Source organism: Triturus cristatus, chromosome 4_2 (genome assembly GCF_964204655.1).
Source record: "Triturus cristatus chromosome 4_2, aTriCri1.1, whole genome shotgun sequence".
NCBI lineage: Eukaryota > Metazoa > Chordata > Amphibia > Caudata > Salamandridae > Triturus > Triturus cristatus.
In genome coordinates, this window is record NC_140586.1 from 382,286,751 (window position 1) to 382,358,839 (window position 72,089).

A 72,089-nucleotide genomic window follows, 5' to 3' on the forward strand; every position below is an offset into this window, starting at 1 on the left:
AAATGTAATGGAAGGGAGCTGCTGCTGGCAAAGGGGATGGATGGAAGCAGTAAGCCAATAGGAAAACCATGCAGGCCCATATTAACTCCCAACAGAAAAGGCCACAAGCCACATGGACACTCACAAGCAACAAGCAGGAGGTCTGGGAAACAATGAACTGCTAAAAGGCCTATAAAAGAAGCCAGGCAAAAAATGCTTGCTAAACCAGAGTGCTGTGCCTTTTTAGTACAATAAAATGCAAAAACGAAAATCCACAGGGCAAAACAAGGTCTGCAAGGTGCACACCAACACCCTAGGCACACACAACAAAGGCATTTCTTTAACACACCCCCAAAAACAGAAATACCCCTCAAAAAACACATTTTCCAACTCAATCCAATGCCATCCATGCCCTAAATGATGTTTAAATTCAACAGAACACACAGATAAACACTTGTTTAATGCACTTGTGGCTACCTGCTCTGAGCCTACTGGTTGAAGGCAGGCCCGTGGGCAGACAAGGCCACACAAGCTTGCAGGCCTAGGCTTCAAAATGGCCACCAGTCACATGGCCAGGCCCACCCAACTACAAGAAAGAGAAGACAGACAATGCAGGCCTGTTGCATAAAACACACTGCCTGCCTTCAAAATAGCCGCCAGCCTCATGGCCAGGCCCACAATAAGAAGCCTAGGCCACAAAGGATTACCATGATTGCCTATATATGGCAAAAGCAGCACACTAATAACTCCCACCAGAAAAGGCCCACAGTCACATGGACACTCGCAAATGACAAGCAACAAGCTGGAGGCCTGGGAAACAATGAACTGCCAAAAGGCCTATAAAGAAGCCAGGCAAAAGATGCATGCTAAACCACACTGCTGTGCCTTTTTAATGCAATAAAATGCAAAAACGAAAATCCACAGGGCAAAACAAGGTCTACAGGGTGCACACCAACACCCTAGGCACACACAACAAAGGCATTTCTTTAACACACCCCCAAAAACAGAAATACCCCCCCAAAAACACGTTTTCCAACTCAATCCAATGCCATCCATGCCCTAAATGATGTTTGAAAAACATTCAACACACACCAAAGGAACAGTTGCTTCATCATGCACCCCCCCCATGACTAGCTCTGGGCCTACTGGCTACCCCCAACAATTTAAAAAAAAGAATGCTAAGTACCAAAATTGTAGTTGCATCAACTGCAATGCCCCCAATCAAACAGACACAACCCCAACATTCTTGTAAAATATCAAATTCAAAAGTCCTCAAATCCAATGATAATGATGCAGCAGACACAAAGAGTGATCCTTCCAGCTGAAATCCAAAGGCAGAATGAACAGGAGCTGGACAAAGCACTGGGAGGAGCCTGATGGACAGGTACAGGAAGTTGGAGACTCTGTGGCACTTCCTCCCTCTCCCCCCCAAAAGTTTTTTTTTTTTAAAAAGGACTCCTTGCACAAAAAAAGATAGCCAAATGTCAATCAGAGTAGTTTTTTCCATCCAAATCATCATTTAGAGAAGGTTTTATGCAGCTAGAGTTAATATTCTTCTCCAAATCGAAAATTTGACGTGTTCGCCATCGCGATCTCATGCTCTTTGTCGTGGTGGAGATTGACGTGTTTGCGACCTCGCGCTCTCTCTCGCGGACATGGAAAAAATCTTCTCAACGCGGCAAATAGCGGAAATTTTTGTCATTTACGCACTCTCAGCGGAACGCGAAAATGTTAAAATATCGCAATTCCACGAGCGGAACGGAATTTGACGCCCACCCTTATTTGTAATGTAGGTTAGATTATTGTGTATGCTATAGATTTCAAAAAATGTAATACTTTAAAGTTTTACCATAGGCAAACTCTATTGGATACATTAATCTTTTTAGGTTTGCTTAGAGATTCGAGGCTGTAATTGAATGGCAAGAGACTGTTTTTGAGGTAAATCTTGGTATCTCTGTTCCTCTTTAAGAATCCATATAAATTGGTATAGGTTTGAGCAGTGCCTTCAAGTGTACCTGTGAAGGAGTTATTCCACTCTTCCCCTGCATTATTTTATTTGCCTGTAGGGTAAATGTGCTTACAAAGCCATTACAAAATGGTATGTGGAACTTGGTTGGGGGCTGTGCCCTTACTGGCATCAAACACAGATGCCTTCAATGTGTCCATTAAGAAGCGTAGTTGTTCTTCATTATTTTTGTAGTATTTGGAGTTAAGTAGTAAAATTCGTCTAATTACTTCATTAACTAAACATTTTTTGATATCAAAAGCAAATTGACTGTTTGAAGGTATCTCCATACTGCCTCGTGTTTCTGTTACAAGGTAAATGTTTGAAAATAGTATGGATCATTGATTGTTTAATGTCCATTATCATTTTTGCAGGGTCATAATTGTTCATTTTGTGACATACTGTTATGAAAATGTGCTTATTAGGAAGGTGGAGAAAATCTATAGGCATAGTATTATTGTGGTACTGGTCATTAATTGTATACATTTGGCTAAAGGGTGGTTGCCATGACTTAAATTTATCAAATATTAGCCCCATGCTACATTGTGTCAAGGTTACTAGGTTGTTAATTGTGCAGAACATAATTATCATTTTTTCATCATTAAGATTGTGATAAAGAGTACATTCTTATCTTTTGTGTGTTTATCTAATATGTGGTGGATTAGCTATTTTTTACAATGTTTCAGGTGGCAAGCATAACTGGCCACTCAGCTCTGTGTTTCCTCTTCATGTCATGTTTAAATTTGTGATAGAAGGCATTTGTCCCATATGTAATGGAGGGATATTTGGGGCTCATACTTTAATTATTTTCCCCCTTAGGTGCTGAAGAACTTGTGGGTGCTTCCTTTATGTCTTGTTCTATATTCCTAGAGTCAGTTTCAATTTCAGCCATTAAAGGTGGATGGTTGTGCTCTTTAATATTTTTACATTGTAGTTTGGTGTTGTGGCACACTTGTAGCACCTATTACAGTGGCATTTTGTAAATTTCAACTAGGTGTATTTGTTTGATGTGATTTCCACAGTGTAGGTATATTCAATATATTGTCATGTTATATATTCCTATTTTGTATATGTTTATCTAAGGTGAGAAGGAATATTTATTTCAGAGAATGTTTTAGGTACAGGCATAACTGTCTCCTAGCTCTCTGTTTAGTGCTTAGTGTTCTCTTTACGTTTTTGATAAAAAAATATCTGTACTACAGCTTGTGGGGAATATTTTGTGGCATGGTCTTGGCAGGCATCAGACTATTATGCATATTTCCAATGGATTAAATAATTTCTGGTGCTTTTGTTTTTACAGAAACACTCCTTTATGTTAATTAGGGTTTGTCTTCCTGATAAGTTGTTTGTTTGTTTTGGTTAGACATTCTGAGAACTGTGAATGGTATACATTAAAAAAAAGTTTAGATTTTATATGTTTTAAATATTGTGAGAAAGTACTTGTCTAATTAAACATTTTACTGACATATTTTCACATTTATGTCTTCTCTTTTTTTAGGCATCAAAAGTTCATTCTTTTTTTGTTAGCGTTAGGATATTTTTTGCTGATTCTGTGATACATTATTCTATATTGGGAACACAATATATGGATATAATGAAAAATGTACATGCGTTTTATTGCATTTAGTGCATTCCTTTTAGTTTTTGAGTTTAAAAATATATTTAACATTTTTTTAATTCATTCTCAGGGCTGGATGTACAACGGGTTTTACTTGCCGCAAACCCCTCAATACTGTACATCAGAGAGTTTGCAACCAGTACAAATCTTTTTCCAAAGTACTGTTCCCATTTATTGATTCACAAAATGTTATTTCGAATTGTTAAATACGTTTAAAAATGATTACCCATTCACAATTTGGAAGGGGCACTTTGGGGTGTTCCTTACAAATTGCGAATCAGTAATCGCTATATCACTGGTTGCAACCATGATTCCATTTGCAAACCATTGACCAATTACAGACTCCTAAGTTGGGGTCATAACTATTTCACCCGATTGGACCTATTCACCTTTGGGAATCATGATGGCAAATTCAGGGGGGTAGATAATGGTGCCTGCTTTTACTATAATTTTCCAAGTTGGAATATTTTTTTTCTTTAAAGCAACCAATCTCTGCGAAAATCTGCCTCCTTTAAAAAACAAATCCTCTGTGAAATATTTTCTCAGGAATGGTGGTATGCTGTCCCTTGCAGGTCTCCGTCCCTGTGGTGCCACCCATTCGGAAGGAGTTGCAATTTAGACCTGCCAAATAAATATTAATTAGGCAGGTTGTCCTGTGGCCCTATCGTATTACTCAAGTTCTGAATGGTACGTTTGAGGAAGCCTACCCACCACAAATCACCCTTATTTCAGTAATTACCCATTTGGTGATGGTATACTCCTTAGTTTATTTCTCTGTTTGTCTATATTGCAAGACAGAACTATGACATACGAAGATTTGATTCTTTACGGTACATGACAATTTCATTGGTGCCCTGGGAAAGAAACACACCCCTCTCTTTAACATGGTTGGGTGATGATTGGAACACTATGGGGCCGATTTCGATCCGGGTCGGAAAGCACTCTGACCGAGCCGGATCCGGAGTGTTTTCCGACCGAGCCGGAGTCCTGCAGTCCGACCGAGCGAGTACGATGCGGCCGTATGCTGTCGGACTCGGTTCAATCGGACTCCATAGAAGTCAATGGGAGCCGGTCGTACGATGCGTACATGGGCTCCCATTGCCTGAATGGGTAAGTCGCGGACAAGTGTGCCCCCTACAGTGAGTACGCGTCGGTGCCATCCGCACCGTACATGCCTGTGTTGGGGAGACCCATGGGTCTCCCCCTGTGTCCGAGTCGTAGGGCTGCGGGTGACAGGGGGTCCGATGCGGTCCCCCAAAGGCAACCTCCCGGACAATTTGCGAGCCGGACACTCCGGCTCACACAGGCTGTCCGACGCGTGCATCGTACTGGCTCGGTCGTGAATCGCATCAATTGCACGCCACGGTTAGCTTCCGACTGAGACGTACGGAGCGGTTCGTACCCGGAAACGAGTCGGTCGGTGAATTTCATGTAGCTCGCATCGTACTTGCTCGCTCGTACAGCTGTACGAGTCGGGCGGAAAACACGCGTACGGCGTGTAGTTTTTCCGGCCGGATCGGGTTCGGTGCCCTTCCGACCCGGATCGGAATCGGCCCCTTAATGGAGAGGGGAGAGGACACTGCTGCCCATTGCCGAGGCCTATTACCATCTGTGGTACTGCTGTTCCCACCCTTACATCTGAACCGATTCAGGAGCATTCTTTCTGCAGTTGCAAATGAAGAGTGAGAGCGACAAGCTGCTCTGGCACCTTAACGGCCTTTGGAGCCTGGCGTCTGCAGCTCTATTGAAAAGAGAATAGAGCACTAACACCTGTTGCGTCACTTCTCTTGCTTTTACCCTGCAGCTCTTTAGGGCACAACCTCATTCCCCTTCAGAGGAGCACTAGTGCTGTGTTACTTACATTAAAGCTGGGAGTTCCAAGACAAAGGCATATTGTTCAACTTCCCAGTGGCTTAAAGAAACTTGAGGGGGTCCCCTGTAAAGTACATGGAGGGGTCCCCCCCTCCCCAGCCTACCACGTACCACTTCTGCTGAGGGGCCCCCCGCACCACGGTTGCTTATGTTACACCACTGCACCTGCTTCTGCCCTTTCCCTGGAGGCACATGGAGGAAAGAAAGTGATCTGACTCTACATTCATTCCCTCAGCTCTGCATGGCTATAGGTTATGTAGAGGAGGAGCTGAACACTGCTGCAGTCTTTCGCAGGAAATGCCTTGTGGTAAATTAAATTCAGAGTAGGTCTTATTCACAGGGTTTGTTGCTGCATAAGTCTTTATGTGCAGCCAGTGCTCAACAGTTTTTGACTGTTGTCCATGTCAGAGTGGCTGGACAGCTGATTCTATCCTCAGAGACTGTGGGCCTTGTCACATAAATAGAGAACCACGTTACGTCACAGTCTCTGCCAATGGTTGGATCAGCGCTATTTTGTCACTAGTAAAAGAAGCTTAGAAGGCATGTATGTGATGCTTTTCACTGGAAATATAGAAGTATGCTTTCACATATCTAAAGTAAACAACTAACCATAATGGAATAACACACAAAGGAGCATAACGAAACAATTAAAACATAAGACGGCACATCACAATGAAACAGTCAACACAGAATAAAACACAACAAAATCACATTGAGATTATAGAGGCCAAAGAAACAGCTGCACACAAATATCACAACATATCACTGGCACAACAATGTCACACAACAAAGGTGCGCCAACGTTCTTGCCACACCTTACCCCCCCCCCCCCCCCCGTCCCCCAACCACGTTTTCATAGTACCGACATAAAAGATGTTTGGATCAAGCACTACCTTAAATTACCACAAAGGACATGAAATAGTGCCAGTTAAAAATGTTTTTCGAACCGGCCTCATGGCTTAGGGCTCCTAGTGCTCACTTTATGTGACATGGCCAGTGTCTTAAATTAGCATTTCCAGTGCTTATCTTATGTCACAGGGCCCAGAGAGTTCATATCATTCTCTGCACAGCTCACTTGGTAATAGGCAAACCTAAAAGCCTTCACCCTCCGTAAGTATTTCCTGGAAATTATTTTTTGGTACACAAATGGATCCGTGAAAGCTAGTATAGGACATCCAGTAATGTGATGGAAAAATACTCTGGGTTCCGAACAGAAAATTGCTTCTTGCAGTCATGAAACAGTAATAAATCTCACAAAAAGACTCATCTATGTCCTTTATCTGCAGAATATAATGGTTACTGGGTTTTGCTTGCAAAGTTCTACACTTGCATGTTCTGAATATTTATGACAATTTGCTCACACGTCCTTTCATCAGCAAAACTTGTTATGTTATACCCCTAAAAATGAAGTTGTGCTTAAGTCAATGTTTCGAGTTGTTATATAATTATAAAAACATATGTTACTTGGATACTGTGAGGAGTTTCTCTCTTAATGCATCTCAACTCCGTTTAACGTCTTCTGGAATGCAGATTAAGGGAGTATGGCAACCTTTGTCCTTTGCAGGACAATCTGCACTCTCCAGCCATGGCACCTACTGCTGCTGGCTGTTAACCATGATGACACCCTTCCCTTTAAATCACACATGCCTACTCTGCCTTCCATGAGCAGACGAAGCCCGACAGTTGGCAGAAGCAGACAGAATTGATGTGGTGTGTTGGAGAGGTTGTATGTTATCAGGGCAGTTGTGGAGGTAAGGGAACCGTGCTTCTGGTTCTTTCTACACTGTTATCTAACTTGTATGGAAGCCTAGTCATCAACACAGAGAATTGGGGATAGCACTTCTTGATCCTTTTAATTCAACATTATACCACTCATTAGAGTCCTTCTTTAGTATGGCACCATCTTCTGTCCTCCTTCCTCCACCCCCTTGTTGTTGAATATTGCCACTGTGTTATATCTACAATTGACTGGTGTCATTGTAACTCTTGTGATCACTTTGATAATGGCTGTATGTATCATTCTTCACTGGAGTGTTGATGTTTAATGGGAAGTCAGTTGGACTGTGGTGCCTGGGCTGGGCTGCCACGACCCCTTGCTCCGAGTGATAACCTTCTGTCAACACTTATTGAAGACATCTGCTTGATTTATTGCCACTACAATTTAGTGACGAGGATGGGATTCAAATACATGCGTCATTATACACCATCATCCCAGTGAGACTGTTCTGAAAAACCTGGCTGAATCTCAAACTGCATCATAAAAAGACATACATCCAAAGGGGTATCAGGAATCTACAATTTATTTCATAGGGTTAATGTGGGCAGAAATAAAATTACTTGACCGTCGAATCTCAGTAAAGGTTTATGTCGCAAAAGAAGGCCCATCGATGCTAGGGAGAATACACCAGTATGACTTGGAAATAATAATATATTCTAGACCACCTGATCAGATGTTAGTGATGTAGCATGAAAATCATGAAGATATTTTAGAGAAATTGTCTAGAGTGTTTGAAGATAGGCTTAGAGTAGCAAAACAACATGTGCACAAGATTGTTTGCGAAAAGGAGCTGTACCAGTGAGGCATGCACAGAGGAAGCTACCGCTGGCCATCAGAGATGAAGTAAAGTGCCTGCTCAAGCAAATGGAATTGGAGGGTACCATTAGAAATGGTTGAAGCAGCTGAATGGATGTCACCAACAGCGATCAAAAAGAAGGCTGACGGATGTTTGAGATTCTGTTTTGATCTCTGCAACCTGAATGAGAATGTGATCTCAGACTGTATTTCCTTGGCAAACATTAGCAACATGGTACTTTTGTTGTTGGTGATAAGTACTTCTCCAGGTTAGACATGAGAAGTGTTTACCACCAAATAAGATTACATCCAGATTTAATAGCCCTAACTGCATTTATAACCTCAGAAGGGGTTTATCTATTTGCCAGGTTACCATTTGGATTGTTGTCTGCGGCAAGTGTTTTTCAGAGATGGGTTACTAACATCTTAGGGGGTGGGAATTAGAAATGCAATTTCTACAGGACAATTCTTATTTGTTTGGGCAAAAGCCCATTTGAGGGGCAGGTCACGTGGTTCTAAACTAAATCCAAAGTTATTGCCGTACTGGACACATATGAGGAAAGGAGAAGCAGTCCCTCAAGACATGGGAAGGAGAATTCAAAGTGCTGACTGGGTAAAGGTGAAATTGGGTGCAGTGTTTGCCTCTCTTTCCAAATTAAAGGGTCCCTTTAGAGTCCAAGTAGTGAGAAATAATTGGGTGGAGTTGGAGAACGGGTATTGCTGGAATTTGAGAAGAGTGGTCCCTTACAAGAAGGGGATACAAATCTCAGTAATGGTAATGAATGTATGGATGAAGAAGATGGCTGTAGAAGTTGGATGTTGTTGTCTGGCTCAGATGTTAGGAAGACCAGCATATGGGGCAAAGGTCAGACAATGAAGAATGAACAGGAGTACCAGGACCCAGTGGTGACTTCAGCACGTCATCAGAGAACCACAAGGTAGAAATCGTAGATCACCTTATTGGATGTATGATTATGTTAGTCGTTTAGTATTTTGAGTTAGTAACTAACCCTCCGTTTATTTTATTCTAGGTTCAATTATTGTTTTATGTGCACTTGCCATCAGTTGATGTCTCTGTGTTATGTGAATGTCTGTCTGTGTGTAGCCATTGGCTGTATGTAGTCATTCATTTTGTGTAAGGAAGGAGATGTTTTATAACTACCATTGACTATGTCTGGTGCCATGCTAACACTAGTATTAACTTTTTATATTGGCTGAATGTGTCATTCTACTTTGAATTGTTGATTTTTAAAGTAGAGTCAGTTGGGTTGTGGCCTGGGCTGCCACGACTCCTTGCTCCGAGGAATAAACTTCTGTCAACACTTTTTGAAGACGTCTGCTTGATTTGTTGCCACTACACACTCAAAATCCTCCACTTGGACCGTACTGGAATTGCATATCGCAGTCAGGCTGCACAACAGCACGCTGCGCTGTCCTCCTGCACGCAAATCTGTGCAACTTCCACACTTCTACTAGCCGCTCCTGCCACAGACAACCTGTCATTAGCCTTAACAATTTATTTAGTTTACCATTAGCCAAAATTCTGTTAATCTATTTTTCATATTTTTTTCTTCACTCAAATACCTCAGTCACACCGAAGTCCATCATTGGACATGCAGTGGTATGCTTGCCTAGATCTGGTGGTGGCCACTGACACGTGGGTGTCATTTGTGGAATGATGTCAATTTCTGACAAGATGGCATGAAGTAGCATGATGTTTATCGATGGCTGCTGCATATGAAGAAACATGTTATTGCTTTGTGGATTTCGTAGTCAATGTTTTATTACACTAATTGCAAGTTAAAAAAAGATCTCGAGTTACCAGATTGCTATTTAAAATAGATAGCAGTTATCACTGAAAAAGTATTTTTCCAGTGTGGTCTCGCATGGGCTTTCAATTAAAGTCTGTTAGAAAAAAGCTGCTTGAAATTCATCGCTCTATTTGCGACTGCTAACAGTTTGTGTTCCCGTTTGAGTACTTCCCTGATAAACATGCAATATGCAAATCTAGTCAGCCCCTTTTACCAAGTTGAAATGCATGTGTGCACATCATGATTCATGACTATAGCTTTTAATCAAAGAGTCTGTCTCCAGAGGCATTAAGGCATTATATATGTGCAGTTTATGGAACGAAAGACACTTTTTAGAAGAAAGAAGGAAAAACATATTTATCGACACAGATGTTAAAATGCTCTTTAGCTTAATAGATTTTTGATATTTCATGATTAATGCCACATGTTTATGTCTCACCATAGACAGAATTATGTGGCTGGACGATCACATGTTAATAATAAGCAACCACTTAGCTGCTGAAGCTTCCTCTCTCCCATCTCTAGCCCCCAAAGCCCGCATCCCACCAGTGCTGAGGTAAGTTTTTTGCTGTTGGGGGCACTTTGTGCTATATCCGGGGTCGGACATTGAGCACTGGTCTGACACGTCAGTGCAGTGTGTAGGCCGGATTATTGGCTCTTTGGGGGCATATTTTGCGATTTGTTGGGACCGTTTTTATTGCTGATTCCTGGATATTAAAATAAATATTGGCTGCAGCAAGCTCAAATCCATGCAGTCTTCCATACGTTGAAAAACACCTCTGTAGAGCGTGTTTATAATTCAAAATCGGCCTCGATTTGGAAAGGAACACATTTCTGGGTATCTAATTCACTAGTCAATAAATCTTTATTCGGTACACAAAATCACCATAAAAGAATCAAAGTCAAATGTCAATAATATTAATTTCATATTGAAAAATAGACAATAAAAACCAGTTATGCTGTGATCGAACCAAGCCCAAATACAGTTCCATCTCCTGCAAAGTTTTTAAAAGCATGGGACCCCTAACAGAAAGCTTCTGGAATTCTAAACCTCTCTCTCCAGATGGGAGTGTTCAAAGACAACCTTTTAACACTGTTCAATTCCTGGACAGAGAGTGGTGTAGGGTTGGTGTTAGACCTGGTACCTTGGGGTGAGTCTCCCTTCCATTTTTTCGTTGTTGCCTCATATGTTTTTGCTGGTGTTAGTTGCTCAGGGCACTGTTCCACTGCTGTCCAGTGCCACAGTGCAAGTGCTTCCTATTGTTAATTGATGTATGATTTGTGATTCCATGATTGGTTGGTTTGGTTTACCTGTCAGACCCTAGTACAGTGCACCAGGAGTGCCCAGGGCTTGTAAATCCAAATACTGCTGGTTGGCTTGCAGCACTGGTTGTGCCACCCACAGAAGCAGCCTGTAAACATGTGTCTAAGGTCTACCATTGCAGAGCCTGCCTGCAGTCTGGTACTGTCATGCTGACTGGGCAAGTACACCCACTTGCCAGTCCCTAAACCTTCCCTTTTCTTCATATCAGACATCCCTATGGTAGGGCCAAGGGCAGGGTGCATTGTAAGGATAAGGTAGGACATGCCCTGGTGTGTGTGGCATGTTCTAATAGTGAATTACAGCCAGTTTCGTTTTTCACTATTGCAAGGCTACCTGTTCTCCGTAGACCAGAATGGGGAGTTTGGTTATTACATTTTATAATCTTAACTTACTCAGAGAACATGGTAGAAATTCAAATTTAGTATGCCTGAACTCAGGATGATAAAATACATCTTTTAGTGAAGTTGGTTTTAACATTCTGTGGTTGAAAACGCCACTTTTAGAAAGTAGGCATTTTCTTGTCTAACCATTCAAACCTGCCTCTGCTAAGCTGTCTATTCCTTTGTCTGGTTTCTTTGAGTGACAGGGCTGGGGAATTCCAGGAGACAGGGTGAGGTGTCCCAGTGGTGAATAGAGAGATCTGCATCTAGATGGGTGGGAGGAGTTGCACCTGGGACCTGAATAGGGCTGTGCCTGCCTTCCACAATTCTGGCTCCACCTCCTGGGGAGCGGCTGATGTCTCTGCCCTGCACAGTGAATGAAGAGAAGGAATCCTGTCAACAAAGTGCTATAGGGCTGTACTTGCCTTCCACAATGCTGGCTCCACCTCCTGTGGGGCGTCTAATGTTTCTGCCCTACACTGTGAAAGGAAAGGAGAAGTCTGGTAAACAGAGTGCCCAGGAACTGGTTTGGACTGGGCAAAGGCCCCTCTGCCTTCAGAGGACACAGGATTTTGGGGTATAAGTATTGGAACCCGGATCCCAAGGATTTAGATCACATTGGGAAAACAAGAAGAACCTCTGCTGAGGGAGGAACCAGAAGAAGCTGAGGAGGAATCTATCCCTGAACCTGGGGGATTGGCCTGCAGTGGTTCCCTTACTGCCAAAGAGAGGAGAAAGGAACTTTGTGTGTACTTTTGCTCAACTTGTGAAGGATCTCCAAGGGCTTGGAAAAGAGCTTGCCTCCTGCTGAAGTCTCAGGAACAACAGACTTCACCCCCCAGCTCCCCAGAGTTCTTTGGAAGTGCCTGCTGCTGTTGTTGGGCCTTCTGAGGGACTGCGTGTCGCAAGGAGCTGGAAGCGCGATTCAAGAAAGAGAAACGTGCCGGCGTCGGAGCTGTTGTCGGAGCATCTCGTAAAGTGTGTCGCCGCTGCAGCATCGCATCGAGCGGAAGCGTCTCGCATCATCCAGGAAGTGTCTGCAACGCCGAAGAAGCGTGTCGCTATCGCAGCCATCGTAGCTGACGCATTGCACCGCATCAAGAGAAGAGTCTCGCATCGAGGAAGAAGCGTGTCGCCATCGCAGCCATCGTAGTTGTCGCATTGCACCGCATCAAGAAAAGCACCTCGCATCCACGGAGAAGCTTGCCGCCGTTGGAGCTGTTGTCGTCGCATCGCATAAAGGGGTGTCGCTGCTGCAGCATCACATCTAGCGGAAGTGTCTCGCAACGTCGGAGAAGAGTGCCGCTGCCAAGGCCGCTTTCGTCGCATCGCGTAAAGTGTGTCGCCGCTGCAGCTGAAGCATCGAGTCGAGTCTTCTCGCAACATCGGAGAAGCGTACCGCATCTGGAAGATCTTCACGTCTTTATTTCTTTGCGCCAAAAACTTAATCACAGGATCAGGCAACAAAATGCGGAGCTGCGCACAGGAGACACACCGTCAGCAGGCGTTGACGGCCCGTTGTGGGGAGCAACCTGCACAAATAGATACAAAGCCAGGTACTTCATGCACAATAGAGATTATTAGCCATGAAGAAATGCATGCATGTTGCTGAAGTACACATACACTCATATGCTCAATCTTTGACAATTATGCCATAGATGACACATGCAAACTGGCAAGAGATCTGCAGTGACAGAGATGAGGCACTTTGGATTGTGCTGAACACCTTTATTGCACAAACTCACACAAAGGGAAATGCATCCATACGAACAGACTCACAGGTCAGTTGACAGAACATGTGGGACATACGCTGGACCCCCACTTCACAACACGGATGTTGTAAATCCCAATGAACTGGCACACAAGTTAAGGGGATGTGCTAAACACATCCTGCTGCACACGGAGAGGCTGCAAATCCCCATAGAGCCTGTTGTTGTGATGTCCCACACTATGTCCACCCGTAGCATCAGCAATGTTTCAGAGGCAAGGTTTACACACATTGATGCTTTCATCAGACTCCACACTCCACTACAGATGACTGTTAAGAAGGTTGACTATCATGTCATGGGAGTGATGCTACATGTTATATGCTCCATGGTGAGAAGACATGTATGCATGTTACCACAACATGCACAGAAGCAGTCACCACACATTCCCAACCCGTACCACCACCAAAAAGCCTTGCTGCAATTCTTACCCAAACTGACATTTCCACATGTCTGTGCATGGAACGCTGATTCAGCACACGTTGCAATCCTCATGAGGAATAGCAGGAGGACAAAGATGACATGAGCAGACAACAGGCGCAAAAACCTGGGAATGACAGACACACGAGAAGTCACCTAAAACACATCTCGCTGCACACATGGTCAGTTACGAAACATGAACAATGTTGGACACATGCAAATTTCAAAGAAAGTCTCTCCCCAAAACTGTGTGGCATGACATCATCACTTGAGTGACACATCACTACACACATCAAAGTCACTTTGCATTCAGGCAGCTGGACACACACATTGCAACACATGCCACTCAATGCTACAAGCTTGCACACTCATACCCAGTGACTCACCATTATGAGAAGAAGTTGCATATGAGCTGACTCCGGATATCCACGGGTGGGTGTTGCTGCTCATCAGGATCAAGGATGAGTGGCACTGCCTTCTCAACGGCGATGTTGTGCAGTATGCAGCACACAATGAAGATTTTGCAGACCTTCTCCAGTGCATATGGGAGGGACATGCCTGCCTTGTCAAGGCCCCGGAATCGGCTCTTCAGGAGTCCAAAAGTCCTCTCAATCACTCGCCTGTTCTGCCCATGTGCACTGTTGTACCTGTGATCTGCAGCTGTTCTTGGGTTGCGGAAAGGTGTCATTAGCCATGGCATGTTGGGATATCCAGAGTCCACTACATGGAAACATCATGTAAATAAGTGGGTCAGGAGATGCCGTAAGAGCCAAAGATACCACAACACACAGGACCAACAGAGTACACCCACCAACAAGACATGCTTGTTCGTTGTGCAGCCGCAGCATCATTTGTGGCGCCTTGCTACGCCTCATGATATAGGCATTTTTGTGCTGATCCTGGAAAATGTGCACAGACATGGGAGATCAGCATGTTAGCAAGACACACCACAAGGGCATTTATTGAGTGGTAATGTTTACAGTTGCGATAGGCTTGCTCCTGTGCCTGTGGTGGTACCAAAGCCACATGTGTCCCATCAATGGACCCAATGACATGGGGCATCCCTCCCAGGGCATAGAAATCACCCTTCACATCTGTCAACTCCTCAGGAGTAGGAAATTTGATGAATTCATCAAGGTGCTCCAACATGGTTGCCAAAACATCACGCAGGACACGGCTTAACATTGTCTGTGACATCCCACCAACATCAGCTATGGTCAATTGAAACGTACATGTGGCAAAAAAATGTAGGGCTGCCATCATCTTCATCTTTGGGGTCAGCGCAGTAGGATACCTGTGTCGCGGTTGGAGGTGTGGTGCCAGCTTGTCGGTCAAGTCCTCAATCAACTGTTGAGTGAATCTGTAACGTCGGCTGCAGGCACGTTCCCTCATGGCAGCCAAGTATGGCATTGTTCTTGGGACAGGCGATGCCCTGCAAGACATTGTCAGGAATAATGAAGATTGAGAGTCTGCCAACATTAATGTCAATGAACATAGCAAATGCTAAACTGCTACTAAACATCAGGTAACTATGGAGTCTGGTGTGTGCAATACATCCAGGACACATATGCCAGCTTGCTGGCACTCCTACGAAAAGCCAGATACACCTGTTGATTGTCAAGTCTACATGACATGCCCTGAAATAAGCTGGGGGCAAGTCTGAGTGAACAGCCAGTGATATCACCGGAGTGACTCACATCCACATAGCAGCATTGGAAGGATGTCATCTCATCCAGACAGTTGACTGCAAGGCACACACACAGGTCACATGGAATGTCAAATGTACATATGAAACACATTGCTATGAAGGGGTACACGTGACAATAAATAAGCACAGCCATTGAGGCGACGCAGACATGTATGCCTGGGAAAATATGATGTCCAATGCACACAGAACCTACAGCCGTGGGACTCCACATGTGGCATGGTGTGCGTAGATGTGTGCCATGCCCATCTCCACCCAGACCCATGTTGAATGCACCAACAGCAGATGCAGTTGATGGAACACTAACAGCAAGCTCATGGGAACACATGACACACACCTGACATAGTCACATAGGGGCACGCTGATCGTGACATGTCAGTTGATAGAGTGTCCCTGTCCCTGGCATCAGGAGACAGGTGCGGGTGGTGATGACTGTGCCATCCCACTGCTGCTGTGCATGACACAGTTGGACTACAGACACACATGTGGCAAGTATCAAGGTGATGTGTGCCACATAGTGCCCCATCACACATGACATGTGTCCACAGGTCATCACACATCAATTGTGCAACTAGATGAGTGGACCTGTGCAATATCACTGGCTGACACACCTAGGGCCTGCACATGAAAGTATGCAATGACAAGTACTTGATGGACATCCTTGTACGACTCGTAGCCCTCCATTCCTGCCGTGTGTATGCCTCGTATCACTATTGTAGTGGTGCCATTACGGGTACGTGTGAAACGCACCGTACACCTGCATTCATTGCGTGTGTACGGTCCGTATCACTGTTCTACTGGTGCCGTAGGGGTACATGTGAAACGACCGTACACCCACATTCATTGCGTGTGTATGGTCCGTATCACTATTGTAGTGGTGCCGTACGGGTACGTGTGAAACGCACCGTACACCCGCATTCATTGTGTGTGTATGGTCCGTATCACTGTTCTACTGGTGCCGTAGGGGTACGTGTGAAACTCACCATACCCACGCATTCATTGTGTGTGTATGGTCCATATCACTATTGTACTGGTGCCAAAGGGGTACGTGTGAAACGCACAGTACCCACGCATTCATTGCGTGTGTACGGTCTGTATCACTATTGTACTGGTGCCGTAGGGGTACGTGTGAAACGCACGATACCCACGCATTCATTGCGTGTGTACGGTCTGTATCACTATTGTACTGGTGCCATAGGGGTACGGGTGAAACGCACCGTACCCACGCATTCATTGTGTGTGTACAGTCCGTATCACTATTGTACTGGTGCCGTAGGGGTACGTGTGCAATGCACCGTACACGTCCACTTCCGTTGTTGCGGTACGCAGGGGTTGCTGGCCACGCCCCCCAAGTGACCAGACCCTGGTGGTAATGTATGGGCTCCATATTATAGGTTTGGCTTTGGGTATGGGGTATGTTTTCTGCCCCTCACCCCCACCCTGGCCCCTGAGTGTTGTTCTGCGGCGTGTGCTTCGGGTCCGGTGCACCAGGTCGTAGACTAGGAGGACCGGGATGACACGTACCATGGGGTTCATGGCGTGTACGTCGCATACCGGGGCTCCGTTGTGTAGCGGTTCACGTAGGACTCTGCTTTTCCGGCCGTGTTTGGCTCCCGTAAAAAAAGAGCCGTACGGAGTGACGTAGGGACGAATCGTACTTGCTGGGCCAGAAACCGCTGCCTAAATACGTCCGGACGTCGCGTACAAGCTGTTCCGGAAATAGGCTTTCTGTACGAATTGTACTTCCTAGGTTGTACGGAAAGTTTACCGGGTACGAGTCGTACGGAGAAAACGCTCCATACAACGATTTGTACAGCCTTTTTCCAGGATTTGAATCGGCCCCCTTGTTTCCCTTTTCCACCCGGTCGGCGAGTCGACCGGCGGAAAGCGACGGACGGTCTTCCCGTCCGCCGCGGTGCCCCACCCATACTAATATGACGGGGGAGAACCAGGGACATTTGGCAGGTGGATCACCACTGCCGGGCCGGCGGTAGCCACCGCCGGTCTGCTGGTGGCGATCCTCCTGCCATGGCAGTAGGCCGCATAGTTACTTGAGATAACTATAACTATAACTGCTGAATTTCCATGATTTTGTGTGTGTAAAATCTGAATCTAACCATAACATCCCTGAAACCTTTGTTTTTTAACTGAATAGCTAACGTTTTTTAAATATATTTCCTAACTATAACGTCCCTGCAACCTTTATTTTTTATAATGAATTTCTTTGTTTTTTAATGCTATTTTCTAACTATAACGTACTTGTAACCTTTGACTTATTAGTGAATTTCACTGTTTTTTTAATATAAATTGTACTGCGATTTGAAGCATAAGTTCAATTTACTAATAATCATTTTCACAAGAATATAAATACATTTTATTCACACATTCATTCTTGATATATATTTTAAACAAAAAACTTAAAAATTAGGGTAGGTAATGTATGATGTTATGAGCCCCAATGTACCCCAAAGGCCTAGGTAGCTGCATGACCTTTTACCTACATTTGTCCTACCTTGCTCTACATGACGGCTCTGGCGCTGACCTTTCACCTAGTTATATGCCGAATAAATGTTGGGTGGTTTTCTTCAAAACCTAGCCTCATTTATTATGCATGAGGATTTATATATATATTTTTTAAAATATTTTTTTTAACAGAGTTTTATATAGCGCAAACTTGACCTGAATCGTATATAACAGCGCTTTACATAGCACCAGTTTCATTGCAGGAGGACACATTCATTTTTGTTAGGCACGGGGAGAGTAAGTGATTTGCCCAGAATCACAGGATGTTCAGCTTCATTGCCGAGACTTGAACCCAGGTCCCCAGATTCGAGGTCGCCCGCCCTAGCCGTTAGGCCAACTCCTCTCCCCTAAGAGGATTCTTAATATCACATAGCAGGATTACCATCTTCTCTATAATAACTCTGTACAAAAATCACTGCTAACACCATCCTTGGACGACAGGCCCAGAGTACCATGACACATGACACATCTAGGTAGAACTCCTGGTAAAACTCCCGAGGGTACCTTTCGGGTATATAAGCACCATGTCTTCGCTGGGGAAACCAGAGGAGAAGCTTCCATGCTGACACGAGGTACTGAAGTCCCTGCACGTAGAAATTCCAGCACTCAGTAATCTGACATCCCTTGCGGGGTGTCCAACTAGAGATCAAGATGGGGTTCTTTGTTCTTTCCCATCAGGAACTGGGTTTGGCTCTTTCCTAGGGGGTTTATTGGCTTCACACCTACATACATGCTAGGTACACTTAGGTATACTTACCTAGGGTTAGCATCTTACTATCATGTATCAAACAGGCACATGCATCAAAGCTTTTTGCGATCGCAAACGGTGCGAATCGCAAAAATCAGCCGTTTGCGATCGCAAAAATAGCTTTTGCGATGCACGAATCAACTTGCCACTCGCAACTTAAGAAATCGCAATTTTTTGTGATTTCTTAAATTGCGTTTGCATTTAAGGAATCGCAAATTGCGATTCCTTAACTGCAATGCAAGATGCCTTTAAAAATAGCAATTTCGCTATTTGGGCCCGCTATTTACCGTGGAATCATGCCACATGGTAAATAGCGGAAACTTTGAAAAATGCACTAAAGTGCATTTTTCAAAGTCGTACGTTACACACACACATGTCCGTTGGACATGTGTGTGCACAACATTTGTGCACGGATCGATTTCAGGGGTGCAACGGGGTGTCGTCTTGACACCCTTGCACCCTTGAAATTGCATTCTCAATTTGCGATTCTCTAATTGAGAATCGCAAATTGAGAATGTCTTCCCATTGATTCCTATGGGCCTCTTGGCCATAGGAATGAATGGGGAGGTGTTCCTTAATTGCGATTCGCAATTTGTGAGTCGCAATTAAGGAATGTTTAGAAATCTCTATTTTTCAAGCGATTTCTACATGCATAAGCTTTTGCGATTCCTTAATTGCGATTCCTTAAAAATCGCAATTAAGGAATCGCAACAGCCAATATTGATGCATGTGCCAGAAGATGCCTTTCTACGATATAATTAGACCTGATTTTTCAGTTCGACATTGGACACAGGAACACACAGAAATTCTCTGGGGGTGATTATGATGGTGGACTGATCGCCACCGCACGGCCAGCAGTGACAATCTGCCCGCCATCACAACCTCATTTACCCCCGCCATATTACCATGGCGGGGGGTACCGCGGCTGACGGAAAGTCCGTCTGCTGCTTTTACGCCGGTCGGCAATCGTTACGATTGCAGGCCGGGTGGAAATGGGGCATAATATGGTGGCGGCGCCTGGAAGGCACCACCATCCATATTATGATGCCTGGTTGTAAAGGCCTTTCCACGGCGCTGTTGCCGCCATAGAAAGGCTCATGGGGATGTGCTTTGGGGGCCATTTGCGGGCCCCCAGGGGGTTGGGGGATGCACTTGGGGGGTCATTGCCATGCACAAGGTGGCAGGCACGAGGCGGTGCCTGCCATGTTGTGCATGGCATTGCACAATATGCCTCTTAAGCATTGCGGCGGGTGCTGCTTAATGTTAAAGATGCGGAATGTGACCGCCAGGGTGGCGGTCGCATCCGAATTGGCGGTGCAGAACCGCCGCACTGCTGGCAGCCGGTCCCAGCACCTCTAGGGTGGCGGGCAGACTAAAGTCCACCCGCCATCCTAATGGGCCCTCTGTTCCTTACAAGCTCACGGGATAGCTTTTAAACACTTACACACACGTGTAAACACTACAAACTTGGTGATCCGCATAGTCAGGGGTCAATCAGGATACACTTATCTAACCTTCAATGAAGGGGATACTGTACCCATTGCATACCAATCTTAGAGGCTGTTACAAAAGCAAGTGTTCTAAACGCAAAAGCCCAGCATCCACAATGGATACACTGGGCTAATTCTCTCACTGCAACAGATGTACACTACAAATTTGATTCTACATTAAAAACACAAACATTCCTGCAGTATGAACAAGAATATCCTCTCCCGAATTAAATAATGCCTCTAGATCAGTATGAATACATCATTTACACTGAAGGATCTGACCAGCCTGCTGTAGGAAGTAAACAGCAATACAGTGCAGCATGTGCGATTGTAAAGCAACGTATGCAGGATGGCAAGTTCCGTCTTAGCAATACGCAGATGCAGTCTCTAGGAAACTGCACGGCACAGCTGGCAGAACTAAAAGCCCTGAAACTGGCATTAAATTACACGGATCGGGAATTCCCCACACTCATTGTGTGCGATTCTTTTTACTGTGTCCAGTCATACAATGAATACTTTCACTATTGGGGCCAAAATGGGTTTAGAGATTCAAAAGGTTGCACAGTAAAGCACAAGTTGCTTTGGGAACAAGTGGCAGAGCTGAAAAAAGGATTGCCACGGGCTCATGCAATTCACACGTTGAGTAATCAGTGTGTTGGCATGCACGTTGAAGGGAATTCACTGGCTAATGAAGCTGCCAAGGTGACAGTGAGAACTACTGCAGTTGCTACTATAACTCGTTCTAGTACGAGAATAGATGGACAGATAATGATAGCTGTGAACGCTATGTGCAACAACAGCTCAGCCTTGCCAAAAGGTTTGCCACTCGAGTACACCTACAAATTAGATGCGCAAACCATACCGTATGCTCATTTTCCAGGAGTGGGGTATAGAGTAATATCAGACATGGATCGCAGATTAGGTTTAATTCTAGCTACACACAAGGGTCTGGGCTCAGCAAATGCAGGTATTACTACAACGGTTTCACTACTGAAACAACGTTATTGGTGGCCAGGTCTTACCAAACAGATCAAAGGCTTTGTCCTTAAGTGCAACATTTGTCAGCAGATGAAGGGTTCTACCGTAGCAAGTCCACCACAAAGGTAAAGAGACAGAATATCGATGGAGAAATATTGAGTTGCATAAATATTGAGTCAAGAATATCGATGGTGTCAAATAACGAGGTACATTTTTTCGTTGTTAAAAATATTGATTTTGAAAATAGCGCTGTCAAAAAAATTGTTGTAAATACTATTGATTATTTGTATTTTTTTGTTTTTGTATAATGTTTAATTTAAAAAAAATATTTTAGTAGTAGTTATTTTACATGTTTAAATTTATTTTTTAATGTTAAAATGTATGTTTTCATTGTATTTTCACTTATTTTTAGGTGCGGGATGTTGGGTTTACAGGGGATAATGGTGGGGAGTAATTTAAAAGTATTTGCTTAAAGAATAAATTATTTTAAAATTGTATGTAGAATGTTAGAAGCAGGATGTTGGTTTTATAGGGGATAACAGTGGGAGTAATTCAAAAATGTTGGTTTAAAATTCTTTTTTATTTAAAAAGAATTATTGAAAAATTCAAATAATGTTTTTAATAAAAAGACGTAAAAATGTAAAAAAATTAAATATTGTAAAGTGTTTTGGGAGGTGTAAATATTTTCATCTAAATTACATAAAAATGATTCCAAATATTTTTTTAAATTAAAACATTACATAAATAAATATATGTTAGTAAAATTATATGTTTCTTTTTATGTATATATTATTTTTTATTGCATTTGTTTTCCAAATGTTTAAAATATTAGGATTTTTTTGTATTTTTTTTAATTTAGAAAATTTAGAATTTACAAATCAGGGGAAATTTAGAATTGCAAAAATAAAATGTATGTAGTTTTTGTACTAAGAGAAAAATCCAAATTTTATTGACAATTTTAAAAAACAATTGAAATATTGTAATTTACAATATGTCGTTTTTTAAATAATTTTTTTAAAAACAAATGTTAACAATGATTTGGAAATGTTTGTGTTACATTTTTGAAATTTTTAGCACTTTCCCTTTATTTGTTTTGGAGTTTGAATAGCATGTTTTTTTAGTTTGTTATCCAGCACTTTCCTTGAGTTTAGTTGGTTTGGAGTTGTAATAGTAATTTTTTATGGTTTATTATCCAGCTCTTTCCCTGAATTTAGTTGGTTTTGAAGTCAGAATAGTAATCTTTTTATGGTTTATTATCCAGCACTTTCCCTGAATTTAGTTGGTTTGGAGGTAGTAATAGTAATTTCTTATGGTTTTTTATCCAACATTTTCACTGAGTTTAGTTGGTTTTGGAGTTTGGAATAGTAGTTTATGGTTTATTATCCAGCACTTTCCCTGAGTTTAGTTGGTTTTGGAGCTGGAATAGTAATTTTTTTATGGTTTATTATCCATCACTTTCCCTGCATTTAGTTGGTTTTGAAGTTGGAAGAGTAATTATATATGGTTTATTATCCAGCACTTTCGCTGAGTTTAGTTGATTTGGATTTAAAATAAAAATAAATTAAGGTTTATTATATAGTATTTTCTTAGACTTTATATGTAAATTAAACATAAGAAAAGAGATGTATGTCATTTTTTATTGTTACCATTTTTATTCACAAAAACATATATTTGTTTTAGTTGTTCACAATGAAATTCCTTTTATTTAGTTTTGTTATACAATTTGTGAAAATGTTGAAAAACATGATTAACAAATTTTAATGTTATTCAGAATACATTAGAAAGCATTTTAACATATTTTTTAATGTAGATTTGCTACATTACAACTGTATTTTTACATACATATTTTTTTGAACAGTTTTGAAAAATGGTTCATTTTTATGAAGAATAGTCATGTAGTAGTAAAGTAATTATATTTTCAGTTCTTTCATTATAGACTTTTTGATTTTTGTTATTTATCATTTCTTTTAAAGAAAAGTAAACATTTTAGTACATTTGTTTTGACATGTTTTTAATACATTTTAGATAATTTTATTTTTGTCACAAAATTATATAATATGTATTTTATACTGTTATAGTTTGTACATGTTTTTATTATTTAGTATATTTGGGGGCCGATTCCAATCATGGAAAAAGGCTGTACGAATAGTCGTACGGAGCGTTTTCTCCGTACGACTCGTACCAGGTAAACTCATTCTACAACCTAGGAAGTACGATTCATACAGGAAGCCTTTTTCGGTACGAATCGTACAAAACACCATACAGCAAAAAAATACTCATGATTCTGATCCGGAACTGCTTGTACGCGACGTCCGTACGTATTTCAGCAGCGTTTTCCGGCCCCGCAAGTACGATTCGTACCGACGTCACTACGTACCTTGCTGTGACTACGGGAGCGAAAAACTGCCGGAAAAGCAGAACCCTATGCCACGGAGCCCCGGTACGTGATGTACAGCCATGAACCCCATCGTACATGTCATCCCGGTCCTCTTGGCCTACGACCTGGTGCACCGCACCCGACGCACACGCCGCAGAAGGTGAGAACAACACCCAGGGGCCGGGGGGTGAGGGCCAGGAAACATACCCCATAGTAAACACAAACCTATAATATGGAGGCCATACATTACCACCAGGGTCTGGTCACTTGGGGGGGCGTGGCCAGCAACCCCTGCGTACCGCAACAACGGAAGTGGACGTGTACAGTGCGTACCACAGTACCCCTACGGCGCCATAACAACAGTGGTATGGACCGTACCCACGCTTGAATACGTGGGTATGGTGCGTACCACACATACCCCTACGGCACCATTACAACAGTGGTACGGACCATACCCACGCATGAATACGTGGGTACAGTGCATACCCCTATGGCCCCATGAGTACTCAGGAATGGACCATACCCACGCATACATGCGTGGGTACGGTGCGTACCCCTACGGCCCCATGAGTACTCAGGTATGGACCGTACCCACACATACATGCGTGGGTACGGTCCGTACCACACATACCCCGTTACGGCAGCAGGAAAATTTGGATACGAGGCATACACTCGCCAGGAATGTGGGCATAGAGGACTGGCCCAGCATGTTACCTTCATATTGTTGTGTGTGTAGGTCCTGGCCAGCAGTGTACAGCTCCAAGGGGGTGCGTGGGTGGGTGCAGAGGCCTCCCTGCAGTGGACAGACATATGAGGGGTGGGTGCATATCACTACCAGCAGTGGACAGACATATGAGGGGTGGGTGCAGAGGACTCCCAGCAGTGGACAGACATATGGGGGTGGGTGCAGAGGACTCCCAGCAGTGGACAGACATATGAGGGGTGGGTGCATATCACTACCAGCAGTGGACAGAGATATGAGGGGTGGGTGCAGAGGACTCCCAGCAGTGGACAGACATATGAGGGGTGGGTGCATATCACTACCAGCAGTGGACAGAGATATGAGGGGTGGGTGCAGAGGACTCCCAGCAGTGTCCAGATATATGAGGGGTGAGTGCAGAGGACTCCCAGCAGTGCCCCACTCCCAGGAGGATGGATGTCATTCACACACTGCATGACACACCACATGTGGGTGTGAGGACATACAACACATGCATACCCACCCATGGCGGATGCCCCACAATACACACCCTGATTTCATGCCAACAGACTGTATAGACATGGAAATACATACTAAAATAAGTTAGCCAAGGGGAACACACACTGTCACGCACATTACAGGAGTGATAGGAATGTCCAGGTGCTGGTCCAGCCACCCAGATGTTGTCTCTCATGTAAGGAAGAGGCTTCACTGCCACTAGATACAATGTCCACAATTGTCAGGTGCCCAAATACCCTGCATTACACGTGCCATGTGTGTGTTAGGCCGTGATTACACACATGCATAGTGCTGAAAAGGGGCAATTGGTCCCTCATGCCATTCCTACATACACAAAACACAAGTACAGTGACTGGCAAGGATGGCACAGACGATTCAGCAGGAGACATCGGTGAGCATGCATGGCCATTGTTGAAGGGATCTGTCACCAACAAAGGATATGTTGACACAGGTCAGCACAACAATTGTGCAACTGTTTGCAGGGAACATGTCAGGTGCCACAGAGGAAGGAACACTCCTTGGGACAATGTCTCACAATCCAAAGGAACACACACTACCAATTAATATTTTCACAGACATTGTGATGGCACACAGATACCATGGTCCACCTCATGACCATCATACTAAAACATTTCTCAGAACCCTAACACATTACCAGAACACCAACTTCATGGGCCTCATCACCAACATCAAGTCCCTGAAATGCAATAGTGTGGAAACTAAATGAAAAGGCGTTATTCAGCACACCAAAAACAAATTGTAAGAAGACACTATTTACAAAGGCCAATGGCCAGTCCATAGTGCGAGTCAAAGGTGGACGTATGCGACTGTGTCCACCCCTACCATTCCTGCACAAAGTCACCTCAAGGTTTTTCGACCGGGGGGGGCATCATCAGTGGGAGTACCAGGCACCGCAGGGACAGGAGTGGGTTGGGTAGGTGTGGTGGGTGCAGAGCTGGATGTATGCACCACAGGGGGTGGGGCAGTGCCAAAGGTGGTGGTGAGCAGCTCGCTGCACACTGCTGCCAGGGCGTCCAGAGGAACCCCTGCACTGGAAGAAACACCAGGGCCAATGAAGGGGAGGTGTCCGAGGGATGGGGTGCAGCGCTCTTGGGGGAGGGGGTGGACATGGGGGGGACTCAACTCCCCTGGCCGGAGACTTCCTCAACCGCTTGCGGGGTGGTGTCACAGTGGAGCTGAGGGACAGACTCGCCATGTAGGTCTCTTTGGGTGACATTTTGGCAGGGGAGCTAAGGGGAGTGGAATTGGAGGAAGTGGGTCGTGAGGACTGCGGACTCTGACTGTGGCTGCGTGTCTGCCATTTGCCCCCAGACCCTGTGGGTGTGACTACATCCCCCTGAGTGTGCGTGCCAGGAGGTGTGCGCTGTGCCTTAGTTGGGGGTGTGCTGGATGTGTCTGTTGGGGTCTGTGCCTGTGACTGTCTGTGTGTGCTTGGACAGGCATGGGAGAGGGCAGTGTGGATGGGTCCGGGGTAGGGGGGGACGGAGCGCCGCAGGAGAGACACTGCTTCTGTCAGTGAAGAGTCCATGGACCGCAGAAACCTGCGTTGCTCAGTCATCGTTGATGACATGCCCTCCACGAACGACACCAACTGTGTGAGCAGTCTAGTGTGTTCATGGAGGACATGCAGCATCGATGCCTGACCATCCTGCAACTGCTGCAGTGTTTCCACAGACTCTTCACTGAGGGCAGCAGGTGTGACAGGGGCAGGGGCTGCAGTGCCTGGTCCGAAGGAGACATGGTGGAACCCTGCACGGACAGAAGGGACGGGAGCAACTGGGAGGGCGGAGATGGCAATGGAGGAGGCGGGTACAGATGGTGGGATGCTGCCAGATGTTGTTGCATCCTCCGCCTCCTCAAGGATGTCAGCCTGGGACAAGTCGGTGTCGTACAAGCTCTTGCCTCCGGGCAGGTCCTCTGACTGACTCCCCTCGCCCTCCGTGCCACTGTGCCTGCTGACTCCACAGCACTGGTGGCACTGTCGCTGGGTCCCTCCTCAAGGTCCATGCAGGTGTCTCCCTTGCTTGTGGATGATGATGCTGTGGGCAAGGAGAAGAAACCTTAAAGCATCAGTCACCTGTATACATCTGACACATGAGCACAAGAACAATTGGTCACAGTGCATATCAGGCAATGCATAATGAGTAACAGCTGGATTACTCCGCACATATGTAAGCCCTGTACTGCCCAGTTGGTAGACCCACCATGCCACTTTGACACCAGGAAACTCAATACACAAAAGGCCAAAACTTGAATGAGCAATACACTGAGAAACTAGTGTCTGTGAACCGGTGAGCACAGCAATACAATGAAGTCATGACACCACTTGTTTACCCTGAAATAAACAGGAGTGGTGCACTCAACGTAAACTAACACACCTCAATACTCAAGGTGTCACCACACTCAGAGACCTGTAAGTCCCTTGGAACACAAAACGAACAAATGTTGGTACCTTGGGACTCACAATACTTTAACCAATCTACATGTTTGGGATGTGCCAATTGGCCATTTCGTGAAAAGAACACTGATGTGCCTGCATGCAAGATGTTGCATAAGGCAGTGCACACAAAAGTACATTGACACTGTCATTGAAGAAGCTGGCACCTTTTCGGAGGAGCCACTGTTAGAAATAGATGGTGTTGCAGAAAGTACATATACATGGGCCCATGGAGGTCTTGACGTCTTGACACTCGTTAGTTTGTATCACCGACAACTAATGAGTCTCACAAAATCAAGACCACCGTGGGAACATGTATATGGAGAATCTGCAACACCATTTATTTATAACAGTGGCTTCTTTGAAAAGGTGCCAGCTTATTCAATGACAGTGTCAATGTACTTTTGTGTGCACTGTCTTGTGCGACATATTGCATGCAGGCAGATTAGTGTTCTTAACACAAATCATCAAATTTCCACATGTTAAACATGAACAACTGTTGACAAGTGCTGTGAGTGCCAAGGTACAATTCATGAAGAGTACCAACTTGAATCATGTCAGTTGTCACCAGGCCATCCATCACCTGATTACACAGTTGGCTACACATATGACCTACTGCCTGTCATCTGGAGTGGCACACATGTCCACACCCAGGACAATGCATAAGCTAATGGGCCTGCAATTGGTTGGTAAAAAAGATCAGCTGTACTGTGGGGACACCCTCATGGCAAGCCAGAATGTACACACAGATGTCAGCACACAAAGTCGAAACTGCGTTGCATCTGAACCACACACGTGCAAAAAATGTATGAGCAGGATTCTTGTTGGTAAAAAAATAACACAGGCTGCAAAGCACATACATTAAGCACTGGCCAGCATCACAGGGGCACTGCCCAGTGTATTTTAGTCCAGGCAATTCTCACACACAAGTCAGACCTGGCAATGAAAAATCAAGGTGGCACGTGTATGCCTCTCCCGCACCCCTCCCCCCCCCCAATACCTGAGTCAATGTGATTTGTACAGATCAAGAAGTGACACCTCTTATTCAGGGTTACAACAACTGTGCTAGAAAAATTGCTTCATTGACACCACATCACCTCGTGGGGCTGAAAACACATATTTGTGACAAGCAACCATCAACAGATTGTTGTGATTAGCCACACAGGCACTGCCCAGTGTGAGTATGCACAAGCAAAATGTGTATCCCTGTCCAGTGGACACATGTAGCACACATTAACAAAATCCAAACTAGGCCAGGGAACAATGCCACAGAGGCAGACCTATGCAGCACACACAGAGAATGTGCACAGTGTTGGATGACACACATGATTAGGAGGCCAGGGTGTCTCAGGGGACTGTAGTGGGCACACTGCTCCATGGTCCTGGAATGAGCTGACTCTACCATGTTCAACCGTCATGGCACTATGCATATCTCACATTCATGCACATCATGTCTGAGGCCACAACATTGCTCATGCATGCTACAAGGTTGTCCAGTTGAAAGCTCACACTCCTATTGAGAATCAGCATCAGCGACAACAACTATGGACCCCCAACATAGTGAACAGGTCATGGCACAGGCAAGGTACCAACACAAGTCACAGACCACCCTCCCACATGATGCAGAAAGCAATGTGCACTTAGATGTACTGGCACCCTAGATGACCATGTGCAAATGTGATTACACACACACCAGGGGACACATGTCAAGGAGAGGAAAGGATGAAAAAAATCCCCAGGTGACATTTGGGAACAGAAAATGCACTGCACATATGAACTCTGGGAGTGTATTCATGCAAAATAGCACTTCCTAAAGCTGGCGACACATAACATGACAAAGCGCCATGTACCTACCCCCTCCCTGCTGCAGTCTCTCCTGTAACTGCCTATTGAGGTCAGGGAAGACCACCGCCAGTACACGTTTCATGTGGTGGGTCAGGTGTCGGCGGCCGCCGTGGGGGCGAGGTGGAGAGAGCTTGAGCTGGACCCGGGCGATCCGCTGGGTCCAGCACCGGATGTCCTGCCACCTCTTGCGGACCTGGGCCAGCTGCCGATCACACCCCCCGCAGTCCTCACGGCCCTGACCCCCCTTCTCGTAGGCAGTTACCTGTCAGGATGACAAAGTGACACAACATCAATACACCTGCTCATGTCCAGAGACACACATCAGAACATCTTTGAAATGTTCAACAGGGCATAGGATGCTGACATCAATAGCCTCATTCACAACATGAAATTGGCCTGTGTGCAAGCGCCAATGCAGTACATGGCATTGAAAGTCTACAGGTGGCATGAGGGGTGCAAAACACTCAATGAACATGCCACACACTGTGCAGCACATGCAACAGCAGGCTGATGGGCAGCACGTGCCATGCAGTCACATGTCCCACTCCACTGACGCACCCTCAGCAGACTAGACAGACACACCCAGCCACAGATCACTGGCCTGTCATTGACAACAGCGAATACAACCCTCACTCTGCACATGTGCCATTTGCCAGGGGGGAGTCACAGGTGTCGTGCTAGCTTTCCGAGTCAGACACAAAGCATGGCTCACTTGTCATATCAGATGGTTAGATCAGTTGCCTCCAACATGCAGCTGTGGTGCAACACTTCACATAGACACTCACCCACATGTCAAGGAACATTCACACACATCAATGTCCATGAGGTCGTACACGTCATTTGGACACTCTCACCACAGGTCCACTCAACTCATACACATCTGTGGGTACAGTCACCTGTCACACCGGGGGGACCACTGAATCACCTCAGGACAACAGGAATAAAAGCCCCCAAGGATTAGCCAGGCTGAATGTCTCATGCACTATGCAGTGAAAGTCACTGTAAGCACCATGCAAGTGAGGAGTGCACACAGGAACTACATGATGCACTGCATGAGAGACATATGCATGTCCCCCCGGGACACACTCTGAACAACATTGCATATCAGTCCCACCTGGACACAATATTGACAGTCACACAATAGGTGCATAGGCAAAGGTAGTGGACTCAGCACTCACCTGCTCCCCTGGTCTCCCATACAGGCTGGTGTACTGTGGGAGGAGGATGTCCAGCAAGGCCTGATTCTCCTCCAGGGTGAATGGCCGGGCCCTCTCCACAGCACGTATGTGTACAAGTACGTGTACGCTCTAGTTGTGCACGTACGTGTATGCACTGGTAGTACACGTACGTGTACTACCAGTGACTGCACGTACGTGTACAGTACGTGAACGCACTAGTTGTACATGTACGTGTACTACCAGTGCCTACACGTAACCAGTGCCTACATGTACATGTACAAGTATGTGTGCGCACTAGTTGTACACGTACGTGTACTACCAGTGCCTACACGTACGTGTACAAGTACGTGTATGCACTAGTTGTACACGTACGTGTACGCACTGGTAGTACCAGTACGTGTACAACTGGTAGTACCTTAGTACACGTACATGTACTACTAGTGCGTACACATACGGGTACGCATTTCACACGCTTACAATGGTGGAGGAGTGTGGCTCAATGGTTAGAGCGGCAGACCCTGAAGCAGAGTTCTGGCCAGGGACCAGGGTTCGATTCCCGCCTCGGCGGGGCTCGGGCTCAATTTCCTCGGACCTGTCTATTCTCGGCTCAGTGCCTATTCTAATCACGGGCCCTACGCTGCAACTCTGGGCAATAGCTTGCTTAGCCTCCACACCGGCCCCAACAGGGCTAAGGATGCCTGGCTTCACCCTGGGGGTGCCCAGGAGTGGACACTTCACAGGGAAAGCCAGGAGGGGTTCCACAGCAGTAGGAGTATCAGCGCCAGGAAACCGCAAAAGGTGACACCGCAAGGTGGCCGTCTGGTGACAGTGCGCTCTATAAGTACCTTGACATTGACATTGAATGGTAATACAGCTGTACACATGCCAGGAATGGAGGGCTACGAGTCGCACATGGATGTCCATCAAGTACTTGTCGTTGCATACTTTCATGTGCAGGCCCTAGGTGTGTTAGCCAGTGATATTGCACAGGTCCTCTCATCTAGTTGCACAATTGATGTGTTCTGACCTGTGGATACATGTTATGTGTGATGGGGCACGATGTGGCACACATCACCTTGACACTTGCCACATGTGTGTCTGTAGTCCAACTGTGTCATGCATAGCAGCAGTGGGTGGCACAGTCATCAACACCCGCACCTGTCTCCTGATGCCAGGGACAGGGACACTCTATCAACTGACATGTCACGATCAGCGTGCCCCTATGTGACTATGTCAGGTGTGTGTCATGTGTTCCCATGAGCTTGCTGTTAGTGTTCTGTCAGCTGCATCTGCTGTTGGTGCATTCAACATGGGTCTGGGTGGAGATGGGCATGGCACACATCTACGCACACCATGCCACATGTGGATTCCCAAGGCTGTAGGGTCTGTGTGCATGGGACATCATATATTTTCAGTCATACATGTGTTTGTTGTCTCAATGGTTGTGTCTTTGTGTTGTCACGTGTACCCCTTCATCGCACTGTGTATGATATGTACATTTGACATTCCATGTGACCTGTGCGTGTGCCTTGCAGTCAGCTGTCTGGATGAGATGACATCCTTCAAATGCAGCTATGTGGTTGTGTGTCACTCCGGTCATATCTGTGGCTCTTCACTCAGACTGGCCCCCAAATCATTTCAGGGCATGTCATGTAGTCTTGACAATCAACAGGTGTATCAGGCTTTTTGTAGGAGTGCCAGCAAGCTGGCATCTGTGTCCTGGATGCATTGCACACACCCAACTCCATAGTTACCTGATGTGTATTAGCAGTGTAGCATGTGCTATGTTCATTGACATTGATGTTTGCCGACTCTCAATCTTCATTCTTCAAAACGATGTTTTGCAGGGCACCACCTGTCCCAAGACTAATGCCAGACTTGGCTGCCATGAGGGAACGTGCCTGCATCCGCCGTTACAGATTCACTCAACAGTTGAGTGAGGACCTGACAAACAAGCTGGCACCACACCTCCAACCGCAACACAGGTATCCTACTGCGCTGACCCCCAAGATGAAGGTGATGGCAGACTTACATTTTTTTGCGACAGATATGTTTCAATTGACCATAGCTGATGTGGGTGGGATGTCCCAGACTATGTTCAGCCGTGTCCTGCGTGATGTTTTAGCAGCCATGTTGGAGCACCTTGATGAATTCATTAAATTTCCGACTCCAGAGGGGTTGAGGGATGTCAAGGGGGATATCTATGCCCTGGGTGGGATGCCCCATGTAATTGGGTCCATTGATGGTACACATGTGGCTTTTGTACCACCACAGGCACAGGAACAAGCCTATCGCAATAGTAAACATTACCACTCGATAAATGCCCTTGTGGTGTGTCTTGCTAACATGCTGATTTCCCATGTCTGTGCACGTTTTCCAGGATCAGCACACAATGCCTACTTCATGAGGCGTAGCAGGGTGCCACAAATGATGCTGCGGCTGCACAACGAACAAGCATGTCTTGTTGGTGGGTATAGTCTTTTTGTCCTATGTGTTGCGGTATCTTTGTCTCTTACGGCATCTCGTGACCCACTTATTTACATGATGTTTCCATGTAGGGGACTCTGGCTATCCCAACATGCCATGGCTGATGACACCTCTCCCCAACCCAAGAACAGCTGCAGATCACTGGTACAACGATGCACACGGGCAGACCAGGCGAGTGATTGAGAGGACGTTTGGACTCCTGGAGAGCCGATTCCGGTGCCTGGACAAGACAGGCGGGTCCCTCCCTTATGCCCTGGAGAAGGTCTGCAAAATCTTCATTGTGTGCTGCATGCTGCACAACATGGCAGTTGAGAAGGCAGTGCCACTCATCCTGGATCCAGATGAGCAGGAGCATCCACCCGTGGAGGATCAAGGGCTTGGTCACGAGGCTAGTGATGAGGAGGAGGAGGGGGATGATATCCGGAGTCAGCTCATACGCAACTTCTTCTCATAATGGTGAGCCACTGGCTATGAGTGCGCAAGCTTGTAGCATTGATTGTCATGTGTTGCAATGTGTGTGTCCAGCTGACTGAATGCAAAGTGACTTGGATGTGTGTTCAGATGTGTCACTCGAGTGATGATGTCATGCAACACAGTTTTGCGGAGAGACTTGATTGGCAATTTACATGTGTCCAACATTGTTCATGTTTTGTACACTTCCATGTGTGCGTTGAGAATTTTTTTAGGTGACTGTCATTCCCAGGTATTTTGCAAGTGTTGTCTGGTCGTGTCATCGTTGTCCTCCTGCTATTCCTCGTACGGATTGCAACGTGTGCTGAATCAGCGTTCCATGCACGGACATGTGGAAAGGTCAGTTTGGGTAAGTATTGCAGCAAGGCTTTTTGGTGGTGGTACAGGTTGGGAATGTGTAGTGACTGCTTCTGTGCATGTTGTGGTACCATGCATACATGCCTTCTCACCATGGAGCATAATAACATGTAGCATCACTCCCATGACATGATAGTCAGCCTTCTTGACAGTCATCTGTAGTGGAATATGGCATCTGATGAAGGCATCAATGTGTGTGAACCTTGGCTCTGAAACATTGCAGATGCTACAGGTGGACATAGTGGGGGACATCACAAAAACATGCTCTATCGGGAATTGCAGCCTGTCCGTGTGCAGCAGGATGTGTTTTGCTCATCCCCTTACCTTGTGTGCCAGTTCATTGGGATTGACGTCATCCGTGTTGTGAAGGGGGGGTCCAGCGTATGTCCCACATGTTCTGTCAACTGACCTGTGAGTCTGTTAATATGGAGGCATATCCCTTTGTGTGTGTATGTGGAATAAAGGTGTTCAGCACAATCCAAAGTGCCTCATCTCGGTCACTGCAGATCTCTTACCAGTTTGCATGCGTCATCTATGGCATAATGGACAAAGATTGAGCATATGAGTGTATGTGTACTTTGGCAACATGCATGCAGTGCTTCATGGCTAATGATCTCTATTGTGCATGAAGTACCTGGTTGTGTATGTATTTGTGCAGGTTGCTGCCCACAACGGGACGTGAATGCCTGCTGATGGTGTGTCTCCTTTGCGCATCTCCGCATTTTGTTACCTGATACAGTGGCTGTAATTTATGGTGATTGATCAAACACTTTCTGGGAGTGACCCATGAGTGAGCTGACACTCCTTCCTTGACATACACTTGTTGCACTGTGCCTTGCAGACCTCCTTGTTTTTGTGTGTTGATTATTGCATGATTTCTAACCCCTTTTGCCTGCTGCTGCCTCACCTGCGGCTCCACCACTCCGAGTGCCCTGATTCTGCAACCCCCATGCCTCAAAAATGCTCAGCCCTTCCCCCTCCACCCATTTGAAATGCAGCCAGCAGCTTTTCTGTGCCACTGTAGCCCCAGCGCCATGCCAAAGGCAGGACCGTCTGCGCCTGCAACATGCACAGTGCACGACCCTCTTGTCTTTGCATGACCCACGTCACACAACAGGCTCATGCTGCAGCCACTCTCCAAGCAATGTCCTCGTGACAATCATCCTCCTGCCATCAGGAAACACCTAAGCACACACACGACACCTTCGCATGCTGAGTGTGCTACTCCAACTGCCTACACAGCGCTGCCCAGCCTACCAGACCCTGTCAGTTCAACCAGGTTATGTGCCTCCTACTCCACACCCGCTCCATCCACCAGCACGCCATTGGACTCTGTTACCTCCTCAACACTACAGCCCCACACATCACCTTCATGACAGTAACCTGGACAAAAGCATCCTCAGCACATGACGTCTTCATTGCCATCTCAGACGGATCCAAGATCACCCGCAGGGACGCCAACACCAATCCTGGGGGCTGAATTGCTAATTATTCACAAGTACACCCTCAGAGTCATAAGTCCGGGTTCGCAGCAACTCCCTAGCAAACCTCGGAGTAACACTCATCTACAGATCTGCAGGCCTACATCCACAATTCCGCTAAGCCATCAACACATACATCTGCACGCAGGCCCTCACCTCCACAGGCTACATGTGGCTGGGGGCCAGTAACTTCTTGCTGGAGGGGACACACACCACCATCCATCATTGGTCCATCAACATTTGAATCCACGTCTCCAACAAGGAACACAGTGCCACACACCCCGCTACCGATCCCCCAAAGATGCTTGATGTAAGACGCCACAGACAAGCTGTGTGTGACACTCAAAACAACATCACCGCCACACCCTGCAAACTCACACACTGGATCAGCAACTGATCCAACAATCTTGCCACATTGACGGACTTTCCTGTGAAGCACAACAACAGTTAAGGCACCTGGGACAAGGCAGACCTACTGGACTCCTACAGACCTAGCCGAACTCTTGTGCAAACCTTGCAACACAAAGAGACATAATTTTCCTTACAGCCCTGGAAAACACCACACACATCCATCACCATATCATCAGCAAGGACAAGTGGAGATACTTCAGATAGTCCCGAGACACCCAAACACACGACATCAAGGAGCTCATCAGCATTGTGAGTGAACTGACGGCAGATCTCCATCCAAGACACCCTACCCTTGCAAGGCAGATCCCATCCCTTGCAACTTTGTACCACTGCAAGCTCATGGCAACAGCCTTGGCACACAGAGGCAGACAGCACTATTATCCGCTGGACAAACCCCCCTTAGGTCATGGACTCCCGTCAGCAGCAAGTACACAACTGGGATCATGTGCACCATCCACTCTGGCTCTCCATCAGGCCCCTTCCCATACAACATCTCAACCACATCATTCGCCATCCTTGAAGCCCACGTCCAGCGCGTCATGAATGTCTCCTTTGAGTTAGCCACATTCCATGGCTGCAGGAGGCATGCTATGCCCCAGGCCCTTCTTAAACAACGTACGCAAGTACCGCAGGATCTCCTGGTACATCACCCTACTTCACTACCCAGCAAATGTCACCAGGAAGACACTCAACAAGCAACTGACCAATTTCCTGCATGCAACCAGCTCCAGCCAACCGGCACCAGACCGTTTTACACAGTAATCACACCACTGCAACCGTCATCATTGCCACCACCAACAACTACTTTGCCCTGCTCAACAATGGTGAGGCCACCACCCTTGAACTCTCAACGGCATTCTACACCATGTGCTACCAAACTGTCAGCTCACACATCTCCAACACTGGTATCCAGAGGAGGGCCCAGGATTCAATCAGGAAGTAGCTCACCAGCACGGCCCAGGGAGTCTGCCTCCACCCTGCAACCTGTAGTACACTGGGGTCATCTGGCCCATGCCACAGGGCTCTTCTCTCAGTGTGATGATCTTCAATGTCTCCATGCCCCCCTCTCCACCATCACATGCGCACACAACCTCATCATCATCTGGTATGCCATTGACACCCAGCTGCTACTCAAACTCACCAAAGAGCCAGCTATTGCCAGATCCAAACTTCAAGAAGGCATGAGATCCGTTGATGAATGGCTGAACATCAGCCATCTGAGGCAGGACTTGGACAGGACAGAGGTCATTATCTGAGGATTGTCCCCTTACGGCTGGGTCAACTCCTTGCATCCCACTGGTCTGTGCACCGCACCAGCACCCAGTGGCCACGCAGGCAAGCTGGTGTTCATCATGGACCCATCGCTCACAATTAACATGCAACTCACCAATATCTGTACCTCATGCTGCAACACCCTCCACATGCTGCTGATGACCCCCAGATAGATCCACTCGAAGGCAAGACAGACCGTCCCCCTGGTCCAGGACACCAGCCGGCTCAAATACAGCACCCATTTGAATTCATCAGAGTCCAGCCCACAGTGTTTGGCATCATTGGTCAGACTGTGCCCAGCAAGTCCATGTGGCAGATGATGTCAATCAATGAGGTGATGCTGTCGCACATGAAGGCCCGGTGCCAGGCCAGGTGACCTGGGAGATGTGGATGGCCCGCTGCCTCTCACGGTCTTTTCCGTGGACGACCAACCTTCCTCTGGGGACCCTCAGATGCAGGCCTTGACGATGTTTGGGACGCTCCGTTGGACGAATCCTCCTCCTCCTCCCTCCCTGTGGCTGGTGCTGGTCTGCGTCTGGTGTCACAGGGAGGGTTGCCCATGTTGTAGGCGATCCGACGGAGTCAATATCTTATGTCCCTTTGCACCGCCAGGAGCTCAGCCAGTCTTGCCTCCATCCGCCCTTGGTGTTGTTGTTGACTGGCGTGTTGCTCGGCCTGCTGGTTTTTGATCTCTGTGAGGGTCACCACTACCTGGCTGATCTCCCTGGTGTCACGCCGGTATGCCTCTATGATGTTGCGGATGTGTGACATACCGGTCCCTTCAGCTGGCTGGTCAGGTTCTTGCCTCCGCCTGCCTCCACTCCCACCACCCCTGCCCACACGAGCCTGGCCTGCCGTTGTGGGCACATCGGGACAACGGGACCCCTGAGGGATGGCACTGGCAGTGTTGTCTGCCTCCTCCTGGGTGCCCGCCGCACCTTGTCCCTCCTGGTCAGACTGGCTCTGTTCACTGCAGGCAGGGCTCCTGGTTGTCTCCTGTGATGTGGCAGGAATGGGGGTGGTGGTTGGCACAGATGTTCCTGAACCAGGTTCTGCAAGGGCTTGGACACCAGAGGGTCCAGGTCGGTCGGGGTCATCCGCGGAGTGTTGAGAGGCGTCGCTGCTGGTGGGATCTGGTTCCTCCCGAGCCTGTGACTGTGATTCTTCACCCCCATTGTTGGGGGGATGTTCATCACGTTGCCCTGTGTGTGAGAGACAGACAATGTTAATGCTGTTTCATGCAACATGCATGTTTCATACACATTCAAGTTGGCACTTTTCCTCCAGGTAGTTGTATGTGCCTAGCATTCTCCTCAATGTTCACTTGTGTATGGGTATGTTGCGGGGGACAGATTGATATGTTCTCCTGAGTCTTTGACATGCCCATTTGTGGCTTGGGTGCTTCTTCGGCTATGTATTGGTATTGTTGTGTTACATGTCCATTGTGGCAGTGGGTAAATCCATTGCCTGTCCTGGTGGTGTCTGCTTGTGTAAGGGGTGTGTGTGACAGGGCCTGCTGGTGGGTGTAGTGTGATTTGGCAGTGGGGCTCCCAGGTGATGTAGCTGTCCCCCCATGGAGCATGCTGCCATGACAGTGAGTGTGAGTTCCTGTCCTAGATATCTGACCTTGTTGTGTTGGTGTTTGTGTTTGCACTGGTCACAGGAGGGCCTTGTGCTGCCTACACCAGGGCCAAGTGTGAGCTATCTTGTCAGTACTTTCCCAATCCCTGGGCATTGCGCATGGTGCATGGGTATGTAGCTGGGCCATATGGGATGAGGGCAATTGTGTCTGATTTGGAATTCAAACATGCGTTTTGGTGCACCCACCCTCCCAGCATACCGGACATCCATTCTTGGGTTGGTGCTTCGTGTAGCATGGGACATAGCATAGCCTTGCTTTCTCAATGGGGCATACACATGTTATTGGCATTTGCGCTGTTTGTGACTGTGGTTCTGGCGGGTGAGGGCTTGGGGGTAGTTGCGTGCATTTTGTGTAGTTGGGGTGTGGATGCCATTACCCCCATGTTACGTAAGTTGTTTGTGTACTCACCAGGCTCTGGAGGTCCTTGGAGTCCATGTACTCCCACCGGTGGAAGCATGGCCATCACCTTCTCCTCCCAGGGATGGTAATGTACTGGTCTGCGGGGTGCACCACCTCCAGTGATGTTGGTCTGGGCGTGCTCTTCAGTCATTTTTCTCTTGACCGCCCTCCGCAGATCGTACCACCTGGCTTGGCATTCATTCCTGGTCCTTCTGATGGGTGCAACAGCATACACCCTATCGACGATCCTCTGCCACAGGCGTGATTTTTCAGCTATGCTGGTCTGTCTAACCAATGTTGCAAACAGCTGTGGCTCGACTCTGATGACTTCATTGACAAGGATCTCCAGCTCCTCCCTTGTGAATTTTGGATTCTTGTCGGTGGGCATGGTGTGGGGTGAGGGTGTGGATGGTTGTGGGTGTTTGAGTCTGAATGTGATGGTGTGTGTGTGTATGTGGAGATGTGGTATGTGTGAAGGGGTGTGTGTGAAGGTGTATATGTTAAGGTGGATGGGTGCAGTGGTTTGTGTGTGCTCTGTAGCAGTAGTGAGTCTGTTGCAAAGGCTCATGGTTTGTGTGTGTGGTCCTTTTTATTGGTCCATTTGTGGGTGGGGCTCAGTTTGAATTTTTGGTGGGTGTGTTATAAGGGGTGGTTGTGAGGTTGCCCCTCTATTTGCCTGTTTGGGTGTGTCCAGGTCAGTCCTTTCCATTATTTGTGCAGTGTAGACGTGTTTTGTGGTGTTGTGCGAGTCGAATAGGCCCTCCTTGTGCTGTTTTACAGTGTCCATGGTTCAGTATGGTACAGGGGTACGAGTCGTACAGCCACACACCCCCATGCGTAGTGGATGTGAGGTGCGTACACAGACATTGCTATGTACGGTGCGTAAACCCCATTGCTTCTGTACGGTGCGGGTGCATAGACTGCCATCGCGTATGTACGGTGCGTACCCACAACATCGCGTACCCGCAACATCCGCCGTACATACGCGATGTTGGGGGTATGCACCGTACATTCTCAATGGGGGTACGGTGTGTACATACGCGCTGGGGGTACGCACCGTACATACGCGCTGGGGGTACGCACCATACATTCACACTGGGGGTACGGTGCACACCTATGCGCTGGGGGTATGGTGCGTACCTACACACTGGGGGTACGGTGCGTACCTACGCGCTGGGGGTACGCACCGTACATTCGCACTGGGGGTACGGTGCATACCTACGCGCTGGGGGTACGGTGCATACCTACGCGCTGGGGGTACGGTGCGTGCCTACGCGATGGGGGTACGCTCCATACATTCGCGCTGGGGGTATGGTGCGTACAAACTTCGCTTCATAGCGGGCAAAGTCATTCCCCGTGTATGGGACGTTTTCCGTACGAATCGTAAATTGCAACGCCGGTCCGGATCGTACTAGTACGGTCGGACTTCATTTTTACGATTTGTACGGAGAAGTGTCCGGGTCCGTCTCGTACTAATTTTCCAGCTGCGATTCGTACAGATCGGGCCGATCCGTATGTACTTTTTCCCGTACGGATCGTACTTCACGGGTCGGGCGTGACTTGTATGATTCGCACGGAAAAAAATACGGATACGAGTCATAGGGGGAAAAAAAATACAGGATCGGAATCGGCCCCTAAATATTATTTAAAAAAATAATATGTAATATATTGAGTACTTTACAATTTCTTTTCACAAATAAATTTTTTGCATCATTTTTTTAACTAAACATTGTTATATTGTTTACACATTTACGATAGTCTTGTAATTTTATAAGTTGAAGGTGTATACATCAAAGAAATATACATTTTAATATATATTACATATTATATTTTTTGTTTTGTGATAACATAATATTTAATATATATTTTACATTTTTTGCTATATTTTTATATTTTGTTTTCAAAATATAAAATTATATACATTTTTGGGATTTTTGTATTATTTCTCCACTGTTGTCTATGGGGAAGTAGTCTTTTTTCCATTTTTATTATGCGGCCATTTTTTATCCATTTCCTCACTTTTCTGTCTAACGGTTTCATTTTTAGGTCAGTTTGGAACACGGAACCTCACCGTTGGGAGCTGTGTTTCGTCGGATAAGGTAAGTTTGATTTAATTTACTTTTAAGGTAAGGGGGAGATACTAGTAGTGTAGTTAGACTTGCTAGGGTGTTAAATGTTTATTTTGTGTGAAGTTTGGTGGTGTTTTGGTAGTTTAGTGTTTCATGTGTTTGACGTAGTTTTGAAGAGTTGTGGAGTGTTCTATAATAATAGTTATGTGAGGTTTAATTATGTTATGTTGTAATAAATGTGTGTGGGTTTGTATATGTTAATGTGGGAGGGTGTTTTTTGTTGTTTTTTTGCAGGTTTCCCATTTCGTCAAGGGATGGTGAAATGACGTGTTTTTTTTTTTAGAAGGAAAATGTATTTTGTTTCTTTGAATCAAATAACTTTTTTACATTTCCTTTTATTTTTCGGGTTTGTTGGAGCATTTTTTTTTGTGAAGCTAATTTTCGGGTTTTTGAGGGTTTCATTTTTTAGAGGATTTCTTTTTGGGCTTTCCTTTTGAATGGATTCGTGTTTCGATTTATCTACTATGGCTTTGTACGTTTTTGAGGACCATCTACTGTGACACAGCTGTAAGTTATATTTTGTTATAATGGGTGGGTAACTTTTTGGTAACATTTGGTTTGCTTGTTTCTTTTTTATTTTAATAATAATATGTCATATATTTTCATGTATGTTTTTAATTTTTAAATTGCATAATTATAATTATTAATTTAAAAAAAGAGTAGAAATATGTTATTTAAATGTTTTTTAATTTTAAATACTCCATGGTGTTTGCTATTGCTTTTTGTTTAAAGTATAGATTTGGCTGTTGTCTCTAGGTATTCTAGTCCTTTTGTGTTTGGGTAGAGTCAAGCTTTGTGTTGTAGGTATTTGTACATTGGTTTTGTTTGCTTACTAAGTTTATGACCTATTTTAGTGAGGGATTGTTCTAGCCTTAGTTCTTGATAACTCTCTTCTTTTTTGATGGTTGCTATTAGTTTGCTTAAAGTTGGTTGTCCTCTTCCTATTGTGGCTTGGAAGGCATTATGCCATCCTTCCACTGTATTATTTGTTTTAGCTTTTTGTGCTAGGGTGCTATCATAGACGTTCCACCAGGGGATTTGGAACTTTGGTTGTCTTTGGTGCCCTTACCTATGTAGTCTTCCTACCTAGGTGTCTTCAAAGTAGTCAAGGAAGGGTGTTAGTTTTGCTTCATTGGCTTGGTAGAAAGGACTTTCAATAAGTATATTATAATGGTTGGCTACTTCTGTTTTTGGTACATAGGCCAGGGCTATTAGTTTTTTGATTTGGGAGGCAAAGTTGCTGTTTAGGACATAATCTATACTTACTCTACTATAGGGTAGATTTTTACAGATGTTTTCAGATACTTTGATTGAAATGATAATAGCAACCTTGTATTGCAGTATGAGGATATATTTTTAAAATCGACTGAATCATTGCTTGTTCGAAATCTATTATTATTTTTTGTGGGAAGTAGTTTTCTGTCTGTTGTTTTATTGCTGTTAGGCATTCTATGTAGGTAGTATTTTGTTTGTTGTGAAGTAGTACACATATGGAGGGGATGTTGGTTTCTTCATATTCTCCATAGATGGTATAGAGTTGGTAAAAGGGCGTAGGGCATACATTTGAAGGTCCCATCCATCATCCATGTTTCACATTGCTTTAACTTTTGAATGTTGGTGTTGGTGGCAAAGATGATCATTTTTTTTTCATGACTGTTATTGTCATAAAGAATGAGTTTTTCATCTTGTGTGTGACTGTGTATTCTTGTAAATTTTCGATTTCTGCAAATGTTTGGGGGTGGGTGGTGTTTGAGCAGTAGATCTTTCAGTTCTGGCTATTAGGCGTTTTAGAGTAGGGATGGAAGGTAACTGTCCTGTTACATGTCCAGGAACCCTAGTTAGTACGTTTTTTTAATATTTGGGGACTAGTTTGGTGGGAGCTGGTGCTTGCTTCTTTGATGGTTTCTAAAGCATCTCTCACCTCAATTTCTGTGTCATTGGGGGGAGGCTCTGTTCCCTGTCATTAATAACATTTGTTTCTACTGTTGTTGCTCTCCCATAGCAAGAATTGGAGTAGCATTTATTACATTTCCAATGGGATTTAGCTCCTGTTATTTTCTCTTGTGTGTAAGTATAGCCCATGTAGAACAGAAGTAGTTTTCCCTTTTGTGAGGAGATGAACTTTGCCTCTTCTGTCATTTTCTTTGTATGTCTGTGAATATATTTATATATATGTATTTATTATTTATTAAGTATTGAAGAGTAAACATGTATATATAATTATTACATTTCAAAATATACTTACATATATGTTGTTTTTCTTTTCTTGTTGGATACTTGTTCGATGTTCGTGGTTTATTCACCGGTTTCTTTTTTTCTGTTGGTTAACAAGGAAAATGTTATTTTTATTGAAGTGTTACATTTAATTTGTTTATTTCATTTATTTAGAGGGTCATTAGGATAGCGGGCGGATCGCCACCGCCCGTATGACGGTGGCGATCCGCCCGCCAAAAACCACCGCCCACATAGCAATATCCCCCTGCCACATTACCATGGCGGAGGGGACCCCGGCGAACGGAAAGACCGTCCGTCGGTTTTCCGCCGGTAGGCAATTTGCCCGATTGCCTACCAGGCGGAAAAGCTGTTAACATGGTGGCGGTGTCTGGGAGACACCGCCATCCATATTAGCATATGTGCAGGGACATGCCTTTCCATGGCAGCAACGCCGCCACGGAAAGGCAGGCGGTTCTCGCCATTGGGGTCCTGCAGTGGGCCACCAGGGATTCTGGGGGTGGGAGGTGCACATGGGGGTCCCTATGGTACCCCCCTGCAGTTCCATGCACAACATGGCAGGCACCGCGCGGTGCCTGCCACATTGTGCATGGAACAGCACGACATGCGTTCTTGGCATTGGGGCGGGCGGTGCTGAGAGCACCGCCCGCCGCAATGTCAAGTATGCAGGATGCGCCCGCCAGTGTGGCAGGCGCATCCTAATGTCACCAACGGGACCCCCGCACCAATGGCAGGCGGTCCCATTCTACGATAGGATCTGCCATCCTAATGGTGCCCTTAGTCTCTATTTTTAGTTGATGTAGTTTATTTTGTTGATGTTGTTTTGTTGACGTCTGTAGCAGCTATTCAAATAAAAGTATTTGTTAGTTATGTCTTGCTTTTTTAAAGACATATTTTAGTTTTAATCAGTTAACTCTATTTGTTTGCTAAGATATATACCTACTTTGTTTTATAGTTTCTGTTAATGTTGATTGTTGAAAGTAAATCGTTGTTTTGAATTTTCTAGGTGGAGTTTTAGTGAAGTTTAGTCTGTGAAATGTAAAGGAAAACATATTATAGTTTTAGTTAATTGGTTTATATATTTTTTTCTTTTAAGCTAATTTTATTTATTTATTCAAAAAGTTTTTGTTCTTAACTTTAATGAGAGTTTTTCTGATTAGTTGTTTGTGTAGATCTTTTTCGTTCTGTTTTCTGTCTCGCAAAGTGTTGTGCTTCTTAGCAGTGTTTGTCCATTTCATGGTAAATTTTGTGTTAATTAATTGATTGTTTTTATAGTGTTTATTTAATTAGTTAGAGTTTTCTATTGATTTGTGTTGGTGTAGTTTAAATTTATTGGTTGAGATAGCTTTTTTTGAATTTCCTGGCAGTTATTATTTAATTAGTTTAATGTTAATTATATTTATTTAATGTTTGTTTTTATTTTGTTTAGGAATATCATTTAAATGTATGCGTTAATAAATGTTATATATTTTTTCCATATGTAAAATATGTTTGTTTACTTTTGATAGCTGTGATATTTTTTATGTTGTAGTGTTTGTTTATTTGTTTTTGATTTTTAAGTGTATTTGTATTTTAGTTATATACATTTTGTAACTTTTTTAGTGTTTGTTTTTAATGTTTGATACATGTTATTTGTTTATATTTTTTAAAATAGTTTATTTTTATGTTTAAATTGTATTTTTTGATATAGTTTATATGTATTTTATCGACGTTTGTGTTGTCGATACTATGCATATCCATGTTTTTGTTCTGATATATGTTTTTTAATTTATCTATATTTTTGTGTTCTTCTTTTGTTGTAATTTGGTAGCTCGATATTATAGGAGTCAATGTGTCAGTGATCCCACCACAAACACTGTTACTGATTTCAGACAGACCTCTCGCATGTGTCTATTTGGACCACTGCGGCCCCTTACAATCTGACGGGGCTTACAGGTACATCCTGTTTGCAGTGGATTCTTGCTCTAGATTCCTGTGGGTTTGGTCCCAGTGCTTGGCTGATGCTCGAACTGGTATACAAGGTTTGCTGGTCTTTATAGGGACATTAGCTCTCTGGCTTACAAAGAAGCCATGGGAAGTTTGGGTGTGGTCTTGGGGTACTCCTCTCAGTATCATCCAGAGCAAAATTCAATTGTGGAGAGGAAAAACCGGGACCTAAAGCAATTCTTAACAGCAAGGGTATTAGGCTTGAGTGGTATTTGGGTCAATTACCTATATGGGGTCCAGAGGACAGTGTTTGAGACTAGAATGTGGGTACCCAACCTCAATTGTGGCAGCACAGTGGCAGACGAAAAAACATTTGACATTAATGATAGTTGACTGTTTTATAGGAACTCAATGAATTCCATGCATTACAAAGCAACGTCCAAGTAAAACGCTTCGCCACTCGGGAAGTGAAAGCTGTTCCGGCTAAACCTGCCTGGGTTCCAAAGATTGGGGACCTGGTCAGGGAAAAGATTTTGGACAACAATTAATTTGGGCCGTCTTATAGAGCGCCTGTACCTGTCATGGCTGTCGAAGGAACAAGAACAGCACTTCTTGCGACTCTTGCTTGTAAGAAGGAAAAGAGATTTGTCTCCATTGATCCGATCAAACCACACTATGTGGCCGAAACTGAATAACAGGTCACGTGCACTCCTGGGTAGCCGCCGATCTCCTCTCCCTACCATACAGGAAGTTCAGACAGAAAGATTAATAACCATTGAAGATTCTACTCTTTGAAGTGAAGGAGTTACCAACAATGGAATGGAACTAGTGCCTGTTGAAATTGAACAGCAAAAATCCCAGACCTCAATTCGGCCTAATACCGAAATCTATGTGAATATGTCTTGAAACGAGTCATCTGCCAGTTCTACAAAACCTACTGAGCTACCAAAGATAGCCCAAACTGTGACTGGATACTTCATCGATTTTAATACTTTCTCTCTGGATCCAAGTGAACCTGAGTCACCGCCAGTTCCTCTTTCCCACAAAGAACAACGTCGTGATTCCAACCTTTGGATGAAAAAGACTTACTTTGTCTCTCCCTGGCTACAGCTCTGGATTGCTATAGGTCTACTGTTCCTAGTCCTTTGGACTGGTGTAGTGACTGTCTTTTTCCTGCTCCTGAATGGACACAATCTCCAGGAATGCTTCGCAGTACAACATGTGAACTTGGTCCTGAAAACGCATGCATCATCACACCGCGATAAAAGAGACCTGTCCTTGGTGAACATTACAGCAGTTCCGGTCCCAGAAGGAATAGTTTGGGACAGGGTTTCATATGATGTACATGGTCCAACTGAACTTTTAAAAATACCACACCTGTTTAAAATTTCTTTGAATGATATCATCACTTTCTCTAATGATTGGGACCTTGACACTGTAAATACCATGCTGTCTGATTTAGAATAATCTACTACATTTTCCAGTAATGAAATGTATGATGATGCATCTGATTTTGACACCATGTATTGTTACCAACACTATGGTCATCACTTCTTGCATAAAGCAAGCCTCCCACGTAAGGTTTTCACTTACCATCAATTGGACCAACACCACCGAAAGGTAGTTCAAAACATTTACACAGATGTTTGCTTATTTTTCGGGGTTTAACACATCAGACCTGACATCTTAGTATTATAAGCTTATACCTACACCTGCAAAGAAAAATATGCTCACCAACACGAAACAGATATACTCTGCTTCCATTATTGCCCAGCTGTCTTTACAGATTTCCAACTTTTGGAGAGACACCATAGACACAAAATCTGTCTTGGGGACTAAAGATTGGCACATTCAGGGAACTGAGGCCCTATTTAGAGCATGCCTCATAACACAGCAAATAATCTTTCAGAAGGACACAGTGCAACAGAAATCCTGTCTTGGTCTAGCCAAGACCAAGCACTTGAACACACCTCAGATTTCGCTCGCTTTCACACTTTGAGGGATGGCAAAACTATACACAACATAGTGAGAAGATTTTAGATGACATGCTACATGGTGGCTGGTACAATTCATTTGACCCCAATTGGAAGGGATGGTTGGTTTAGCCTTTTAACACAAATAGGTGTCAGTCAAGTTTCAGGGGTACCACCGGAGAGTTTAGTATCCATAGGCCTGACCAACGCTACGTACCGTGAGAGCACTCAGGGTGGTGACATCTTACAGTGTTGCGAAGTTATGCCTAGTGTGGCTAAAGACCTCAACACTGTCCCAGGTGAAACAACACTTGTCTTTACAATCAGATGACATGAATCTTAGGGATTTTTTGTTAGGTCCCCAGAAACCACAGTAGAAGCGCTTCTTATATGCTATTTACAACAAAGTATGGAAAATCTCTCAACAAGAGGCTGCTGAAAGATTGCATAAAATTGACACGGTCAACCTAGAAAAGGCTTTGGCAGTGGTTGACAATTGTAAGGCCCCACTGACATCCAGGATTTATTCACTGGGCAACATTGTGTCTTCTGCAATAGATATAATAGAACAGAATTTGTCTATTCTTCAATCTATGTAATCACATTTGCGATCCATTCTATTATTGAGCTGGATGCTACAATCATTGTTCTCTAGTCACGTGCCACGGCGGTACATCAACAGTACGTCTGTTTTCTGCGTACAATTTAACAGAAAGACAGACAACTATGGCATGAAGAGATGCAAAATATACAATGCTGCACATTAAAAATTGGACCACAATTACCTTTTACCATGGCTGAGTCACCTTCCACAGAATGGTTAATCCATGGCCATATTACACTGCCAGTCATGACATTCCAATTTCAACACTGTCTATAGTATTACCAAGTAGGAAGGTATGAAGCATTGGGTAAGGGATACAATACATGAATCTTGGGAATTACCGTACAGATTTAGATGCAGGAAAGAAGACACTGAAGTTTTTCTCAGTGGATCAGACTTTGAGAATTCTTTAAGTGGGTCCCTCATTTGTCAGGATATTATGCTTCACAGAGCATGTAATGCTACAGTTGTAAACTTATTGTGTAACTTAAAAGGATCCCTAGCTGCCGCGATTCATCCAGTGTTCAAACTGCTCTAGATTAAAGTTATTTGATGTTGAATGATCAAGGTTGTTGTGGGATGCTGTCAGGTATCACATATCTGGTCACAGTAAGTTCCAGGGTTACTTGTTCTATGCAAGTATTGTTTCCACCAACCCACACAGCCAGGGAGGTGCCGCTATGGCATTCATTGAATGTTTCCCTTTTACGGTTTTATTCTCTGAGCAAACTGAAAGCTATGCTTTTACAGAAGGATGTGGGCTTAACCTCAGCCCAAGAGACTTTTAATCTCCAAGTAGCAAGGTATTCAGCTGAGATACAGGCACTAGTCTGAACAAACTTCCCGCTCCATTTCGGGGAAATTGTACATCGTATCTTTAACATTTTGTTTGATTTGAGTGGGATTGTGCACCTATTTAAGAGCATAGATGCTGGACTTTTGAGCACCTTTCAGACAATCTTCTGAGTTATCTCATCATTTATACACTCCATATTAGGAAGCATTTTTGGAGTGCTTCCGCTGGGCCCACTCCTTGCAGCCGGTATCCCGGTTTTAATTTTCCTGCTACGCAATGGATATCCCAACCTTCAAAGAGATGGAAAAAGCACTCCTGGTGCAATGTTGCTGTGAACGCTTGGTACTCCATCTGGGCACACCTTGGCTTCGGGAGCTAAGCAAGCATTAGTTCCTATCATTCAGATTAGTCTGGATCAACTGCGTCCTGCCTGTGCTCCGCTGCCTCTTCTGCAGATACGAATGCGTGTTGAACATATGTCTAACCCTTCCATCAGTTCAGTCCGTAATATCATCTAAATTTGATTTAAAAAGAATGCTGATGTATTATGACATACTTTTCCCAAAGCATGCCAATGATACATTCTTTAAGTAATTCCTTTATGCTTCTTACTGTGTGACCTTTTTAAGGGAAGATGTGCACATTGTTTAGTAATGAGGCCGTGACGAAGACCCGGCTGGGTTGAAACGCGTTGCCAATAAAGTTATTTTGAAACTGACATGCTGTGAGCAGGCCGCTGAACTTGTAACGCTGCAAGATTCACCTTCACCTGTATTACAAGTGGGGGTCCACAACCACTATCCTGCACTGTCCCCGCTTGGTGGCAGCAGCCAGTCTTACATGGAGATTTTGCTTTTATATACATATATATATAAATATATATATATATATATATATATATATATATATATATATAATCCTCAAAATGCCCAAGCTTGTAGGAGCGCACTCACAGGAATTTCACCATCCGGCTTTTCAAGGGAGTAACCACACGTTGATTCTCTTCGGTTATCATTTTCTCCGACCTGACGCGTTTCGCGGCTGTTACCGCTTTCTCAAAGGTCAATGCACAATGAAACTCGCAGGTGGTTTCCAACAACATCATTTTATTGCAAGCTCTGTCCTGAGTGGACCGCGCTTCGTGCGCGTCTTGCATTATGGGTATAGTAGTCCCTTAGGAAACATAAATTAAGCCTTAAGTAGGTCCTGCAAGTCTTCAACATTAAAAGCATATTATTACCCACGGTGGGCCCCAGAGTCAAACGTTGGTTGAATAAATCCCAAATTCCTGTGCCGCATTAGGGTCCCGATACAGTTCAAGCCCACGGCCTCCTTGACTTAATCAGGATGTTGCTGCCCCTCACGGCAGGACTGCCGTGCGTTATATAATCCTCAAAATGCCCAAGCTTGTAGGAGCGCACTCACAGGAATTTCACCATCCGGCTTTTCAAGGGAGTAACCACACGTTGATACTCTTCGGTTATCATTTTCTCCGACCTGACGCGTTTCGCGGCTGTTACCGCTTTCTCAAAGGTCAATGCACAATGAAACTCGCAGGCGGTTTCCAACAACATCATTTTATTGCAAGCTCTGTCCTGAGTGGACCGCGCTTCGTGCGCGTCTTGCAATATGGGTATAGTAGTCCCTTAGAAAACATAAATTAAGCCTTAAGTAGGTCCTGCAAGTCTTCAACATTAAAAGCATATTATTACCCATGGTGGGCCCCAGAGTCAAACGTTGGTTGAATAAATCCCAAATTCCTGCGCCGCATTAGGGTCCCGATACAGTTCAAGCCCACGGCCTCCTTGACTTAATCAGGATGTTGCTGCCCCTCACGGCAGGACTGCCGTGCGTTATATAATCCTCAAAATGCCCAAGCTTGTAGGAGCGCACTCACAGGAATTTCACCATCCGGCTTTTCAAGGGAGTAACCACACGTTGATACTCTTCGGTTATCATTTTCTCCGACCTGACGCGTTTCGCGGCTGTTACCGCTTTCTCAAAGGTCAATGCACAAGAATGGTTTGTTGCGATATATATATATATATATATATATATATATATGTATTACCTACTGGCGGTCGCCAGTAGGTGGTTATAGCAAGGACCTATTTCCCATAGGAAATCTGCAACATTCTATTCCCAATAACTTTGGCGCCGATTGCCAAATCTTGGCGAAATTTTCAAAACTTTTGGCCAGCTCTGGTCCGCTCCTATCCTGAAAGTCTCGGGATGATTCGTGTAGCGGGGGCCGAGAAAAAAGGGGGGTCCCAAAACATGTTTTCCCCATGCAATTTCCCATTGGACCTTTAGCCGCAGCTACAGCCCGAACTGCTGAACGGAATTACACCAAATTTGGCAAAGAGGTAGTCCTCAGTTCAGACTCGTGCCTTTTGCTTAAATGGTCTCAATCTGTTCAGTAGTTCCTGAGAAAATTACAGTTAAAAGTACATATATATCTATGGCTGCGCTGGATCGGCGCACCCTGAGCGCACCCTGAGTGCACTCTGAGTGCACCCTCCTGATCACACACTGAATGCTAATTGGCTGTCAAGTGGTTGTCAACATTCGAAATCAATAACTGTTGGCAGCCATTTTTGTGTAGAAGCGAGGCTGAAGAAGTCTGGGGAATAAGTGTGCAAAACGTATAAAGGGGGCAGGGTAGAAATACCCTGACCCTCTAGACCTGCGTAGGGGGTCACAGAAGGACTCCCAGGGCCCACCAATTGTTTTATTGTTTTTTAAAACCGCAAAGTGCGCACAGGGGGGCCGATTCACAGAACTAATTTAAGACAAAATCCTAAACTTACTACTTTTGGTATTCACAGAAGTTAGGATTTTGTCTTAAGTTTGTCTTAAGACAAACTTAAGACAGACTTAAGACAGACTTAAGACAAACTTAAGACAAACTTAAGACAGACTTAAGACAGACTTAAGACAGACTTAAGACAGACTTAAGACAGACTTAAATTAGGATTTTGTCTTAAGTTTGTCTTAAGTCTGTCTTAAGTCTGTCTTAAGTTTGTCTTAAGTCTGTCTTAAGTCTGTCTTAAGTCAGTCTTAAGTCTTTCTTAAGTCTGTCTTAAATTTGTCTTAAGTCTGTCTTAAGTTTGTCTTAAGACAAACTTAAGACAAAATCCTAATTTAAGTCTGTCTTAAGTCTGTCTTAAGTCTGTCTTAAGTTTGTCTTAAGTCTGTCTTAAGTCTGTCTTAAGTCAGTCTTAAGTCTTTCTTAAGTCTGTCTTAAATTTGTCTTAAGTCTGTCTTAAGTTTGTCTTAAGACAAACTTAAGACAAAATCCTAACTTTTGTGAATACCAAAAGTAGTAAGTTTAGGATTTTATCTTAAGTTAGTTCTGTGAATCGGGCCCAGGGTGCGCGGATCCTGCAGTAAAAACTGAGCTTTTTTTATAATTAGACCCCGGGGGGGCAAATCCCGGGGGCAAAATTATTCAATTTAAAGGGGGCCCAGATGTGTGAAAAAAGTGATTTTTTCAGCTAAAACTGAGGTTTGCAGGGGATTCTGGGTAAGGAAACGTTGGGGGATCCATGCAAGCCATACCTCCCTGGAATTCGCCGGGTGTCTAGTTTTCAGAACTGTATGGGTTTGGTAGGCTTCCCTAGATGGCCGCCGAGCACCGGGCCAAAAACCCAGGTGACCCCCTTGCAAAACCAGGTGGTTTTGAGATAGGCAATTTTGATGTCACCTCACTACGTTTTGGGCCCTTGCCTGTCGCGGGTACTTGGGCCTCCCACACAAGTGAGGCACCATTTTTACCAGGAGACCCAGGGGAACGCTGGGAGGTGGGAAATTTGAGTGAGCCCGGTGATGCCACAACTTTCCCATACAAAAATGTGTCAGAAAAGTGATTTTTTCAGCTAAAATTGAGGTTTGCAGGGGATTCTAGGTAAGGAAACTTTGGGGGATCGATGCAAGCCATACCTCCCTGGAAGCCCACGGGTGTCTAGTTTTCAGAACTGTATGGGTTTGGTAGGTTTCCCTAGATGGCCGCAGAGCACCGGGCCAAAAACCCAGGTGACCCCCCTTGCAAAACCAGGTGGTTTTGAGATAGGCAAATTTGAAGTCACCTCACTACATTTTGGGCCCTTGCCTGTCGCGGGAACTTGGGCCTCCCACACAAGTGAGGCACCATTTTTACCGGGAGACCCAGGGTAACGCTGGGAGGTGGGAAATTTGAGTGAGCCCGGTGATGCCACAACTTTCCCACACAAAAATGTGTGACAAAAGTGTTTTTTTCAGCTAAAAGTGAGGTTTGCAGGGGATTCTCGGTAAGGAAACGTTGGGGGATCCACGCAAGCCATACCTCCCTGGAAGCCCTCGGGTGTCTAGTTTTCAGAAATGTATGGGTTTGGTAGGTTTCCCTAGATGGCCGCCGAGCACCGGGCCAAAAACCCAGGTGACCCCCCTTGCAAAACCAGGTGGTTTTGAGATAGGCAATTTTGATGTCACCTCACTACATTCTGGGCCCTTGCCTGTCGCGGGTACTTGGGCCTCCCACACAAGTGAGGCACCATTTTTACCGGGAGACCCAGGGGAACGCTGGGTGGTGGGAAATTTGAGTGAGCCCGGTGATGCCACAACTTTCCCACACAAAAATGTGTGAAAAAAGTGATTTTTTCAGCTACAATTGAGGTTTGCAGGGGATTCTGGGTAAGGAAACGTTGGGGGATCCACGCAAGTCATACCTCCCTGGAAGCCCCCGGGTGTCTAGTTTTCAGAAATGTATGGGTTTGGTAGGTTTCCCTAGATGGCCGCCGAGCACCGGGCCAAAAACCCAAGTGACCCCCCTTGCAAAACCAGGTGGTTTTGAGATAGGCAATTTTGATGTTACCTCACTACGTTTTGCGCCGTTTCCTGTCGCGGGCACTTTGCCGACCCACACAAGTGAGGTACCGTTTTTCTCGTAAGACTTTGGGGAACGCGGGGTGGGTGGAAATTTGTGGATCCACGCAGATTCCGGAACTTTCCACCACAGAAATGTGGGGAAAATGGTTTTTTTTACACTTTTATAGGTTTGCAAGGGATTCTGGGTAACAGACCCTGGTGGAAGGCAGTCAAGTCACCCCATCCTGGATTCCTCTGGGTGTCTAGTTTTCAAAAATGTATAGGTTTTCTAGGTTTCCCAAGGTTCCCGCAGAGCTAGGGTTAAAAAACTACAGCTAGTCGTTTTGCCAAAAAAGGGTCATTTTTCACTGCGAAATTGAGGTGTGACCACGATGCGTTTTGTGCCGTTTCCTGTCGCGGGCACTAGGCCGACCCACACAACTGAGTTACCGTTTTTCTCGTAAGACTTTGGGGAACGCGGGGTGGGTGGAAATTTGTGGATCCACGCAGATCCCGGAACTTTCCACGACAGAAATGTGGGGAAAATGTGTTTTTTTAGACAATTTTTTAGGTTTGCAAGGGATTCTGGGTAACAGACCCTGGTGGGAGGCAGTCAAGTCACCCTATCCTGGATTCCCCTGGGTGTCTAGTTTTCAAAAATGTATAGGTTTGCTAGGTTTCCCAAGGTGCCCGCAGAGCTAGGGTTTAAAAACTACAGCTAGACATTTTGCCAAAAAAGGGTAATTTTTCACTGCGAAATTGAGGCGTGACCACGTTGCGTTTTGCGCCGTTTCCAGTCGCAGGCACTAGGCCGACCCACACAAGTGAGGTACCGTTTTTCTCGTAAGACTTTGGGGAACGCTGGGTGGGTGGAAATTTGTGGATCCACACTGATTCCGGATCTTTCCACAACAGAAATGTGGGGAAAATGTTGTTTTTTTGACAATTTTTTAGGTTTGCAAGGGATTCTGGGTAACAGACCCTGGTGGGAGGCAGTCAAGTCACCCCATCCTGGATTCCCCTGGGTGTCTAGTTTTTTAAAAATGTATAGGTTTGCTAGGTTTCCCAAGGTGCCCGCAGAGCTAGGGTTCAAAAACTACAGCTAGACATTTTGCCAAAAAAGGGTCATTTTTCATTGCGAAATTGAGGTGTGACCACGTTGCGTTTTGCGCCGTTTCCTGTCGCGGGCACTAGGCGGACCCACACAAGTGAGGTACCGTTTTTCTTGTAAGACTTTGGTGAACGCGGGGTGGGTGGAAATTTGTGGATCCTCGCAGATTGCGGAACTTTCCACGACAGAAATGTGGGGAAAATGTGTTTTTTTTGACAATTGTTTAGGTTTGCAAGGGATTCTGGGTAACAGACCCTGGTGCGAGGCAGTCAAGTCACCCCATCCTGGATTCCCCTGGGTGTCTAGTTTTCAAAAATTTATAGGTTTGCTAGGTTTCCCAAGGTGCCCGCAGAGCTAGGGTTCAAAAACTACAGCTAGGCACTTTCCCAAAAAAGGGTACATTTTCACTGCGATATTGAGTTGTGACCACGTTGCGTTTTGCGCCGTTTCCTGTCGCGGGCACTAGGCCGACCCACACAAGTGAAGTACCGTTTTTCTCGTAAGACTTTGTTGAACGCGGGGTGGGTGGAAATTTGTGGATCCACACAGATTCCGGTACTTTCCACGGCAGAAATGTGGGGAAAATGTGTTTTTTTTGACAATTTTATAGGTTTGCAAGGGATTCTGGGTAACAGACCCTGGCGGGGGGCAGTCAAGTCACCCCATCCTGGATTCCCCTGGGTGTCTAGTTTTCAAAAATGTATAGGTTTTCTAGGTTTCCCAAGGTGCCCGCAGAGCTAGGGTTCAAAAACTACAGCTAGTCATCTTGCCAAAAAAGGGTCATTTTTCACTGCGAAATTGAGGTGTGACCACGTTGCGTTTTGCGCCGTTTCCTGTCGCGGGCACTTTGCTGACCCACACAAGTGAGGTACTGTTTTTCTCGTAAGACTTTGGGGAACGCGGGGTGGGTGGAAATTTGTGGATCCACGCTGATTCCGGAACTTTCCACTACAGAAATGTGGGGAAAATGTGTTTTTTTTGACAATTTTATAGGTTTGCAAGGGATTCTGGGTAACAGACCCTAGAGCGAGGAAGTCAAGTCACCCCATCCTGGATTCCTCTGGGTGTCTAGTTTTCAAAAATGTATAGGTTTTCTACGTTTCCCAAGGTGCCCGCAGAGCTAGGGTTCAAAAACTACAGCTAGTCGTTTTGCCAAAAAAGGGTCGTTTTTCACTGTGAAATTGAGGTGTGACCACAATGCGTTTTGCGCCGTTTCCTGTCGCGGGCACTGGCCGACCCACACAAGTGAGTTACCGTTTTTCTCGTAAGACTTTGGGGAACGCCGGGTGGGTGGAAATTTGTGGATCCACGCAGATCCCGGAACTTTCCACGACAGAAATGTGGGGAAAATGTGTTTTTTTTGACAATTTTTTAGGTTTGCAAGGGATTCTGGGTAACAGACCCTGGTGGGAGGCAGTCAAGTCACCCCATCCTGGATTCCCCTGGGTGTCTAGTTTTAAAAAATGTATAGGTTTGCTAGGTTTCCCAAGGTGCCCGCAGAGCTAGGGTTCAAAAACTACAGCTAGACAGTTTGCCAAAAAAGGGTTATTTTTCACTGCGAAATTGAGGTGTGACCACGTTGCGTTTTGCGCCGTTTCCTGTCGCGGGTACTAGGCCGACCCACACAAGTGAGGTACCGTTTTTCTCGTAAGACTTTGGTGAACGCGGGGTGGGTGGAAATTTATGGATCCACGCAGATTCCGGAACTTTCCACGACAGAAATGTGGGGAAAATGTGTTTTTTTTGACAATTTTTTAGGTTTGCAAGGGATTCTGGGTAAAAGACCCTGGTGCGAGGCAGTCAAGTCACCCCATCCTGGATTCCCCTGGGTGTCTAGTTTTAAAAAATGTATAGGTTTGCTAGGTTCCCCAAGGTGCTCGCAGAGCTAGGGTTAAAAAACTAGAGCTAGGCACTTTGCCGAAAAAAGGTACATTTTCACTGCGATATTGAGTTGTGACCACGTTGTGTTTTGCGCCGTTTCCTGTCGCGGGCACTATGCCTACCCACACAAGTGAGGTACCATTTTTATCGGGAGACTTAGGGTAATTCAGATTCGTAAAGGAACTGCTATTATCTATTGACTTTCAATGCATTTCTGCCTTCCAAATGAAAGACATTGTGTAAAAAATAAGTCATTCTAAAAAATGACTGATAATTCTCATGCTAGTATGAGTATTCCCAATTTCAGAAATGTGCAAATATCTACTGTTTCTAAACCCTATATTTTGTTCCCATTGCAGAAATACATAGGTGTCTTTCATACCGATTTTTCCATGTACACATTTTTACAGAATAATTACTATATACCCGGTACATAATAAAAAACCATTGCAAGTTGCTGCTCAGTTTTTGGCTCTGGGCTCGTCGGGTTCTTGGTGAACCTACAAGTCCTATATATTCCCACAACCAGTAATGTCCAGCAGATGCAACGGTATATTGCTTTCAAAGAGCTGTCATAATTAGAAGAAGTTACAGGTGAAAACGTTGACACAAAAGGCTGTTTATTTCAACCAATTTTCAATTTATCCTATATTTAACTGTTTGTTTCTATAAAAAAACATTGATGGATCTACACAAATGACCCCTTGCTGAATTCAGAATTTTGTCTCCTTCTCGAAGAGGTATAGCTTTTCAGGATCCATTATTGCTTTTGTACCCATTTCTGCCATTAACTGGAAGGAGGTCAAAAGCACAAAAAATAGCAAAAATAGGCTATGTCCCAGAAAAATGCCAAAACTGTGTAAAAAATGTTGGGTTTCTGACAAAAGTCTGGTATCCCCGAAAATCTGGGAAAATGGTGATTTCAACCCCACAAACCCTTTTTTGATAACATTTGCAGGGAGAAACCCAGATGCTTTCATTTGCAGCCCGTTTTTCCAATTTTTCCAAAAAAAAACAAAATGTTGCTGTATTTTGGCTCATTTCTGTGACCCCTCCAGGGGAATCCACAAACCCTGAGTACCTTTAGAATCCCCATGATGTTGAAAGAAAAGGACGCAAATTTGGCGTGGATACCTAATGTGGTCAAAAAGTTACAGGGGCCTAAGCACGCACTACCCCAAATAGCCAAAAAAAGGCTTGGCACAGGAGGGGGGAAAGGTCTTGCAGCGAAGGGGTTAATAAATACAAAATAAACATATAGAAATAAATAAATATATATATACACACATATATATATTCACTGAAAAAACCATAGGTTTCACACAAGTTATAGTTAGCTGTACATTTCACTCGTAAAAAACCAATGAAATTCCCCCGTTATAGTTAGTGCAGGCAACTATAACTCACGCGACCGCAATCCTCTGCTGATGCTAATACTGTATTTAGACACTTATTTGCCCATGTCTTCTTCCATAAAATTTTAGCTATACATATATTACAAATATTTTTTTTTCATAAAGACACATATGTCATCAGCAGAGGATTGCGGTCGCGTGAGTTATAGTTGCCTGCACTAACTATAACGGGGGAATTTCATTGGTTTTTTACGAGTGAAATGTACAGCTAACTATAACTTGTGTGAAACCTATGGTTTTTTCAGTGAATTTGCAAGGTTTTTTAAATGCTAATTCCTAACTATATCGTGTGTGAAACCTATGGTTTTTTCAGTGAATTTGTACGTTTTTTTAAATGCTAAGTTACTTTACGCCATTCGTGGCGTGCGCGCCCAGTTAACGCAGTTCGTTCCGTGCGCACGTTATGCGGGATGGGCCATGTACGCACGATGCGCTTCGCGCACCGTGCGCACATGGGGGACATATTATGCGCTTCGTTGTGAAAAGGTATTCATTTGTACTATTTGGATCTGATGATATAAGCCATGCACAAATGGTGCCCTTCGGGCACCATTTGCACACGGGGTGTGGAGAGTGTGGATAATTTTTTTGTTTTTTATAATTTTAACCGCACGCGTACGGTAAGCATAATCGGCGATTTTTCGAAAAAAAATAAAATTGTTTTTTTGGCCTTGGGGGTTGTTTGGGGACACCTATATAGATGCTGGGTGGTTAAGAACTGAATATACTGCCCCTTTAGATGGTTTTTGTCTTTGTTTTTGCTGCCCCCCTCAGAGTGCGAGAGAGAAAATGGCGGCTGCCGCTTCCTGGTTTCGACCGATTCGAATGTTTACTTAGATCGAACAGCCAATCGGAATCGCGCTCGCGCACGTCACCGTACGCATACGGTAAGCGCACCGTAAGCGCACCGTAAGCTGGCTCAGATATATATATTGATTTAAAGGCTATTTTCTCAGAATCTACTGAACAGATTTACACCAAACCTACAAAAGGCACTTCCTTGACCTGTAGACTACCTCTCTGCCAAATTTCAAGGAACTCTGTTCAGCCGTTCGGGCTGTAGCTGTGTCTAAAGGTCCTATGGAAAAATGCATGGGAAAAACGCGTTTTGGGACCCCCCTTTTATCTCAGCCCCCGCATGACAAATCCCCCCGAGACTTTCAGGGTAGGAGCGGAGCGCAGCGCCCCACCTATTTCGAAAATTTCGCGAGGATTCGTCGACCGGCGCCAAAGTTATTCAAAATAGAATGTTGCGGTTTTCCTATGGAAACAGGGTCCTAACTATAACTACCTACTGGCGACCGCCAGTAGGTAATATATATATATATATATATATATATATATATATATATATATATATATATTACCTACTGGCGGTCGCCAGTAGGTAGTTATAGTTAGGACCGTGTTTCCATAGGAAATCTCAAAATTCTATTTTGAATAACTTTGGCGCCGGTTGACGAATCCTCGTGAAAGTTTCAAAACTAATGGGGCGCTCCGTTCAGCTCCTACCCTGAAAGTTTTGGGGTGATTCGTCAAGCGGGGGCCGAGAAAAAAGGGGGGTCCCAAAACGCGTTTTCCCCATGCATTTTTCCATATGGACTTTAGTCGCAGCTACAGCCCGAACGGCTGAACAGAATTATGTGAAATTTGGCAGAGAGGTAGCCATAAGGTCCATGAAGTGCCTTTTGCAGGTTTGGTGTAAATCTGTTCAGTATTTCCTGAGAAATTAGCATTTAAATCAATATATATCTGTACGCGCGCAGCGTGCGCGCACTGAGCAAGTACTGTGCGCGCACCCTGGCGTGCGCGAGCGCACTTCTGATTGGTTGTTAGATGTCAGTAAACATTCGAATCGGTGGAAAACAGGAAGCGGCGGCCGCCATTTTGTCTCTCGCATAAAGAGGGGGTGATAAACAAAGGGGGAGAACGTGAAAAGGGGGCAGAGTGGGGAGATATTGACCCACTAGGCATTGTAGGGGGGTCACAGTAGGACCTTTTAGGGCAAAAAAAAAGATTTATATTTTGAAAAAAAATATCGGCGAGTGCGCGCACCCAGCGCGCATCCGAAAAAATTTTCAAAACAAAAAAATAATAAAAAATCGCATTTAAGTGTTTAGATATTAGGTGGCTCTAAAAAGAGCCCATGTGTTTATTGTGTGTTTTTTTGGTACCTACAAGTAAGTACCGATGAAGAGTCTAAAGTTCAAGAGGAAGACTCTGTTCCCTTCATCAGTGAAGTGTACACCATCTCCTCTATAAATGTCTTGAATGTTGTAACGCAAGTTGTTGTGGTATATAGAACCCACACCATAGTCTCTGAGAAAAGCAGAAATAGATTTGTTGGCGTGCTTCCTTGCTTTGTCAATCTGCGGACAAAATTGGTTGGACCAGTTCCACTTTTGCCTTTGGCATATGTTAGAATATACAAAGGAAGATTGTGGAAAAAGCGCCATCAATTGCACAAAGGTGTCCTTCATAAGCATTTCCAGACCTACCCCTGTTAAAGTGCCTAGGTCATTACCACCACAGTGCACAATAATAAGGTTAGGCTGTGGGAGATGTAGAAAGGTTTTCACCAAAGGCATTAATTGGTGCCACTTTAACCCTCTCTGACCAATCCATTTAATGTCTACATTTGGCAAAGCAAGGTCTCTCACCATATCTCTTTTTTTCTGCAAATTTTTCACTCCAGAAGACATAGCTGTGACCTACAATCCACACTGTGAACATCTTCCAAGGAGATCTGGATGCACTCAGGAGGTGTCTTTCAGCAGAAAGGCAATATGAAATGAAAGACAGTTGAAAAATGGGGGCACACATAGTTTTTTTTATAAAAAGAACTCATTGGCTGTTTCAAACCATTCTACACTAAAAACTAGGCTGTATGTTTAAATTTTAAAAAGCATGTTTTTATTGGTACAGAAAAATGTGTTACCAAAGAACATTACTATGGATTGGCTGTTAGGTTTGAAAAGTCAAGCACTCTTGCTCTTTGGATATGAAACCTTGTCTGCTGAACTTCTGACCTCTCTCTTCACAGCAGTGTTCCATGACCTGTTGCTATGGTAGCAGGCAGAAGTCAAGTTGGGGGAAGGGTACATTTGGAAAGGGGTTGAAGTTTTCAACCAATAGAAATGTGTGATTTCATTTGAAAAAAAGTGGGAAGCACTGAGATTTGAAATTAACATGTATATGTGTGAAAAAAGAGAGGGAAACATTGCCATTTACTGGTTCTGGAGAGAGGAGAGAGGTGTAGAGCTCTGATATTCTGACTCTGATAGTCTGCTGTTTGAGTGGCACATTTCTTTCACAACTAACTAATTTTAAAGGTGAGTTATGAGTTTGAGAGGGGAAGTATGTGGTGATTTTTGAGAAAAATATTAGAATTGTGAATCTTCTTCAAAAGTTATGTTTTACATTTTGAGGTTTGCGAGATATTTAACTGTTTTGAACTTGTAAGATATTATGGAGTATGTTTTCACAATAAGTTAATGTGTACTGGTAAGAATGAGGAATACTGTTTTGTGCCTACCATCAAACCATGAGTCTGTGTGCAGAGAAGAATTGTTGACTGAGATTTAATTTGCGTTGCTGTTGAAAAGTAAGACTTGCAGTTGAAAGGAAAGGACAGCTTGTTTTTAATTGTGATGGTTAGGATTTAGCAGAAATCACTTTGAAAGAAAAGAGAGGAAAATGGTAGCACATTTGAAATTAGCATTAGTTCTGTAAGAATTGCAGACCCAGGAAAGGGGCATCCTGTGTTTTGTGCCTACCAACACAGCATGAGTCTGTGTGCATATAGGAATTGTTGTCTGAGATTTAATTTGTGAAGTTGTTGTTCTGTAAGGATTGCAGACCCAGGAAAGGGGCAGCCTGTGTTTTGTGCCTACCAACACAGCATGAGTCTGTGTGCATATAGGAATTGTGGCCAGAGATGTATTTTGTGTTGCAGTTGTTCTGTAAAACATGCACTTGCAGGGAAGGGACAGCTTGTTTTCTTCAAATGTGGTGGTTAGCAGTCAACAGAAATCACTTAATCTGAAAAGAAAGGCAAAAGCTAAAACATTTGAAACCAATAGGGTAGATTTTCAATTCAAAATAGCAAAGGCACAGGTAGTTGCAATATGTTCAAAACTGAAAATAACCCTTAGCACACATGCACTGTTACATACATCCCAGCAGTCTTCATGCAGTTTTGGAAGTCTCTTTGCTCATCTGTCTTGCACCAGACAATACGCAGTCTCAAGAAACAAACTCTTGGCACACACGCAGCAGCTTCTCTCACACTCCCATGTGTAGTACTCAGGTCTGTGTGGTGTTTCAGATAGCACTGTGTAACGCAAACACATTCAACGTCACCAAGGCCTCATTTTCTTTGATCTAGTCTAATCACTCACCCTGTAACACATGGTCATGGTCTCAAGGAGCTGTTAGGACATGTGCTGTTTTCTGCTTCTGTAAATGATAAGGGAAATGTGTCAGCCTGTAACAGTAATTTGGTACTATTCAGGAACACTGTTTTGTTCTAAAAAACATTGTCTGAGTCTGTGTGTATACAGGAATTGTGGGCAGATATTTAATTTGTGAAGTTGTTGTTCTGAAAGAAATGCAGTCCCAGGAAAGGGGCAGCCTGTGTTATGTGCCTAAAATGATGATATGAGTCTGTGTGCACACAGGAATTGTGGGCAGAGATTTAATTTATGAAGTTGTTGTTCAGTAAGAATTGCAGTCCCAGGAAAGGGGCAGCCTGTGTTATGTGCCTAAAATGATGGCATGAGTCTGTGTGCGCACATGAATTGTGGGCAGAGATTTAATTTGTGAAGTTGTTGTTCAGTAAGAATTGCAGTCCCAGGAAAGGGGCAGCCTGTGTTATGTGCCTAAAATGATGGCATGAGTCTGTGTGTGCACAGGAATTGTGGGCAGAAATTTAATTTGTGAAGTTGTTGTTCAGTAAGAATTGCAGTCCCAGGAAAGGGGCAGCCTGTTGTCTTTACACAAATTATCCCTTAGCACACATGCACTGTTACATACATCCCTGCAGTCTTCATGCAGTTCTGGAAGTCTCCTTGCTCATCTCTCTTGCAGCTGACAATACATAGTCTGCAGAAACACACTCTTGGCACACACGCAGCAGCTTCTCCAACACTCCCATGCGTAGTACTCAGGTCTGTGTGATGTTTCAGATAGCATTGTTTAATGCAAACACATAAAAACATCATCAAGGCCTCATTTTCTTTGATCTAGTCTAATCACTCACCCTGTAACACATGGTCATGGTCTCAAGGAGCTGTTAGGACATGTGCTGATTTCTGCTTCTGTAAATGATAAGGGAAATGTGTCAGGCTGTAACAGTAATTTGGTACTATTCAGGAACACTGTTTTGTTCCAAAAAACATAGCATGAGTCTGTCTGTATACAGAAATTGTGGGCTGAGATTTAATTTGTGAAGTTGTTGGTCTGAAAGAAATGCAGTCCCAGGAAAGGGGCAGCCTGTGTTATGTGCCTAAAATGACGATATGAGTCTGTGTGCACACAGGAATTGTGGGCAGAGATTTAATTTATGAAGTTGTTGTTCAGTAAGAATTGTAGTCCCAGGAAAGGGGCAGCCTGTGTTATGTGCCTAAAATGATGGCATGAGTCTGTGTGCGCACATGAATTGTGGGCAGAGATTTAATTTGTGAAGTTGTTGTTCAGTAAGAATTGCAGTCCCAGGGAAGGGGCAGCCTGTGTTATGTGCCTAAAATGATGGCATGAGTCTGTGTGCGCACAGGAATTGTGGGCAGAAATTTAATTTGTGAAGTTGTTGTTCAGTAAGAATTGCAGTCCAAGGAAAGGGGCAGCCTGTTGTCTTTACACAAATTATCCCTTAGCACACATGCACTGTTACATACATCCCTGCAGTCTTCATGCAGTTCTGGAAGTCTCCTTGCTCATCTCTCTTGCAGCTGACAATACATAGTCTGCAGAAACACACTCTTGGCACACACGCAGCAGCTTCTCCAACACTCCCATGCGTAGTACTCAGGTCTGTGTGATGTTTCAGATAGCATTGTTTAATGCAAACACATAAAAACATCATCAAGGCCTCATTTTCTTTGATCTAGTCTAATCACTCACCCTGTAACACATGGTCATGGTCTCAAGGAGCTGTTAGGACATGTGCTGTTTTCTGCTTCTGTAAATGATAAGGGAAATGTGTCAGGCTGAAACAGTAATTTGGTACTATTCAGGAACACTGTTTTGTTCCAAAAAACATAGCATGAGTCTGTCTGTATACAGAAATTGTGGGCAGAGATTTAATTTGTGAAGTTGTTGTTCTGAAAGAAATGCAGTCCCAGGAAAGGGTCAGCCTGTGTTATGTGCCTAAAATGACGATATGAGTCTGTGTGCACACAGGAATTGTGGGCAGAGATTTAATTTATGAAGTTGTTTTTCAGTAAGAATTGTAGTCCCAGGAAAGGGGCAGCCTGTGTTATGTGCCTAAAATGATGGCATGAGTCTGTGTGTGCACAGGAATTGTGGGCAGAGATTTAATTTGTGAAGTAGTTGTTTAGTAAGAATTGCAGTCCCAGGAAAGGGGCAGCCTGTTTTCTTTACTCAAATTATCCCTTAGCACACATGCACTGTTACATACATCCCTGCAGTCTTCATGCAGTTCTGGAAGTCTCCTTGCTCATCTCTCTTACAGCTGACAATACATAGTCTGCAGAAACACACTCTTGGCACACACGCAGCAGCTTCTCCAACACTCCCATGCGTAGTACTCAGGTCTGTGTGATGTTTCAGATAGCATTGTGTAATGCAAACACATAAAAACGTCACCAAGGCCTCATTTTCTTTGCTCTACTCTAAACACTCACCCAGGTTGCAGATGCTTATGGTATAAAGCAGCTGTTAGGAAATGTGCTCTTTTCTGTTTCTGTAAACTATAAGGAAAATGTGTCAGGCTGTAACAGCAATTATCAATTGATCTACCACAGTAGTAAATGTGCTTTGAATTTGCAAATAAAATTCTGTTTTCTGCTTAGAAGCATACCATGAGGCTGTGTGCGCACAGGAATTGTGGCCACAGATATAATTTGTGTTGCAGTTGTTCTGTAAAACATGCACTTGCAGGAAAGGGGCAGCTTGTTTTTTTTCAACTGTGGTGGTTAGCACTGTGCACAAATTAGTAAATCACAAATGAGAGGCAAATGGTAAAACATTTGAAATTAATGAAAAGCTTAAAAAATATTTTAATGAATTATAATTACAAAAAAGATTTTTTTTTAAGTTTCTTGCAGGTATTGCTGAGCAAAAGTGAAAAAGTAAAAAAATGCCTTTAAGGACAAGAAAGAGGAAAGAAAAGCAACAACAAGTATATCTGGACAAAATTGGGGAAAAAAAATAGGAGGAGAAACTGGTGATGGCAAAAAGAAAAAGTCTACTGGTAAGCAGAGTAGAGATTTTTTAAAAAAGATCTTCAAAAAACAAAAAAATGGCAAAAATAAATGTAAAACAAAGAGTGTTTTATGTACAAAGCAACAACAGAGTCAACAGCAAAAAACAAAAGCTAATGTACAATCAGAAGTATGTAAAAATGATTTAACACGAAAATTAGATTTTAAAAACATTCGTCGAAAAATGTTTCAGAGAAGAGTGATGTTAAATTTGCTAAAGGATGTGAAAAAATATGAGAAAAAAACAAAAATTTTTAAGAAAAAAAAATTTCTAGAAAATATTGTAAGTAAGGCTTTGGAAATAAAAATAAAACTTTTTATTCTAATTTTGAATAGGATGCGTAGATTAGATAAATTAGTCAATGCAATGAAGTCACAAAGCAAAAGGAAAAGAGAAGTGAAAGAAAGTAACTTTTGTAAAGTGTTCTTGGGAGAATGGAAGCACAGTTCAAGTACTGAACCATTTTTTAATGAAGAGAGTTATCTTCAAAGTAATAGTTTGTTGCATGCAGTTGACACCAATGGTAGAGCATATGAAGTTAAGGATGGTTGTGTGATGGAAAAAGAGAAAATGGTCCCAAGAAATGAGGAAGAAGTAATGGCTGCTGAGGCTATGGGGAGACGTCCAAAAGCCCCGGTGTACACTTGGAACTGTAGTAGTATTTGTACTGTGCGTCAAGAATCTATTGATAAATTATGTGACTTTCTAAGAGAATATAGTAAAAAGAGTGTAAAACAGAAGATGAAGGTGCTTCAAACACTAGATCCATGCAGAGTGAGAGAGAATACTGGTTTGCAAGGACATTCTCTGGCTTGTCTATCTAGAAAAGTATGTAAAAGTGTTTTTCATCATTTTAGGATGCTGGCTGTTCATCATACTGAAATGAGAAAGTTTGTGAGAACATTGTATTTTGCTAAAAGTCCAGCAGTAAAGTTGAATGAGTTGAATAATGCTCTGTTCCGTGGATCTGTATCAGATGTAGTGAAGGTTACTGATGAGATTCAGTTTTGTTACTTTGGTCCAGAACAAGAAAGTGCAGAAAAGGACACAGTTAATGAGGAAAATGAGGAACAGAATGTAGAACTCATTATTACTAAAAATTTTGAGGAAGAAATGACAAAATTTACTATCATCTCTAATGAAAGACCAAATATTACTTGTATTTGTTGCCGCAGAAGCCATTATAAAATTCAAACAAGGAATGTTGATCTGTATAAAAAAAGTGAAAATGAAGATAATTATAAGTGGAAGGATTTTGCAACATATATATTTCTTGAAAATTGTTTTGAATTGGGTGAAGATCAGCGTATTTGTAAATACTGTTATAACAAGTTAGAAGAAAATAGAATGCCGACCAGAGCTGTACATAATAATTTAGAATTGGATGCTATTCCTGCCGAACTTTCTGATTTAAATACATATGAGTCTATACTCATTCAATGTGTTCATCCGTTCCAGACCATAGTACGTATGGAGCCCAAAACTGGTAAATTACCTCCTGATTTACTGAGAGGTTTAAAAGGAAGAGTGGTGTATTTGCCCTTGGATTTGAAAAAAAATATGGAAACTATTGATGCAGATACTTTGGAAACTGAACCATTAGTTATTCTGGTTAATGGTGTACCTACAAAGAATAAGAAGATTTGGCAGGAGCTGGTAGATGTACGGAAAGTACAAAGAGCAAATTTATATTTGAAAAGGAATAATAAATGGTATGAATCAATTTATATAGATGAAGAAGAAAAAGATTTACAAGAAGACACAGAAACACCAACTGGTCAAATTGAAAAAGTGGACAAGTCAAAAGAAGAAGAAATTTATGAACATTTTAGCATACATCCTCTTCATTCAAAAGAAGTTATGGGAGACACTATTGATCTGTTTCAGATGAAGAAAGCAAAAGGAACTCCCGTGAGTGTATGGGAGAAGAGCTTGGAAGCTCGATGTTTTCCTCAGCTGTTTCCTACAGGAAAAGGTGGACGATACGATGAACGCCCAGAACAGATTCCAGCTTCTGAGTATCGGACTACAAGACTATATGCTGAAGATTCAAGATTTCGTCAAAGTATTCCTTATTTGTTTCATCTTTTATTTGAAAGCGACTTGTCTGCATTATCTTATGCAGTAAATCACATTTTAAAAAGTGGAGTACATCTACATAATGTGTCTGCTAAGGATTTTATGGAGAAAGTGCAGCACCGAGATGATCATTTGGAAACACAACTGATCAATCTGATGGCTTGTCAGCGTGGGACAAATGAATATTGGTACCGACGCCATGGAGAATTAAAATGCATGTTACGGAATTTAGGAACTCCTACATGGTTTCTAACCCTAAGCTGTGCCAAGTACGCTTGGGATGATTTACTGGATTTTCTACGAGAGGCAAATTCAAACATTAAAAACATTGAATACAAGACATCAGGAGAACTGTGCTCATTGGATCCGGTTAATGTTTGCAGATATTTCAATCATAGATTTGAGGCTATGATGTCCTTCATCTGCAATTTAAAAAATCCACCTCTTGGAGAAGTAGTGGATTTCTTTTGGAGAAAAGAGTACCAGGCAAGAGGTGCTCCTCATATTCATATGCTGTTGTGGATCAAGGATGCCCCAAAATTTGGAACAGATGCTGATGAAGCAGTGTTATCTTTCATTGAAGAATATGCAACATGTGCTATACCTAAAAGCACAGAAGAGAAAAAGTTAAAAGAACAAGTTTTACGTTTCCAAAGTCATCGGTGTGGAAAATACTGTCGACGGAAGTACAAGACCAAAGATAAATTCTACACAAAGTGTCGATTTGGATTTCCTAGACCTGTTCTTTCAAAAGGAAGAGTCAACAGTTTTATGTCAGCTGTGCGACATACTATAACCAGAAAATCTCCCAAAAATACATACAACCTAAAAAGAAAAGAAGAGTCAAAATTTATAAATGACTTCAACCCAGTCATTTTATCCATGTGGAATGCTAACATGGATATTCAGTATGTGGCAGACAATTCTATTGCTGTTGCTCGGTATGTCACATCTTACATCACTAAATCTGAGAAAACAGAATTGAAGGAAATGTGGGAAGAGATTTCTCACGAGAAGACTGTCAGTAAGAAGCTGTACAGTTTCAGTTTAAAGATGTTATCGCATCGAGAAATTGGATCCTACGAATGCTCAGATAGGTTATCTTCTGCAAGGCTTTACTCGAAATCCAGAAGAATAATTTGGGTAAGCTTAGGCCTTGCAGGAATGAGAAATCGGATACTGAAATCTGTTGGAGAAATTGAATATTTGGCCGAGAATGACCCAGAAAGTACAGATATTTTGAAAACAAACATGTTGGACACATATTACCCAAAAAGAAGTCATCATCTTGAGAACATGTGTCTCTATGAAGTGCTGCAGAACTAAATTTTTTCACGGAAAGCCACAGAAGACATCAACAATGGAAAATATAAAGTCATTGGTGAGGAAGGATGTTTGGTGAAGCAAACAAAAGGAAGTTTGATAAATCACAGGAAGCTGAGTTGCGACACTACTGACAAAAAGGAATTTTACTACTTGGCTCTTTTACAGCTGTTTAAACCATGGCGTTCAGAGGATGACCTACTGGGAGAATTTCAAAGCTATGAAGATTCTTTTAATGCTAGCAAAGACACTATAGAATGCAGTACTTTCACAACTTATGTCCAAATGTTAAATGAAGAAAATGAACAGGAAGCAAAAATTGCAGCTGAAGTAGCTAGAGACAGTTCTCAAGACAGCCAAAGTTCAGGAACACTTAGTCAAGATCCCCTAGGACAACCAATCATAGAAAATGAAGCTGCAGTAGCCATGACTGAAGTAGAAACGGCTATGAATCAAGCACAGGAAAATTCAATCAACTTACTAAATCTGGAACAACAACTGAATAAAGAACAAAAACAAATTTATGAAAAAGTCACCAAAAAAATTGATCATGGATTACTACATGAAAAGAAAGAGTGCTCATGCACATCATTTGAACCAATCAGGATGTATGTGAGTGGACAAGCTGGAACTGGTAAAAGTTTCTTAATAAAAGTCATCAGAAGCTACCTACAGCAAAAAACAGCTTCAAATTTGTCTTGTGTGGTAACTGCTCCAACTGGGTTAGCAGCCTATAACATAAAAGGAATTACCTTACATCGCTTGCTAATGTTACCAGTGGAGCATGAGAACAAAATAGAATACCACAAGCTAACTGGAGAAGCATGCTTCGAAGTTTCAAGAGTGTTGAAGAAGATGCAAGTTCTCATTATTGATGAGGTGAGCATGGTTTCAAATTTAATGCTTGCCTTTGTGCATTTAAGAATGCAACAAATTCTTAAGAGAGACTATGACGTGTTATTTGGAGGTAAACACGTCATAGTTTTTGGAGATCTTTTACTGCTCACTCCAGTTAAAGGACAACCAGTGTTTAATACTGTGACACATGAAGACACGAAGAAGTCATTAGGAAGCATTGGTAATGCGAATATTTGGTCGTTCTTTGAGTACAAAGAACTCACTACCAATCTGAGACAAGCAAACGACGAAGATTATGCAAGTATTCTGAAAGATATCAGAATTGGACTACTCACAGAAGTTGGCAAAAAAGCATTACAGAGTCGTTTGCTACATAATTTATTTCCAAATGAAGAAACAGTTGCAGAGAAAATATACAAGAACATTGCTGAAAAAAATACTGTAATCTGCTTAATGCCAACACTACGTGAGTGCTCAATATTCAATGAGGAACTTTTGAAATTGGAAAAGGAAGAGATTAAGAAAATGGAAGCAGAGGACAAAATTCAGCATGAAAGAATTACTTTTACATTAACAGGCAAACTGAAAAATAAATTGGATTCACTAGAGAAGAGCATTTCCAAAACAGCTGGATTAGAAAAAAATCTATATGTTTGCATGAATTGTCGAGTGATTTTAAGGAGAAATTTGGATGTAGAAAAAGGTTTAGTGAATGGAGCTATGGGAAGAGTTGTGGGTTTTATTAATTATCAGAAAAAAGAAGGAATTGAATGTTTAAAAATAAAATTTGATCAGATAGAAGAAGTTAAAGACATTTGTCGTTGTTCAGTTCGTTTCATGCTTGTGAAAGACTTATATGTACGTAGGAAGCAGTTTCCGTTTTCTCTAGCATATGCTGTAACTATTCACAAGTCTCAAGGATTGACTGTAGATAGTGCTTTTGTAAACATTGGTTCTACTGTGTTCAAAGAAGGTATGGCATATGTTGCTTTGTCACGAGTGAAAACATTATCTGGTTTATTTATGATAGACTTTGATGACTCAAAAGTTAGTGCTGATACAAACTGTGTAAAGGAGTATAATAGATTAAGAAGAACCTATGCTCCTCATTTAGGTCAGTATCCTGTGATTGAAAAACATGTTGTTTCTCGGAAAAGGAGATTTGAAAATATCTGTAATGTGGATGAACAGAACAAAAAAAAAAAGGACAGTGATGTGATAGCAAGGAAAAAGAAAAAGGACAGTGTTGAAGAGGTTGTTGGTTGCCATTTTGAAAATAGCTCTGGTGTCAACTGCTATGCAAATGTAGTGCTGAATGTTGTATTTTATCTTGAAAAGTTGCTAGAACAGATAATAGTAAATCATGGAAAAAGAGTGTGTTCTCTGCTGAGTCTCCTTTATGAGAAGCTGAGTAATGATAAAACTGAAATCGAAAGTGCTACTGATGTTAGAAATCTTTTAGATGTATGTTGTGGTTCTACACAGTTTAAAGAAAATGTCCAGCAAGATGCACAGGAATTCTTAATATATATTTTGAGTGTACTTGAAGATGAAGGAGTAGAAGTAGAAAACTTATTTGGTGTCTCTTACAAATGGGAACATTGCTGTGAAAACTGTATGAACACATGTAGTAGTAATGTTGATTCAGAAAGGTTCATATTTTTACCATTACCACAAAGTAAATCAGTGACATTTAGTAAATTAGTTAAAGATGCCAATCACAAAATGGAATGTTCTGAATGTAAATCTGACATGTTTTCCACGTTATTTTTACAGAAATATGGTCAGTATGCAATTTTAATGATGCAACGTTGTAGAGCTGATGGTTCAAAATTGGATACTTTAATAAAGAAGTTTACAGGACAACAATTATCAATTTCTGGAAAAACTTTTGTTACAGTTGCAATAATTTTCAATGAAGGACCTACTGTAACTTCTGGACATTGCACAGTTTATCTTAAATGTGAAAAAGGCTGGACACTGTGTAATGATTCCCAATTGATTTTCAAGCAACGTTTGCCTTATGATTTACCCAATTCTTATTTAATTTTTCTGAAACCTAAATTTTGAAAATCAAAAACTGCATCTGAACAAAGCATTTTTTGTAATTTTAAAGGATTATAATTGAAGATATCACTTAAAAAGGATTTTGAAATTACTATTTGGCCTAAAGGAAAAGTAATAAAAACAATTGTGGACTCCTTTGACAGAAATTATTTTGGCATGTGTGCTTTTGCGACAAGGTTTAAAGACGGTTTGTCTAGAAAATGTTTATTCATCTAGAAAAGTACTTGTAATATATATGTAATATTTCTAATAAGGTATATTTTAGTGAGGAAAGTTTTAGGGCTTTTTTTAAACAATCTTTCAGATTGTTTTTTTTTTGCCCGTTGTTAAATGATGAATACAATTGTTTTCACTATTTTAAGTGAAAAATAAAAAATTCTGAAAACAGCAAAAAAAGGGCAAAAAATTGCTTTGTAAAATATGTAAAAACATGTAATGCTTTTTGTAATGTATGATTGAATATTAATACTTTTTTTCTTTTTTTGCAGAACTGGAAAGAAAAAAAAAAAAAAAAATTCTGTTCCCTTGCAAAATACTTTAAAAAAAGTTTTTTTCAAAATAATTTATTTTTTTTAAAAAATAAGTGAAAAATATTTGTATTTCTCAATCCTCCCTTTTC